The sequence below is a fragment of the Equus przewalskii genome, chromosome 5, assembly GCF_037783145.1.
Source record: "Equus przewalskii isolate Varuska chromosome 5, EquPr2, whole genome shotgun sequence".
Taxonomy (NCBI): Eukaryota; Metazoa; Chordata; class Mammalia; order Perissodactyla; family Equidae; genus Equus; species Equus przewalskii.
The window spans coordinates 74,032,610-74,104,698 of NC_091835.1; the positions used below are offsets into that span (position 1 = coordinate 74,032,610).

Consider the following 72,089-nt stretch of genomic DNA (forward strand, 5'->3'; position numbering starts at 1 on the left):
GTTCTCTCTTGTTCTGTCTCCTTCTTTCTTTAATTTTCTAAGCATTATTGTGAAAAATTGGAATTAAAAAATATCTAGAAGATGGAAATGAGATCAATCTCATAGTTAGAGGGTAGAAAGACTAGCCAAAGGAGGGAAGTGCATGAGAGAAGATTCGAATTTGAATGGAGAAAAGAAAAACTTACCTATCTCTCTGCTGGTGTATAGAGAGAGCTCCATATCTGTACCTGTATCTGTATCTGTACCTGTATTCAAATATCCTTAGTAAACTGCTGACAATAGAAGTACAAGCAATGCAAAATACCTCCAGAGAGGCTCTGTGAATATTAACAGACTTTTGAAAAGCTCTGTTTTTCATCTATTTGCTTTTGATTGTGCCTCTAATTTATGATAGCACTTTCATTTTTTCATTTGCTTGTGAAAAAGAGTCTTCCTCGCCATGTCCACGAAGGCTCCCTTGACTTGCTGATTCCTTAGGCTGTAAATGAAGGGGTTCAGCATGGGGGCCACTGAGGTGTTGAGCACAGCAACTCCCTTGCTCAAAGACACTCTGTCTTTTGCTGATGGATTAATGTACACAAAAATGCAGCTGCCATAAGAGATGGAGATGACAATCACGTGGGAAGAACATGTGGAAAATGCCTTTGTCCTCTGACTAGTAGAAGGAATTCTCAAAATGGTTCTGATGATATAAATATAGGACAAAATTATTAATGCCAAAGTGAACAATAGAGTAAGTACAGCACAAGAAAAACCCACTATCTCTAGGAATTTTGTGTCTGAACAAGAGAGATGTAGTAAGGGGAAATAATCGCAAGTAAAATGGTCTATAACATTGGACTTACAGTAATCGAGCTGTATGAATAGCATGAGTAATGGGAGTATGATGAGGAATGAAACTAGCCATGAAGAGAAGACAAGGAGTGTGCAGACTCTCTGATTCATGATGGTCGTGTAGTGCAGAGGTTTGCAGATGGCAATATAACGGTCATAGGACATGGCAGCCAGAAGGTAAAATTCAGTGACTCCCAAGAGAATGAAATAAAAGAACTGAGCCATGCAATCATTAAAGGAAATGGATTTATCTCCTGAAATAATGGTGCTCAGGAACTTGGGTGTAGTGACAGTTGTGAATGAAACTTCTAATAAGGAGAAATTTCTGAGGAAGAAATACATGGGGGTCTGGAGGTGGGAATCCAGCAGGGTGAGGGTGATAACGGTCAGGTTCCCAGTGATGCTGAGCATGTATGTGATGAGCAGAAAGACAAAGATCAGCGCCTGAAGCTTTGGGTCATCTGACAGTCCCAGGAGGATAAACCCTGTTATTTCTGTGTAGTTTCTCATTTTTTTTCTTTTCTTGTGTAACCTAGAGGAGAAAACACCATGAGAAGGCTTAAAGAAAAGAGGATTATCCATGGGTAGTGCTGGAATTTGTCTCTGGAAGCAAACATATTATACCACACTAATTTAATTTAGATTTTTAAAATAAGTTAATGAAACTAGGTAACATGTTTTAAAGTAAATTTTTACCATATGCCAAGTTCTGTGTTCTACATAGACTATTTCTTCAGAAAATCCCTATTTTACAGGTTGCAAACAGTCTAAAAAGATTTTTTTTAATCTTATCCAAATCGCGTACCCTAAATGGGAAGAACAAAGATTTAAACCTAGGTTTTTCTGAATATTTGAATTACTGAAATAGAAGCACCACTTGTCCACTTTTAAAAAGACTTCCCTAAAGTGTTCCCTTCCCTTTGAAACACTATTCGTCCTTTCTTCAGCCCCAAGGAAAGAGTCTCATCTCCTAATTTCTGTCACCTAATTTCTCATATTATTACTTAGTAGTATAATATAGGAAAGTCATATATGTCAGGAAAAAGGTAACTCAAATGGATATGTCTCCAAAATTTGAGTTGTTGGAGTTAAACCTTTAACAATGTGACAGCTTTCTACGTTTCCACCCTGGCTCACATTCACCTTTTCCAGTCACCTACTCCTCATCTGAAGACACAGACACTGAATTCTTAGACATGCTCTTGTCAGATATTAGAAAGCATAGAGTAGAGAGGAGGCAGAGTAGAAATTTAGTAGATTGGATCTATGTCATGGGCTAAGGAAACCAAATTGTATGACTATCTAAGTAAAACATTATCTTCTGCAGAACTTTTTTTTCCTTCAAAATTTCTCCCATCTAAATGGCGTCATTATTCTCTCTCTGTATATATATATGTGTGTGTGTGTGTTATATATATATATATATATATACACATATTCTGCATCCTAACCCATATTATATTTGTATGTTTTTCCTCTTGTCTACATCAGCATTCACTTATTAGAAGCTCTATTTGGTCAATACCTTGAAGTAATCAATGTAACAGCACAGGAAAGCCCTTTATTCTCTTTTCCTGAATAATAATAATAATGATAATAACACATTTTAAAAGGAAGTTAAAAGTTCCCTGAATAAATTCAACCAGTCCATTTTCATATCACTCATTCTGTGTACTGTCACTAAATAGTAAAGTTTTCATTTCAGTGTCATGAGAGAAATTTTTGCAATAGAATATTTAATTTAAAGATATAGGATTGTTGATTTGTAGTATGTAATGCATCATAATACTGTGAAATTTCTCAAGTTTTTTTCTCTGACATGCCTGAGCTCTCTTATCACTCACCTCAGTATTTTCACTCAGTATTTAGCCAAAAATATCACTATGATGATTTGAAGAAACTTCCAGCTGAGATGGATGGCAGCCAATGCTGCTGGGATAACATGTGAGATTCACAAGAAAATGAACACTTTCCTTTGCTCTTCCTCAGGGACTGGAGTGAACAGGCTGAAGAGAACTTACAAGAAAAACAGACATTACAATGACATATTCTGTAAGCAAATTAATGGCAATTCAAGTACATGATAGATATTTACAAACATAAATGTCATTGTTCTCACTGAACAATCCTCTGTAATTAAAGGCTGGGCATGGCTCTGATCTTTAAGCCATTTCTGTGATGGTTTAGGTAGAATAGTGAATAATATATCCAAACTGTAAGACACCATTTCAGGTTAACTTCTTAACTACTCATCTACATTTGTTTTCCTAGTCACATATAACTTATGGTAACAAGCTCCATATTCCTTTCTCCCCCTATCTTTTTAATGAATTCTAATTTTATTGAATATCTCACTGTTGAATCAAGCTTGTGGCTCATTGAAAGTGAAAGTTAATCTATTCAATAAACAAATACTTGCCATTGCATTAAGTGAAATAACTGGAAATGGTGAATTTTAAGGACGGTCTTGTTGAGAAAAGAACAATAGTATTCCCCTAACTGTCCAATATAAGGAAGTAAAAATATTTAAAGGCCTATTAAAGGGTTAAGAAATTGTTTTTCCTTATTTTTTTAAATGAATTGTGAGAAGCTCCTAAATTCCACACTATAATTGGAAACTTGTTTTACCATCCTGCATTCTACATGTATACTAAATTCTCTCTTCTTAAGTTAAAGTTCCTAGGAAGTCCTAGGTAAAGCTGGGAACACATGCATCCTTGAAGCAATCTGCACCCTCAACATTACTACACCATTTTCTCACTCTCTATCTTTGTCTCTCACTTGACCATTTTTTCTTCCTGGTAGATCTATATGCTAGGTTAATTTGTCAGAGAAGAGAACCGAATATTGGTTTAATTTGATATCTTGAGTAATAATTTGGCTTTATAATAACCCCTAATTTTTTTTCTGGGGTGATTCATTCCATTCCCAACTGTATTTGCTGACATCTAATATCATGTAAGAACTTCATCGTGACTGAATGCAAAAAATCTCATGAGAACCAACTTAGGGTTTTTTTTAGATTATTGCATTAGGACTGCCTTAGAATATTCCTAAAATTAGTTCAGAATTCCATTTCCCTGAGTCCTCTGAAAGAAAAATGAAGTTGCTTTTTTTTCCTAATGGAAAGGGAAGTCAGATCAAGTCAGATCAAAGCACCAACCAGCATGAATAGGAATAATGAAGGAAAACAAGAATCACATAAATCACTCTCAAAATCTACAGGTTTTTATAGAGATCTTCTACTAATACCCTGATCGTCTCAGCTTGTTAACTCGTATCCATATTTGAAGATAATTTTTAAGTTAAAAAAGAAAAGGAATCCTTATAGAAAGTATGGCATCAGGACTTAATATGAATTTACAATGTGCGGGATTATTGGGGCAAACTTTAGGCTTTGCATTTAAAGAGAAATGGACTAAAAATGCAACTTTCTTTGAATTTTAGGGTATTTCATTTTAAAAATGAAAATAATATTTCATGGAATTATTCTGAGGACTAATTTAAAGATTTTATTTTTCCTTTTTCTCTCCAAAGCCCCGCGGTACATAGTTGCATATTTTTAGTTGTGGGTCCTTCTAGTTGTGGCATGTGGGACACCGCCTCAGCGTGGCCTGATGAGCAGTGCCATGTCCACATCCAGGACCTGAACTGGCGAAACCCTGGGCCGCCAAAGCGGAGCACTCAAACTTAACCACTCAGCCACGGGGCCAGCCCCACTGAGGACTACTTTAAATAAAAAGTAAAATTAATTCATACAAAAATTGTATAGTATGTACTCCCAGAGAGTGGATACTGCTATTTTTATTATTCTTAAAAATAAAACTAGTTATCACATTTGAGGAAGATAGTTCCACTATAAAATAACAATAATCATCATTTTTGAAGGAACTCATTTGAGAGTCAATACTAAGGCTCTATGTATTTATCTCATTTACTCATTACAATAACCCTACCTTAAGTTTGAAGAAACTGACACTGAGAGAGGTTAAATAAAATAAACAAGCTCATTCAGCTAGTTAATGGTAGAATTGGAATTCTAAACTCTTTCTGTCTGAAACTGAAGCATGTGCTGCTTATTAAACCTATATTCAATGAGGAGGACCAAACTCAGAGGCAATAATTTTCTGAAAATTAATAAAGAAATAAATTATTATGACAAATGAGAAATGTAAACATGCTCATCTTTCATAATCCTTGATACTTACAGAAAAAGTTAGTACCTCCAAATTATTCCACTCAATCTGATGGAAAGCTGAGCTAAGAATTAAGGACTCACTGCTAAGAAAAGAAAATTTTTCATGGGCTTTAACTTTATAATCTTACCTCTATTTGTCATACAAATGCACTGCCTCTGCTGGTTGAAATTATTTAAAAAATATATGGACAACTATTTGTTAGGTTAAGAAATCTAGCACTTCTAAGGGCCAGCCCAGTGGTGCAGTGGTTAAGTTTACACACTCTGCTTCAGCAGCCTGGGGTTCACTGGTTCGGATTCTGGGTGCAGACCTACACACTGCTAATCGAGCCATGCTGGGGCAGGCGTCCCACACATAAAGTAGAGAAAGATGGGCATGGATGTTAGCTCAGGGCCAATCTTCCTCAAGCAAAAAAAAAGAAATCCAGCATTTCTAAAAATCACTCTCAATACTTTTGGAATTATTTTATTTCTATAGTTAATATTCTTTGATATATTTTCCATTGTAGCCTTGGGAGCAAAATTACTGAAGAGAAGCTGGATATGGAGTTACTTTGGGCCTTTCTGGACATGGTTTCTATATGAATTTTAACCCGCATAAGCCGCATGCTGTTTTATCTGCAAGATATGCCCAAGGCTCCTGGGAAATGCTCCAGTGAAGCAAATGTGCCAACAAAGGCCAAGAGGAAAGTACATTAAGGATTATAAAAATGTTATCCACATTTATACCAATATTAGAACAGGAAACTTGGGGAACAATGTCCAGAGAGATAGAAAGGGCATAAGAAGTAGGCCAGAAGCATATGGAGTATTTTGCATGCTATCTGAATGAGAAAATATCTAGATGTGCAAAGGTTTTGGGAGAGGTTTCTTGAGTTCCTAAATGAGGATTTCTCTGAAGAATAAACTTTTTTTCTTCCTGAGTAAAAAACTGGGATAACTTAATCTTATATGTAAACATTCTATTTTCTTTCCTCATATAATAAAATGTATCCATAAAAGAGGCTCTCTAGGTTATTAAGTATCAAATAAGTTACTAAAAAATACTAAACATAGAGCAATACAAAAGAAGAATGAGATAGAATTTATTGCAGGAAATGAAATACCCAACTCCAGTGTCCTCTAGTCTTCCACGTGAAAGAAGAGAATTATGCAAATCCAGCCCACTCTAGCCATCCTCACCCACCTAAACAAGGAGAAAAAAATTTGAAGTCCAGAGGCATAGGCTCACTCAAAGACTGAGGCATAACCGTAGGACTATAGAATTCTTTCCCTCACCCCACACCTCACCAATACGTTTCTAAGGGCCTACTTACATCAGTTCCTTTTACACAGTACATCATGTCTGTTTGTCAACAAAAAATTACAAGGCATATCAAAAAGCAAAAGACACAATTGGAAGATACAGAGAAAGATTCAGAACCAGATATGGTAAGAATGTCAGAATTATCAGACCAGGAATTTAAAACAACTATGATTAATGTGATAAGGGCTCTAAGAATAAGTAGACAGAATGTAAGAACAGATGGGCAAGGGAAGCCAAGAGTTGGAATTCCAAAGAAATAACCAAATAGAAATGCAAAAGATAAAAAACACTGTCAGAGAAATGAAGAATGCCTTTGATGATCTTGTTAGTAGACTGGACATGATGGAGGCAAGAATCTCTAGCTACAGCATATATCAATAGAACCCTCAAAAACAAAAAGTGAAGAGTAAGCCAGAAAAACAGAATGGAATATCTAAGGACTGTGGGACAACTACAAAAGATGTATCATATATGTAATGGAAATAACAGAAGAAGAAGAAAGAGAGAAAGTAACAAAAGAAATATCTGAAACAAAAATGACTGAGGATTTGTCCAAATTAATGTCAGATCCAAATCATAGATCCAAGAATCTCAGAAACACCAAGGACGAGAAATGCTACAAAAACCCTACTCTTAGGCATATCATTTTCAAAGAAGAGAAAATCAAAGATAAAGAAGAAATCATGAAGGAAACCAGAGCAAAAAACACCTTACCTATAGCAGAAGATAAGAATGACATCCAACTTCTCCTCAGAAACAATGCAAGAAAGAAGGGAGAAGAGTGAAATATTTACTGTGTTGAGGAAAAAAAGCCACCAACCCAGAATTCTGGACCTGTGAAATTATCCTTCAAAATTGCAGGAGAAATAAGGGCCAGCCCTGTGACCTAGTGGTTAAGTTCGGCACGCTCTGCTCAGCGGCCCAGCTTCGGGGTCCCAGGCGCACACCTACACCACTCATCAGCAGCCATGTTATGGCCATGACCCATATACAAAATAGAGGCAGACTGACACAGATGTTAGCTCAGGGCAGATCTTCCTCTGAAAAATAAAAGTGAAGGATAAATAAAGAATTTCTCAGAAAAACAAAATTTAAGGGAATTTCTTGTCAGTACACCTGGCTTGAAGGAAATGTTAAAAGAAGTGCTTCAGAGAGAAGGAAAATAATGTACATCAAAAACTACATAAAGTAAGGAAGAGCATTGAAAAAAGAATAAGTAAAGGTAAAATAAAAACATCTATTTTTTAATTGATATAATGGGTAACAGGTTTCTCAAAATAATAATGCCAACAATGTATTTGATTGTGTATGCTTATGTATATATCATATATATGTATGTTTATATATAAATCATAAATTGTAAGATGGAAAGGAGGAATTAGGATTATTTTGTTATTATAAGGTATTCACACTACCTATGAAGTGGTAAAGTGGTATTTGAAAATGGATTTAGATTACTGTAGATGTATACTGCAAACTCTATGGCAACCACTAAAAAAAGTTTTAAAAAAAGTATAACCAACATGCTAAGAAAAGAGAGAAAATGGAATCATATAAAATGCTCAAATGAACAACAAAATGCAAAAAAAGCAGAAAGAAAAAATAGGAAAAAAGAACAAGGACAAAAATAGAAAGCAGTAATGAATAGGAAAGATCTTAATCCAACTATATCAATAATAATTTGAATATCAATACTCCAAATGAACCAATGAAAAGTCAGAGATTGTCAAAGCAGGTTAAAAAATAAAATCCAATTATATAGTGTCTCTAGGAAACCCATCTTACATATGAAGACACATATAGATCAAAAGTAAATGGATCAAGAAAAATATATCATGCTAACACTAATCAAAAGGAAGTCGGATTAGCTATATTAATTTCAGACAGAGCAGACATCTAAGCAAGGAAAGTTAGCAGAGACAAAGAAGTACATTATGTAATGATAAAGGGGTTAATTCTCCAGGAAGACAAAAAAATTTATAATGTGTATGCACCTAACAACAGATAATCAAACTATGTGAGGCATAAACTAATAAAATTGCAAAAAAGAAATAGATGATTACACTATCATAATTGGAGACTCCAACACCCCTTTATGAGAGATGAACAGATCTAACGGGTAGAAAATCAGTAAGGACATAGATGAACTCAACAATACCATCAATCAACTGAATAAAATTGACATCTAGAGACCACTTAACCTAACAACAGAAGAATACACAATCTTCCCACCCTCACAAGGAACATTCACCAAGAGAGACCACATTTTGGGTCTCAAATACTTGTTAACAAATTTAAAAGTATCGAAATCATACAATATCTGTTTTCAGACCACAGTGGAATTAAACTAGAAATCAATAACAAAAAGATAACTGGACAATCCCAAAATATGCGGAGATTAAACCACATGTTTCTAGACATGTTGGACAGAGGAGAAATCTCACAATAAACTTAAAAATATTTTGAATTACATGAAAATGAAAATACAACTTATGAAAATTTGTGGAATACAGCAAAAGCAGTGCTCAAAGAGAAATTTATAGCATTGAATGCATATATTAGAAAGGAAGAAGGATCTAAAGTCATTAATCTAAATTACCACCTTAGAAAACTAGAAAAGGAACAAATTAAATCCAAGGTAAGCAAAAGAAAAGAAAGAAAAACTAGAGAAGAAATCAACAGAGAAAAGTCAATGAAAACAAAAGCTAGTTCTTTAAAAAGATTAAGAAAATTGATCAACCTCTAGCCAGGCTAAGGAAAAGAGAGAAGGACACAAATTACTAATATCAGAAATGAAAGGGGCCGGTCCGGTGGCACAGTGGTTAAGCTTGCATGTTCCACTTCAGTGGCCTGGGGATTGCCAGTTCGGATCCAGGGTGCGGACATGGCACCACTTGGCAAACCATGCCATGGCAGGCACCCCACATATAAAGTAGAGGAAGATGGGCATGGATGTTAGCTCAGGGCCAGTCTTCCTCAGCAAAAAGAGAAGGGTTGGCAGCAGATGTTAGCTCAGGGCTAGTCTTCCTCAAAAAAAAAAGAAAAAAGAAATGAAAACTAGACATCATGACAGATCCTATTGACACTAAAATGATAATAAAGGAATACTATGACAACTCAATGCCCACAAACTTGAGAACCTCAATGAAATGGACCAATTTCTTGAAAGGCACAATTTGCCAAAACTCACACAAGAATGAATAAACAATCTGAATAGGCCTTTAACTATTAAATAAATTGAAAAAATAATTAAAAGCCTTTTAAAACAGGAGCACCAGGTTCAGATAGGCTACCTGGAGAATATTATTGGACTTTAAGGAAGAAATTATGCTAATTCTCTACCATCTCTTTCAGAGGATATAAGGAAAGGGAATACTTCCTAACATAATACTTTTATGAGACCAGCATTGCCCTAATACCAAAACCAGACAAAAACATTACAAGAAAAGAAAATTACAGACCAATATCTCTCATGAAGATAGATGGAAAAATCCTCAACAAAATCTTTGTAAAGATATAAAAATAATTGTAGGGGCCAGCCTGGTGACACAGTGGTTAAGTTTGTGCTCTCTGCTTCAGCAGCCTGAAGTTCTCAGGTTTGGCTCCTGGGCACAGAGTTAAACACTGCTCACCAAGCCATGCTGTGGCAGCATCCCACATACAAAATAGAGGAAGACTGGCACAAATGGTAGCTCAGGGCAATCTTCCTCAAGCAAAAGGAGGAAGATTGGCAACAGATGTTAGCTCAGGGTCAGTCTTCCTCACCAAAAAAGAAATTGTAGTAATTATACGTTATGACCACATGGGTTCAATATTTGAAAATCAATTATTGTAATCTATCAGATCAATGGATTAAACAAGAAAAATCATGTGATCATATCAATAGGGTTTAGAAAAACACTTTTGCGAAATCCAATACCCCGTCATGATAATAACTCTTAGTAAACCAGGAATGTAGAGGAACTTGATAAAGCTTACATCATCCTTATTGATGAGAAATTCAAAGCTATCCCAGTAAGATCAGATAGTAGGTAAGTATATTCCCCGTCACCACTCCTTTTCAACCCCATACTGGCAGGCCTTGCAAATGAAATAAGGCAAGAAAAGGAAACAAAAGGTACAGAAGTTTGGAAGGAAGAAGCAAAACTGTTACTTTTCACATATAACATGATCATCTGTGTAGAAAATCCAAATAAGCAACAAAATGACTCCTGGAATGAATAAGCATTTACAGCAAAGTTGCAAGATACAGGCTTAATATACAAAAGTCAATCACTTTCCTATGTACCAGCAATGAACAAGTGGAATTTGAAATTAAAAACACAAGACCATTTACATTAGCATCCAAAAAAACGTATACCTAACAAAATGTGTATGAGACCTCTGGGAGAAAAACTACAAACTCTGAGGAAAAATTCAAAGAACTAAATAAATGGAGAGATATTCCCTGTTCATGGATAGGAAGACTCAGTATTGTCGAGTTATCTGTTCTTCCCAATACAATCTATAGATTCAATGCAATCCCAATCAAAATCCCATCAAGTTATTTTGTGGATATTGACAAACTGATTCTAAAGTTTGTATGGAGACACAAAAGACTCAGAATAACCAACACAATATTGAAGAAGAACAAAGTTGGAGGACTGACACTCCTCAGATTCAAGACTTACTATCAACCTACAGTAATCAAGATAGTGTGTTACTACCTTGACAAATAGGTCAATGGAACAGAATAGAGTCCAGAAATAGATCTCCATAAATATAGTCAATTGACCTTTGACAAAGGAGGAAAGGCAATACAATGGAGCAAAGATAGTCTTTCCAACAAATGATGTTGGAACAATGGGACATCCACATGCAAAAAAGAAATGAATCTAAACACAGATCTTATATTCTTCACAAAAATTAACTCAAAATGAATCACATACCTAAATGTGAAATGCAAAACTATAAAACTCCTCGAAGATAACACAGAAGAAAACCTAGATGAACTTAGGTATGGCAATGACTTTTCAGATACAACAACAAAGGCATGATTCCTGGAAGAAATAATTGATAAACTGAACTTCTTTAAAATTAAAACTTCTTCTGTATGAAAGACAATGACAAGAGAAGTAGAAGAAAAGGCACCGTCTGGGAGAAATATTTGCAAAAGAAACATCTGAAGGAAGACTGGTATCCAAAATATGCAAAGAACTCTTAAAACTTGGCAATAAGAAAACAAACAAGCTGATTAACAAAAGGGCAAAAGATCCTAACAGACACTTCCTCAAAGAAGATATACAGATGGCAAATAATCATATGCAAAAATGTCCTGCATCATAAGTCATTCGGGAAATGCAAATTAAAACAACAACGAGAGAGTGCAGCACACCTATGAGAATGGCCAAAATCGGGAACACTGACAACATCAAATGCTGGCAAGAATGTGGAGCAACAGAAACTCTCTTTGATTACTGATGGGAATGCAACATGGGAAGGCAGTTTGGTGGTTTCTCCCAAAAAGAAACTTACTCTTACTGTACAAACCAGCAATCACATTCCTCGGTATTCACTCAAAACTGTTAAAAACTTATATTCTCACAAAAACAGAGAAACTGTTATTCTTACCTTTACGAATGCTTCTTTTCTCATTCTGTGCTCTACCAGTGTGCTATATCCTCTCTCTTGTATTTAGGAGCTCTTCTGAAGGTATATATACACAATGGAATACTACTCAGCCATAAGAAATTATGAAATCTGGCCGTTTGTGACAACAAGGATGGACCTTGAATGTACTATGCTAAGTGAAATAAGTCAGAGGAAGAAAGTCAAATACCATATGATCTCACTCATAAGTAGAAGATAAAAACAATGACAAACAAACTCATAGAAACACCAACTGGGTTGGTGGTTACCAGAGGGGAAGGGAGGAGGGAGAAAGGCAAAAGGGATGATTAGGCATATGTGTGTGGTGATGGATCATAATTAGTCTTTGGGTGGTGAACAGGATGTAATCTACACAGAAATTGAAATATATGACAAGGTACACCTGAAATTTATATAATGTTATAGACAAATGTTACTGCAATAAAAAAAGAAAAGCATTATCTTCTCTAATCCTATTGATTTATCAATTTTTTGTTAATTTATTTCTTAGTGCCCTTCTATTTAATATGTTTTATCAATTTTTATCATTCTTCATTTTGGTGCTTCAATTGTCCTAATATTGTCAGTGGGAGCTCTTTCTAAGTGAATCCTATATCATTTGACATGTTGCTACATTTTTTTGCACCTTTCTTTTTTGGAACAAGACACTCCAGTCCATCTTGTTCTTTCAATGTTGAGTCCTGGAATCAACCATTTCTCCAGCTCTCAGAGATTATTTTTAGCAAAAAATGGTACTTAGATTCCAAAATCTGTATGCTTTGTGGGCTCCTTGCTATTGGGTTATCATTATTCCTTGGAATTTTCATGTAACAGAGAAAGGAAATACATTTTAACATTGTATACAAAGGTAAATTCACATTGACATTTCTTATTCCAGTGTGATAACACAGAATTTTTCCACTTCTTCTCTTGTACCACATTTGGATGTCTTTCCCCACAGTGAGAAACCTGGCTCCAACAACAATTACTCAGTTCTACAACGCACACAAAATAGTTTCTGAATTATTTACTCCTAATATTATAACAACAAGCCTACTATAAAGTCCAAATTTTTTTGGAGTTTTTGGCCAGTTGTCAAAATGTTATCTTGAAAAATTACTTGTTTCAGTTCTTTGTTCTCATCCCTACATGGTTATCGATTTGTTTTAGAATTACGTTCACTTGTGAGTATACAATTTTAGGGTTTTTTCCCATTCTTCCTCATTCAATTTTATCTTTCAGATATGTGAAGTGGTGAGAATAACTCAAAAGTTAAAACTATAAAAATAGGTAAACTCAGAAATGTATCACTTACATTTTTTACTCCATCGATCTCTCTTTTCATGCCTGAGTACGTTTTAATTATAGAAGCTTTATGTTGTATTTTAATATCAGTATGGTTAGTCCTCTCATATTGCTCTTTTTTGGTCAAAATTTCCTAATTGTTATTGAATATTTGTTTTTCCATAAGAAATTTCGTATTGGTTTTAGTATAAGTCCTCTTCCACTTGGGCCAAATGACCAAGAAGTTCTAATGCTATTTGAAGTGTCAGTGACAAATAGGGATGCTATATGGCACTTCTGCTTCACCACAAGTGGAAATTCGTAACAAACTGTGATTATGGAGCAGCCTATTGCACATTTAAATTCTCCTTTTGAACAACACTTTCTGGCTTGCTACTGGGTCCAAGTAGAGACTAAAAAACAAACCACAGGATTTCAATTGACCATTAGACTTGAGCTTTCCATAATGAACTGAGTGTTGTAGGACCCTCCGAGCTATAATGCTGGTCATTCATGACAGAAATCCATCATCAAAAGAAAATAGTGCTGGTGGGCCAGCCCGGTGGTGCAGCAGTTAAGTTTGCAGGTTCCACTTCTCGGCAGCCTGGGGTTCACCGGTTTGGATCCCAGAGCAGACATGGCACCCCGCTTGGCAGGCCATGCTATGGTAGGTGTCCCATGTGTAAAGTAGAGGAAGATGGGCATGGATGTTAGCTCAGGGCCAGTCTTTCTCAGCAAAAAGAGGAAGATTGGTAGTAGTTAGCTCAGGGCTAATCTTCCTCAAAAAAAAAAAAAAAAAAAAAAGACGATAGTGCTTAGGAAAGCAGACTCAAATAGGTCCAGAGGCACAAGTAAGGCATAGGAACAAATGTTTTAGAATTCTTCAAAACAAATTTCAAAAAATCCTCTTCCTCTGTCCATATGTATGTCCTCATTGAGAGTACCTAATAACTAGGTGCTTTGATCAAGGAATAAAAATATGTACTTAGTCTTACAGATATTCTGCATAACAGACTAGCATCCACTCAAAAGTGAATGATTGATAGATAAAATATATGCCCTGTAAACAATATTTTTTTTAATGCTGATATAGCTATATCAATATTAGTCAATGTAGACATTATGGAATAAAGTGTACTTCCAATAGGAAAGAATTAGTAGTTTTTCATGATTAAAAAAAGTTAAATTCACCAAGAAGATATAACAATTCTAAATTTCTGTCTGAATAAAAATACAATATTACTATTTTAAAAAATAAAAAATTGACATAACTACAAAGAGAAAGAAACAACTCCACAGCTGTTCTAGGAGATTTAAATAACTCAGCAATGATACAAATAGTAAAAGTGTAGAAGATTTAAATTATGTGAATAATGGACTCAACCCAGTCGACTTAAATAGAACACTGCACTCAACTACCATTACACATAATTTTCAAATGTTTTAATGTTTTACAGAACCTTTTTAGAAATGTTTTGAAATACTTAAAAACTCTGACCATAATCTAGGCCATAAAGTAAGATTCAACTAATTTAGAAGGATTTAATTCAAAGAAAGGATGTTTTATGACACTATAAAGAGTTTTTGAAAATTTTATGCTCTAGAGGATCCATTTAAAGCAAACGGAGGCTGATACAGCTCAGTGGCCTCTCCTTCATGGGAGAAGAGAAGAATGGAGCAGGAGTACAGTGTTTGGGCTTTTCAGGGGCTGCCCAAGGACTGGTGTCTGTCTAGTCCATCTTGAAGCTTTTGTGGGACCTGACATACTCTAGATGCCTGGGCTCTGGTGAGAACAAGAAAGAGCTGAATGGCATGCTCTTGGTTCAAGGACCTGAGTTACAGCAGACAGAAACAAGAGGTTATGAGCTCCATCTAAAAAAAGAACAAAATTTTCTAATTAAGAATCTCTAAACATAAGTCTGAGAAGACATATCCTCAGAAAAATTTTGAGAGGTCCCCAGTGTTAAGCAGCTCTGGCTGTTATGTCAAGCAGACATCTGACAATAGTTTATTCTAGATTAAAAAACACTGCAAATACTGGAAACCTATGTAGCTAACCTTGTCATTTGCAATTAGTGACCGCTGTGGTTCGTCTTTTCCATTTCTTTTAAGTTGCATGTATTTTTCTGTATTTACTGCATTCTGGATGACCCCTCCAGCATAATGTTGAAGCAAAGCGGTGGAAGGGGGCATCCTTATCAGTCACCTCCTTTCATAGAATATGCTTGTAACATTTCTAATTAAGTGTAATATTTGTAACAGGACCTTTTAAACCAACTTTTTTTAACAAATATTTTTAAACTTTAACTAGAATGAATAATACAATAAATTCTTAAATACTTACCATCCGTATTCATCAATTATCAGCACTTTACCCAACTTACTTCACCTGTTTTTTTTTTCTTTGCTAAAATATCTTGAACCAAATCTAAGGCAGCATGCTACTTGAGTATAAATAACTCTGGAACTATAGAAGCTTTCAAATTGGATCTTGAAAGATGAGTAAGAACGGGAAATCTTAGGTGCAAAGGCGTAGAAAAATAGAATTTCTAGAATGTGTTAAAAGACTTTTGTAGCTGACAGATTCTAAGCTAAAGCAGGAGAAGGAATAGATGGTGAGAGAGTAATAGATAAAAATGGATTAAGGCTGAACTTCAGGAGTGTCAATATGGTTGGCATGCGTCCAGTGAAACAAAGGCAAAGTCAAAATCAAGAGAGAGAGCAGAATCAGTTACATAATAAGAGAAGATTTAAAAACTGGGAATGAGACCACAGATATTTGAAAAGCCAAATAAGGATATTACTGAAAGAAGTACCAAGGACTTGGGTGGCAGAAATTAGTGTAACTATGTCAGAAAAGGGTAGTGTTGGAGTTGGCCTTGGTAGAAATGATTGTCCAGAAGAATCGCTATCAGAGTTTCCAACCTGTTTGTATGACTCCATAGGTTACACTGCGTATGTGAGAGAGCCTGGCTATATTTTGTAAGGCCACTTGTAAAATAAATAGTCCATGGTTTGTTTTATTAATTGCCCTCAACAATTTTCAAAATGCGTCAGTATCGGCCTCTGAGGATTTCCCACTTGGCCTGGGTTAGAAGGGCAAGGTAAGGGCGTGCTCTATTTCTCAGGAAGTTAGAGAAAGTCCCCTTGATGGGGAAACAGTAAAATGAGCTGGCAGTCCTATAACTAATTTGCTTTCACCCTTAAGACTTATATCACAAAAATCTCCCGAAGAATCTAAAATAACTCTAAATCAATTATCATAGACCATACGAATATTTTAGAGTAGTTTTTAAGAATTTCATAATTTGTTCCTGGTTTATCACCCGTATATAACCTGTTTCCTAATAATACTGCATTATACATCAATATCAATATTCCAAAGATACTCTCCCTTCTCTGGCTTTTAAAAATTCCCCCCATTTTGGAATTCTTAGCAACGCCAACTCTGCTAATGTATAATACATTCCTCAGTGTTGTGTGAATGTACAATCCTCTCTGTCAGCTTTCCATAAATATCCCCAACTGAGTGGCAATTTTCCTCCTCATCTGTTATGGAGTTTATTTATACATCCTTTCAAACACTAATAATCTGCCACTTAATTTTTATATTTATGACTGTATCTGTCAGTTTGAGTGAAGTTCTGAAGGAATATAAAAATTCTCTTTGAATTTTAAACCTGAACATATTCACAACTATACCAGTATATATAAAAATAATGATAATCATAATTATTACTTGAAAGCTCATTATGTTATGTTCATTACAGATTTCATCCCATCCCTACATTATCTTGTTTAAGATGTTATGCCTGGCTTATAGGTAAGGAAATATATGCTCAGAGAATATGGAAATCTCAGGTTTTCAACCATTTTTCTTCTTTAGCATTCAATTGCTGAATCTGCTTGGAAAGGGTGAAATTAAGAAACCATTCCTATCTTCCATCTAACACTTTGAATTCATTTCCATTTTCTATCACTTTTTTCTCAGTAAATCTTATGCTAAGTAGGATTATTATCTTATCCCAGTAGGATATATTGCATGACGATCATTAAGAATTTTGCACTACCAGTTAAAATTAAAATTTGTTTTCTATTACTAAAAAGTGCAGTTGATAAAATTTAGAATATTATTTACTATCATAAACCCTTGTTTCAGCTTTTGACTTCATGGGAAAACACACACACACATACAACACATATCTTGCCTAAATATTTTAGACAATCATTATTGCACTAAGTAGAACAGAAAGAAAAGAACTTTTCACAGATAAACTCATAATTTTATAAACATTGGAAAACTTTTACTTTGTTGTAAAGCTTTTATTTTCTACAAAACTTAACCATAAATAACTGTTTAGGTATAAATAATTGCTATTTTCAAGCTAGTCCAAAACTTGAGAAAGAGACCTGTGTATTATTTTTTTAGCTACTGATAGACAGAAAATAGTGTATTTTCTACTCAATTATAGAAAATGAATTTATCTTAGCTATCTAACATACATTCTCACTAGTTTTTAACATCTGTGTATATATGTATGCATATATGTAGGTACATATGTATGTATATACGTTCCTATCAATCATTCTATATAGAGAGATATCTTGGGATTCAAAAATATAGAGATACACTTAGTACCTATCCCTAAAATAGTTTATCCTGATAATGGTTTACGCCTCCTTACTAATAGATAAATTCGATGGACATACCCAATTAAAATGAGTAATAAAAACATTCTTTGCTTTTCAAATGGATGCATTTACATTTCTTTAAATTAGATAGCAACTTTTCATATATTTCCTAAAACGTCAGCAACAGAGAGAAGGGAATTTCTATCAAAAATAAATGAATAACATAAAATTATGTTTTCTGTGTATAACAAGTGAAACATCTTATCAATATTGGTAAAGCCATTCCAAGATTTCTGGGACTCATCTTTTTTTTCCAGAACAAAACTCAAACACGATTTCACTTTCAAAATAATTATTGAAAGGGCTGTAATTTAAAAACGTATTGTTCAAAGAAGCAGGAGTCACAAAGACACAAGGAAAATGTTTTAATGAAATAAATATATTAAACAAATATGCTTGTAAACAGTGAGAAAAAAGAAAGAGATAAACAAGGATGACAGGAAGGCTATATTGATTTGAAGAGGCCACTCAAAATTCATGTCAGTGTTTTAAATTTCCACTCACTGTGAGTCTCGTTCATGACACTGCATGTTTATATTTGCTGTGACCAATACATTCTTCCTCGCCATGTCCACGAAGGCTCACCTGACTTGGTGATTCTGTAGGCTGTAAATAAAGGGGTTCAGCATGGGGGCCACTGAGGTGTTTAGCACAGCAACTCCCTTGCTCAAAGACACTCTGTCTTTTGCTGATGGATTAATGTACATGAAAATGCAGCTGCCATAACAGATGGAGATGACAACCATGTGGGAAGAACACATGGAAAATGCCTTTGTCCTCTGACTAGTAGAAGGAATTCTCAAAACTGTTCTGATGATATATATGTAGGAGAAAATCATTAATGCCAAGGTGAACATTAGAGTAAACACAACATAGGAAAACCCCATTATATCTAGGAATTTTGAGTTTGAACAAAAAAGGTGTAGTTAGGGGAAATAATCACAGGTAAAATGGTCTACAACATTGGACTTACAGTAATCGAGCTGTATGAATATGAGCGATGGGAATACGATTAAGAACGAAGCCAGCCAAGAAGCAAAGTCAAGGAGAGTGCAGACTCTCTGATTCATGATGGTCATGTAATGCAGAGGCTTGCAGATGGCAATATAACGGTCATAGGACATGGCAGCCAGAAGGTAAAATTCAGTGACTCCCAAGAGAATGAGAAAAAATGAGCAATACAAACTTTAAAAGATATGGTTTTATCTCCTGAAATAGTGGTGCCCAGGAACTTGGGTATACTGACAGTTGTGAATGAAACTTCTAATAAGGAGAAATTTCTGAGGAAGAAATACATGGGCGAATCCAGCAGGGTGAGGGTGATGATGGTCAGGTTCCCAGTGATGCTGAGCGTGTAGGTGATGAGCAGAAAGACAAAGATCACCACCTGGAGCTTTGGGTCATCTGACAGTCCCAGGAGGATGAACTCTGTTACTTCTGTCCGGTTTCTCATTCTCAGATATTATTTGTTTTCCTCCTGCAGATCTATGGGAGGAAGCACAAAAAACAAACTAGAAGAGTCACTTAACAAATATCCAAGTGTGGAGCCATAATGTGGCTGAAATAGTATGTCATTTCACCTCAGGGGAAATTTAAAGCAAATTGATAACAGCAATCCATTAATTTCTACTCTTTTACGGATGAAAACTCTTTGGTTGAGGCTGACTTAAAAAAAAAGTCAGTATCACAAAGCTTGCAGTAATTGGGCAGGGATTTCTTCCCAGACTTTTCTGACTCCACATATTACCTGTGAACTCTCAAGGATGTGACCACAAGGTTCCTTCCCACTGAGAACCATCTTTGTGTTATGGCTCCAATCCCTTTCTATGTAAGTTAAAAGTTTAATTACATCAAGAATCCTCAAAAATGAGAAACGAACTTTTTTTTAAGTGACTGTTTTGTCTTCAGCCATCTATCAGCTTTTGCTAACACTCAGTTTTTCCAACTCCTACTACTACCTCATTGGAACTCAGAAACACTAAAGTCATTGCCACAAGCAACCTCAGATGTAGAGAGAGAGGGGAGAAAGAGGTGGAAAATAATTTAAGGTAGGAGGGCTTAAAATTGAGGTTGATTATATCTGAATACCTGGCAATATTTTATGACACTTCAGCCTATGTGTCATTTTTATGACTTTTATTCCTATACAACTTAGTTCCCTATTTAAAATTGCTATTATTATTATTATATTGAAGAATTTCCCTCAGTTAGAGTTACATAAGTACTCTCCAAGAAAGCTGAGGTTGTTTAATTTCTTTATTCGTATGTGTTTTTAAAATAGTTTTAATTTTTTTAAAACATCAAATTTAAATGGTATTACCATGGCTATTTCCATAAGGAAGAGTGAGGGTATCTAGGTTTGAATCCAAGCCACTTACCAGGTCTGAAAATCACTTACTCCCTCTGTGCTTCATCTATAGATACACAGTTTATTCCTCTGTATACAAGCCTTCTCATAAGGATACTGTGAGCATTAAATGAATTAATGTATGTGAAGCATTTAGAAATTCGCTTAGCACTTAATAAAAGCCTTATAAGACTTTGTTCAATGGAGAAAATGTTCCCTAACCACTGAGCTGAAAACTTTGGGATTAAGATGGTGTCCTGTGTAAAAGCTGTGTCTAAGATAAGTAGTAATTAGTAAATTTATCACCAAGAGAATCACATAGAACAATAACAACCAAAGAAAATGAGGTAGAATCACCTGGTCGTACAGTACCTGTCAGGCACTCTAGGCAACTGAATCCTAGCCTTGTTCTTCCACTTTGTGTATGTGCATCTGCCTTCTTCACTCCATCACCACCCCCATCCCACCCACACACCCAATCCACTTTTCTCATCTTCAGCTAGGATTTGATCACCACATTTGAGGCATGTTATTTATTTGCAGCATTGCTACCAATTTTGCTACCAATGGCCACTTCATTTCTCTGCCCCTCATTAGTAATAGTACTCTTTATGAGAATGATTGTGAAGCTTGCATTAAAGAAGATATATGTAAATAACTGGCATTGTGAGTAGCAGATTTCAATAACTCTCAAAATCACCTCTTTCCTTGTTCCCACAATACTACGTTTAAGACTTATGGCGCGAGTTCCATAAGAATCTTGTACTCGTTCTTCCCAGCCCACCACACATTCTGTGCTGAAATCTCCTGTCAGCTCCTCCACTACTCTGTGCATTTCTGAAAGTTAGGACAGAGTCTTAGCTTCAAAGCTATTGCAACACAATCCAGTGCCTAGTATAGTCATAGTAGGTTAAAACAGATGCTCGTCTAATTAATTAATTAATGTTGAGTTTGTCATTGAATCACCTACTGCCATCGGGTACAGTTCTTTATTTTATGACAAATTTTAGGCTGAATATTGTGTCGGTTGTATCTATGAGATGTATTTTCCTACTTTACCTACTTTTCAAGATGTATTTATCTACTTGACCTAAATTTCCTGTATAAGTAAATTTATGATAAAGGACATGTAAAAGAAGCCAAATTTTTTGATATAAAATTTAAAAGAAAACTTCATAAAATACAGTTTCAAAATTACTTTCCTTAAATTTCTTTAAAACTCCTCCTTTTAATTAGTTTTCCTCCTGCTCATTAACATCACTCTGCCTTCAGCAGGGTTTGCTTTTTGTTGAAAGCATTAGTGTTTCCTAATATCTTGAAATCACTAAAAGCATTTTCATCAAATACGCAAGATTTGATTTCAATCTCAAGATTGAAATTTTTGCAATAACTTACTGGCATTCAAGATCCAGGTACCTTTTTTAAAAATATTATATCATTACAATTCCATAGTGAATAATGTAGCATTGCACTATATTTTTAACCTTATTTCAACTTTTTTGCATATGTTTTTCCTCTTAAGTTTCCAGTTAATTTTAACACTTTTCTGAATAATATACATTGACTTACATCTTTTGGCTACTGATTAAGCCTGTGAAGGAGTATATGAACAGCTGTGAAGAGAGGTATTAATATCTGTCGGGGTTCATGTGAGCATCACTGAAAATGAATATATATATAGCCAGTCTTCTGGGGCCAGAAAAAATAAGCTTAAAGAAACCCTAGCAAGAGATAATCCAATACCACAGAATTGGAGGTGATATACTATACTTTTTATGTAAAAACTTGATTAAAATTCAATGGATTGTAATCACTTACCAACTTCAAATAAGCCTGATAGGAACTATTTGCATTCATTCGTTCATTCGTCAGGCTTTTGAGAGAAATACACCAATGGTTAACAAGGTGCATATGATTCCTAGAGCTTTTAGCCATCACAAGGATGTACTCAGGCAGAGTGTGAAGGATATCTCCAAGCATTTAGCTCATCTTTTCAGCTTTTTATTTCTGAATGCGGGTCCATATTTCCCCCAGGAAGAACTTGGTTTAGGTTATTAAGCTTTATATTTCCTTCCACCCATTTCATCAAAATCAATTCTTACTTACCTTCTAAGAATCACTGAGACAGACTCTTTGAGATATTAAAAATGAAAATCAACAATGATATTTCATATTTGTTAAATAAGCTAGTCACAAAGCATCTTCAAGGCGCCATTCTGAAAACACCTATATATCTTGCCCTTCCAAAATCCCTATCATCAAGTTAACGTTAACAATAACTCTTTAGATAAACTAGCTATTGATATCTTTGAGACCTAAGGTGAGAAAAGGACTCTATATTAAAGGATACATTAAGTTTGAAGACCAAGGATGTTCCTCCAAGAGACTGAAGATAAGAGCCTTAGACTGGTTTCATCTTACTTCTCGTGTGGTTACATCGGGTGGAAATATCCTTCATCAATGCAATAACTTTGAAAGTCTACTTGCTTCAACTATTTTTATGTTTACTAAATTCTTTCTTCTTCAGTTAAACCTCATTAGAGGCCATTACAAAAATTTCACAAACCATATCTCCAAAGCAATGTGCTTTATTGTTCATATCACTTTGTTTCTAGTTTCTACTTTGAGTTTAAAGAGTTGTTCAGGGTTTAGGCTAATACATTAGAGAAAAGGAAAATTGCTTAATTCAATGCCATGGGTAAAATCTAGTTCCGCTTCCTAATTACATTTATTTTGCACACTGTTCAATCATTCTGGGCTTTAGGCTATGACACAGGTTCCTTTAATAACTTCTCTTGGCCTGAATGAAGCAAAGACTCCTCCCCTCAGGAGATCCAGTGGTTGGAAGGATTGTTTTATTAGATGCTTTTTACTCTTTTCTCACAATTATTTTAGTCGACTGTTTCCCTGGAGAAATCTGAATAGTTTCTATTTCTTCATTTCAGTAATGATGGGCAGGTTCAATTCTCAACATTCATACCAGGGTTAATCAAATCAAATCAAATCAAAGGAAAAGAGAGATCATCATCACATTTAATAATAATTTCAGACATAGTGACACTCTTATCTGTAGAGGTTAGTGGTGAATATCAACTCATAACCTCACATCTTCCATTCATTAGCTAGTCACCTATAATTTAAACAAGGCAAGACAAATAAAGATTATTATTTTTACAGTATCTTTTATAGTATTTTATAGTATAGTATCAAAACACTATTAATTTCTTATGACATTCTGGAATAAACTATTATCAGAGAAAGTATATGGGCTCTGCAGTTAGAGAAACATGGATTAAAATACAAATGGGCCACTTGATGGATTTGTGACTTAGGATACGTTACTTAATTTCTTTAAGTTTCAGTTTTCTTTGTTTAAAATGGAGTTGAAATTTCAAGGGTGTTTTTGAGAAGTAATTGAAATAATGCAAATGAAAGTACTCTATAAAACACATTGCACTTAATATTCTTTTAGAATAGCTGTTTTATTATCTTTATTTTTCCTTTAGTTGGAATTAACTGCTAGGAAGGATATTCATAGTAATTGTGATTTAGCAAAAGCATTATTTGTTCCAGAGAAATACTAAGGACTTTTGTATTTCATCTCATTTAGCTCTTATAACACACCTACGAAACTTCTATCTTTATTCCCAAATACAGAACAAGGCTCAGAGAGGTTGCGCACCTTACATATCTGTACAGTTACCAAACATCAAACACAATCAAAAACCACCTGCAATTAAAGTCTTAAACAAAGTACTACATAGCCTGTATTAAATTAGAAACACACAGACAAGGGATAGTAATTTCTTGCCTTTATTTAACAGAGAATGAATAAATTGCTATAATAAAAATATACACTAACCACTTTTTACATTTTTTAATTTATCCAGTTACAATATATAACTCCAATATATCCTAGTCAATTTGATTAAAAGTTAAGCTGATAAGTAATGAATCAATGATAAGGTTCGGGAGACCGCCATTGCCTCCTGTATGACCGACTTACCTGTGATTTTCATACAGGCTCGCTGACATTCAGAATGGCTGGGATATAAAAAATATTAGCAATTGCCATTGTTGTAAGCCAGGGAAACCACCTTTCTGAAAACATTTGCTCTCATTGAATAAATTTGCATTCTACCGTCAATGTTTTCGTCTGAAATTTTCCATTTTTTCCAGAGGGAATGTATTTCTCTAACTACAGAGAGTGAGAAAGGAGAAAAGATAGTAAAGAGAAAAAAATATCAGAAGGTGCTTTAAAACTCTCTGGTATAGCTTCTACATAGAGTTTTACGTAGTACAAGCCAGTTAATTTTTTATCTCTTCTCTCTGCCTCTGGCTCAAGGGGTCTAATTCAGTGAATCGAAATTGCCAGACCAGGAATGTACACAAAACACTAAGGAATACAAAACACGATACACACTAGTATTGAAATCGGAAAAGGACACTTGGGGGACAGCGTCCAATGAGGCAGAAAAAAGTAACAACATGCAAACAACAACATTAAGTGTGATGTTTGTTTCCCTTAACATTATTTTTCAGGTAGAGTTTAGCAACCAAATATCTTAATTCCTGACGCAGATCTCTACCCAATACTCCATGTCTTTTTTTTTTTTTTTTGAGGAAGATTAACCCTGAGCTAACTGCTGCCAATCCTCCTCTTTTTGCTGAAGAAGACTGGCCCTGAGCTAACATCGGTGCCCATCTTCCTCTACTTTATACGTGGGACACCTACCACAGCATGGAGTACCAAGCGGTGCCATATCTGCACCCAGGATCTGAACCAGCAAACCCCAGGCCTCTGAAACGGAATGTGTGCACTTAATCAACCACTGCGCCACCAGGCTAGCCCCACCATGCCATTTTTTTAAACTAGTAATCTACCACATTGTACTAAATACATTCGTTAACTCCATTGTTTTTAATCTGCCTTCCAAAAAGAATCTTTGGTACCATAATACAGCTAAGACACAGTACTTTTTTTCCTGCTCCCTTCTTGCTCACCAAGAATGGCAACTGAAGAGTTTCTTGTTTTGATTAATGTTGTACTTTACATGCCAATTATAATATTAGGAGTTAATACCTTCCTTGATGAGACTATCATAATATAAACATGCCCAAATGAGATAGTGTGAGTGAAAAAAGCCAATAAAATTGTGCAAGTCCTTAATAAAGGCTATGCAAAATTTTCAGGTCCTTACAGAGTTTCAAATATGTATAGAATAGAGCAAACACAAATTTTTCATTTGTTTATTTTGTTTTGTTTTTTCCAAATCAAGCTATTATATTGGCTATTATAGCTGAAGACCTCAGGCAAGTTACTCAACTTTTCTGAACATCAGTTTACACATTTGTAAAAAAGAGGTAATCAGGTCTATTCTCTATGAAAGATATATTATTATTTATGACGTTCCTATTAAACTTCCAGGATGCATAAGAGTAATGCTAGCTGCGTAAATATTCCTCTTTTACTTGTTTTTTAAATAACAAAGATAAGCAAGGAGAGTATATGAAATGAGTCATTACACATACCTTCAGTATAACTAAGAGATATAGGATATTATGAACTTCAAATTATTTGTAAGTAGGAAAATAAATATCAAAGTCAAAAATTAGTGTACATATATGTTCAATATTTTGGCAAAATGACTCTGAGATATACATTTGTTCTAATTTTTTAACCCTAAATCCTAGTTTTGAAAAATCACCCTGACATTCATTTTAAAAAGCAAACCCACTTCGTGCAATCTGCACAGGTTTAAAAAAAATTGATAGAAAATTGCATGAATGAATTAATTAATGAACAAATGAACAAACATAGTTTTCTTCCTAGGGTCTAGAATTTGTTGAGTGTAAAGAATTTATCCTAGAAGACCTTGTAGCAGAGGTCTCATTCTCCCTGGGACACAATTCTAGAGCTTAATATCTAAATTTGCAAGTCTCCTGGGAAAATTAAATTACTTTAGTAGTAATATAATTTGTTTGCCTACTTTTACCACAGTTTTCCCTCGTTCTTTTCTCCATCAGAAAACCATCTAGTGTGCCCTGTAGAACACACTTTTCAACCAGGGTGCCAAAGATGTCCGAAGTACTCTGAATGTATTACAGGGATTTAAGCAGTCATAATGTCAGACACTTCAAACAGTGTCCTATTTAACGATGGTAAATTGAACGAGAAGGTGCAAAATGAATCCCATCTCTCCTCACTTGTCTCCACTACTGACCTCAGTCTTTGGGCAGAGCCAGTGACAGAAGCAATGCTTTGCAATTTCTGAGACCGCGTCTTTGGCTTTAAGTGTCTGCACTGAATTGTCTGTTGCCAACTCAACATCACACATGACTTTCTTAGTCATTCTCTAATTGCAGAGGAGAAAGTGGATGCCGTCTCCCAGAGTCCCCTTCCCTGTATGCTTCCAATTTATAGTTTGTCAATGAGAAGACTTTGTGCAAAATTTGGAAGTTGGAAGAGAAGCAGAGGCTATTATCCATCTCCAGAGATGTTCATAGTCATACTGGCGAGCAGAGGCAAAATCCATAGTGGATTCTCAGTGAGAGCTACCCACTTTACTGCTTAGACTATTGGTACATGCTTTCTCAGAAGTTACGGAGTTATTGCAATTTCCCACTAAGCTTTCTTCAACAATTCTGTACAGGGCTTCATCTTGAGATCTGTGGTATTAGCTTTCTCAACATTCTATCTGTTGTTCAAACTTTTGCTCCCCCATCTCTCCCATTATTTTTAAAAGCTGCAATTCTTCCAGTATCCCCTTTATTTTCAGAATACATACAGAAATTCTACTTTCTACTGAACCCTGAGTGATATAGAATCCATACTTCAAGAATCTTCAATTTGTAATTTCCCACGATTGCAGTATTTTCTGATCTCATATATATTTGGCAGTATAACTTTAAACCAAATATGCCGATTCATGGTTAGTAAAGACAGGAAGTAAGACAGTGTACTACTCAAAAGCAAGTCCTTTTGGGTGAAAACTCCACTAGCTCAAATGAGCTGCTAGCACCAAAGAGAAGAGCAGGCTGAGTCTTGCAAACTGCTGCATCAAGGAAAAATAGTAGATGGAGTTAATTTGGAGTTGAGATGAGATGCTAGAAAGAGCAACAAAGCGGTGGTTGGTGTTCCTCCATGTGTATCCTCCTTATTTTTCTCTAAAGACAATTCCTGTAATTTCAACTGCCTTGGAGGATGGGAATTGATGAGTAGAGTCACCAAGGCATGGGGAATAATCCCTTCCAACTAACTTCCCTTTGTCAGACAGTTTATTTCAAAAGGACATAATGGGAGGATAGAGACTTTCAAGAGTTGACATTTTGGAATATAGTATGTACTGACTTTTCACACTGGTCAAAGTAAACGATTCAGTTTTGTGAAGAGATCTCATGGAGAATTAAGAATACCAAGCTGTGGGAACAGGGGAGGGTAAACTGACTATGGCGAAAGGACACCAGAGGTTCTAAATCTGCTAACTCAAATATGCTAAATTGAGATTTGCTAAATCACATTAGAAAAAAAGAATGAACTAAGGATGCATGCAATAGCATGGGTGGACCCAAAAACAGGTGCTCAGCCAGAGAAGGCAGTCTTTTTAAAATGCACAGTTTTCAGTTCTTTTACAAGCAATTTCCACATATCCTTGAGAGTTTCTTGCACCTGCTGATTCCTTAGGGTGTAAATGAAGGGGTTTAGTAAAGAAGCAACAGACCTGTTGAGTAGAGCCACACCTTTAGTTAAAGTTACCTTTTCCTTTGCTGATGGTTTTGATACTGGCTCAACACAAGGTTGACATAAGGGAAGCCATTGTAGAAAAGGGACCTTTTCTTTAAATGACCTCTGACTAACTAACCCAGCTGGATTTGCACCTGTTCTGTAGATTTTATGACCCCTGCTAGTGCATACACCTGCCAGCTATGATAAGACGATAACTTTGTTCTTTTTAGTTCCTTAGGAATGTGATGACCCCCCCAAACAGAGAGTCTATGCTGATAGCCATCATCAATGAGAACTGAAAGATCTCATTGGCAACTCCCAGTCTGTATCACCAGAGGGTCAACATTCCTAACTCCCTCCCCTATAACCCACTGGTCTATATAACTGCTTCAAGATTCTGTGCCCCCCTGAAGATGGTTCTCTTGGACATTAGTTGGCCATCTTCCCTCTTGCTAGCAAGCTGTAATAAAATGCCCTTTCTCTGCCACCATCTTGCCTCTTGACGACTGGCTTTCGTCTCGTGGTGAACAGATCATGCCCTTGTGCGGTAACAGTCTCGTATACATAAAGATACAGCTCCCATAAGTAATAGAGACAGCAACCACGTGTGAGGAACAGGTGGAAAAGGCTCTTGCTCATTGTTGAACAGAAGGGAATTTTAGAATGGTTTTGATGATGTCCGTGTAGGAGGAGCCCACTAACAACACAGTGACAACAGGTGTCACCACAGCTAAGACAAAAGCCATCAATTCTATGAAGCAAGAGATCTGCAAGATAGGAGAAGTGTCACAGAAGAAGATACCAATAGCTTTGGAAGCACAGAAATCCAGCTTGATTCCCAAGACCAAGGAGGGAAATATCATTAGGAAGCCAGTTACCCAAGAGCTGACTACAAGTTGGTAGCACAAGTTATTGTTCATGTTTTTCTTCATTCTCAGCCACAGAATATTCCATATTAAAAAACTTTATGTGAAAGTCTTTTCACAAATTTAGAGTTCATCAAAATGAATACATTCTCCAATTCATCAGTCATCTTTGTAAGAATGTTGGGAGATTCTTCCCTTGGTCGTACTTGAATAAATGCTACTTACCACATAACAAGAGGCTTATCAGCCATTGAAATTTAGCTGCACAATTTAGTTAGTGTCAATACATGACCCACATATCAAAGACTTTACTCTAATAGACTATTTAAATATTTTGTTTTCTATTTCTGACTTCAGCTAACATCTCACGTAATTTGTTAATTGAGATATGTACTCATTCATCACCAAAGTCCATATTATGTTTCCTTTTCTTTTTTCTTTTTGGTGTTATATTGCTTAAGTTTTTCTAACTCCATTTGCTTGCCTATCCATGTATGTTATCAATGACCTATGTTATCAGTGACCTATCAATGACTATGTTAGGTTCAACACTTGGATAATTTCCCAGGAAATCATTAATAATGCCTCAATTCTGTGTGATTTATGAAAAAACAAACGTAAAAAGTAAAATTGATCTTCCTATGTCTTCCTTTTTGCTTTATTCCATTTGTAATGGTCTCACATTACTTTCTTCATTGTGCCAATACGTTATGAAGCTCTTTTAGTTTGAATGTAGAATAACTCGAAGTACTAGTTGCAGTTCCTGTCACTGACAGTATTGCAGCTATATTCCGTAGTTACTGATTGTGATTACTTCCTTTTTAAATTCATGAAGTGGTTTATTAGGAAAGTAATTTAGGCATGCTATAATTATTTGTAAGGCTTGGGAGACTTATGGATTCAGTTGAAGGAGTGACAGCTGTTCAATACTTTTTGCAATGGAAGACTGAGCACTATTTCAATACCACCTTTAATTTGTCACACATTCTACTTGTCAAGAAGTACAACACAGGAGAGGGGATCCCTGTATTCCTGGCCTCTGAATTCTGCAAATGCCTTGTCCATTACTGAAGTCTGTGTCCCTATATTTCAGGACCAGAGGGCAAGGAAGCCAAGTTGTTGTCTCCCACGTCTCCAGGACGGCTGGCCTCCTGGTGCTCTTGGACTTCTTTCAGACTCTTCAACTTCTCAGATGTTTCTTTCTTTGTCTTTTTTTTCTTCTTTTTGAGGGTGTTAAGTGGTTGGTTTCAAAACTGCTATCAGAATGGGAGCGATTCAAGTAGATTGATATGAGGGTCACAAACCACAAAGTAGCATTTGTTTTACCTGGAATGTGGGGAATGGCCCTGGAAAGAAAAGCCAGTGTGAACACTGAGGGTCTATGTAGCCCACAGCATGCTCATTTGATCTGAAATTCCTGGGGGGCCAAATTGGCTCTGCTGAATCAGTGAGCCACTGCAGAAACGGTAATTTGAATTATTTGTTAATGAAATAATTTGCTGAGATCAGGCGATTTGGTGAGAAGTTACCCTTTCCCCTCTTCTTCTTTTTAACCTTGAGCTGCACCAGCGATTGCTTTCATTAGCCACAAGAGTCACAGGGTTAACGAAATCTTTTCTTTTCTTTTATGCTAGTTCTATTTCCCAGGACTAATCCCCAGATGCTTTAAAAAACAGCCTCACAAGACACAATGCAGAAGACCAGAAACCAAGTCAAGTTGGAATTCTGGCTGAATACCAATATATTTCTTTTGGTGGAGAGGACTGTTTAGAAATTATAGGTCTTGGAGATAGAATGATTTATCACTTCAACAGTTCCAGTAGAAAAGAGTGGTTACAGAGATGTAGCTTTGAGAAACCACCAGAGTGCTGAGGCCTGCAATATGAAAAGGTCACGTAAATCCTCAAGTTATTTTATTCAATAACCTCTAAGTAGGTTTCCTGTAGCTCACTCCAGAGAGATCAAAAGGAATTAACACAGTCATTAATAATTCTGATGAGGGGCTGCCCCATGGCCAAGCAGTTAAGTTCACACACTCCGCTTTAGCGGCCCAGGACTTTCACTGGTTTGGAGCCTTGGTGTGAACATGGCACCACTCATCAGGCCATGCTGAGATGGTGTCCCACGCAGCATAACCAGAGGCACTCATAACTAGAATATACAACTATGTACTTGGGGGTTTGAGGGGAGAAGAAGTAGAAAAAAAAGACAGAAAATTGGCAACAGATGTTAGCTCAGGTGCCAATTTTTTTTAATTACTAAAAAAATAGTTATTTTTGGAGGAGGAGGTCAGTACCATCTCTTGTAAATAAAACTTAGCGTTTGTGTTGATAACTAGAAGAGAAGACTCTCACTATAGCATAAAAGGAATGCTAATCATAAAGAGAAGTAGGAAGGAAAAGGCCATTGTGCTGAAAGGTTTGGTTAAAATGTTTGGAGAAGGTTAATTAATCGAAGGACAGATTAAGTAAGCTTAAAAAATAAGTAAATATTTTTTATCTTTTCTCAGAGATTTTTAAAACTAAACTTTTTCTTCATTTTTTGATTAAAAAAAAATCTTTTGGAGAGTATCTTTGAAGGCTTGTTTCACTTGCTGGTTCCTTAGACTATAAACGAAAGGGTTTAACAAAGGGGCAGCTGAGGTGTAGATAACAGCTACACCTTTGGATAAAGTCACCCTTTCTTTTGCTGATGGCTTCATGTGAATAAAGATACAGCTCCCATAAGTAAGGGAGACTACGATCATATGAGAAGAACACGTGGAAAAAGCCTTTGTTCTTTTCTGAGCAGAGGAGATTTTTAGAATGGTCTTGATAATATACATGTAGGAAAAACCTACTAAGAGCAACGTGACCATGAGCGTTCCACCAGCTAAGACAAATGAAACCAATTCGAGGAAACGCGTGTCTGTGCAAGAAATCTGCAGCACAGGGGGAGTGTCACATATGAAATGATCAATTACTCTGGAAGTGCAGAATTCCAGTTTCAGTCCCGAGACCAAGGGTGGAAAGGTAATCAGAAAGCCGGCTGTCCACGAACTGAGGACCAGCCGGTAGCACATTTTGTTGCTCATAATGATGGGGTAATGTAAGGGTTTGCAGATTGCTACATAACGGTCAAAAGACATGGCAGCCAGTAGATAAAATCTGTAACTCCTAAGAAGAGGGAAAAGAATAACTGAGATGCACAACCATTGTAGGAAATGATTTTGGTTTTAGTCACGATGGTGACCAAGAATCTGGGAATACAGATAGTTGTCAATAAAACTTCCAAGAAAGAGAAATTTTGGAGGAAAAAATACATGGCAGTCTTGAGGTGGGGATCCAGTAGGGTGAGGAGGATGATGGATAAATTCCCCATCATGCTCAACATGTAGTTTAGAAAGAGAAATATAAAAATCACAATTTGCAATTTTGGGTCATCAGTCAGTCCCAGGAGAATGAATTCTGTCTCTCTTGACTGGTTCTTCATTTCAGATTTGAGTCAGATTAAATAGAAATAGGAAAAGTCCAAAAGTGGAAATAACCAAATTTTTTAAAAGCTACAGACATAAAAAAAAAATCGGAAATGTAAACAAGTTCAAAAGTTTGATCCAATTTGACAAGACAGATGATACCTAATACAACAGCATAGATCAACCTAAGCAGCCTCCAACTGACATTTAAGCCACAGTGATCTTTACAACGTTACTAAATCCTTCCTTTTTCCCCATTTGAACTTGAGAGAGAATTTAAATTTTAGCCACTCATTCCCAAATGAGCTGAATTCTGTTTAAATGTTCTAAACAGAGAGAACGTAAGTATTACTTGAAATGTATTTTCTATGTGTATTTCATAAATTATTGAAAAAACTCTTGTGACATCTAGACTAGTATGCTAGTGTCAACTTGCAATGTTATGCAAAAATTCTTAGTTGATCAAAGCACTTTTTAAATATGTGGAACATATAGAAATTACCTATTTCCTCTTTGATTGAAATATGCTAATATACACCATTAATTATTTTGTCCGATTGCGGTACCTCTCCATTGTTCCTTCATCTCATTTCATTTCATGATTATTTTGGAGGGGTTTCAAATACATCAGTCTTCTCATAATTAGTTGTATTTAATCAGGAAGTATTGAATATTGGATCTACATAAAAATAGAAAAGAATATGACAGTTTAAAAATCAGTGAATATTACCTGACTGGGGGTTGCAGAGTTGCTTTCATTTATGATCTAGATACCTATTCTAAGTTATAAATGACTTACCATGTCCAGGATATATTGATATAACTTTCCCCTTCTGAGAATATGGTAGAAACAAGAGTCAAAAATAAATGAAGAATATTCTCCCTTTATAATACTATAAAATATTCAAGTATTTCAAGAAGAAATTTAATTCCGATGTTTTTCTGGAAAAAGATTCAAAACAGATACGCAATCTGGAAATTATATGCATCTGCTAACGTCTTCTACTTTCGCTTACACTCATTAAAATCACAGGACCCAGATACTACAGATAATTCAGTTAGAATCCTCTTTCATGCCAGATAAGGTTTATTTTCTGGGGGTTTTTCTTGCATATTTAAATCGAGGAAAACATCTTCATAAAAATTCTAAGTGAAAAATCTTTGGGAAATCTCTCAGATGAAAGGAACTCAAATTTTGTAACCAAGAACTTTTGCTTCCAATTGTACACTAACGAAAGCCACAGTTTTATCATTTTCCTCATAAGAGACACAAAGGGATTAATTGAAATAGAAAGTGGAAAGAAAAAGAAATGCCCTCTGGAGACTGAACATACCAATTAAGTTAAAAAAAGAGAGAGAAAAAAAAGAAAACAAAGAAATAAGGAATTAAAAACCACTGTAAATTGTTTTAACTATAAAACTGAAGAGACATTGTCCCCAAAGGGAACTAGAAGTGACTTAAACTCTATACTTAACGCCAACAAGAATTTCAGATATTCCACGGCTCGGGGACGATATGAGCAATTTTACTGGAAAGAGGTTTAGCCCCAAAAGGAGCCTGTTTGTTTCCTCCATTAGGTAACATATATGTTAGGATCCCATTAATTTGCTTGTGACCCATCCCCAAAATGGGAAACCACCATGGCCTGGGTTCGTTTCCCAGTCAGAGAACCACACCACCTGTCTTTCTGTTGGTTGTCATACTGTGGCAGCTGCCTGTTGCTGTGACGCTGAAAGCTATGCCACTGAGATCCCATTTCCAAATACATCATCCATGAAATCCCTCTGAATCGCAGTGGAGCATCGTCTGATATAGCGTCAGAACATGAGAGGATGGTGCAAAAAGTCCAGGCAGGGTTCTGCTCTGCTGGACTCAGGGTAGCTAAGAGTGAGAATAGACTCAAGCACACTAACAATAAAGTATTAAATGGTCCCCTATTTATTTTTATTTTGAAACAATGTAAAACAAAGAAAAAATATTTAACAAGGACCTTTTATTCCTGAGCCATTTGATGCCCCATCTGCTACTCAATTTAGTAGTCTGTATTTATGACGAAAAGAATATTGTACTAGATAAGCACAATACAACCTTAATTATCAGGACATTAACATTGCTACATTATTAACATCTAATTTTCCAATCCTATTCAAGTTTCACCAGCTGTCTAAAAATTTCATTTATAGAAAAAAGAATACAGTTTAGAATTACGTTTCATTTAATTGTCATAAATTTTTAATCTCCTTTAATTTGGAATAGTTCCCTAGTCTTTCCTTAACTCTCAAGAATGTTGACTGGAAATTATTTTCCAGTAATTATATATTATGTCTCTGAATTTTTCTCTGAAGTTTTTGCATGATTATATTAAATTTATTAACCTTTGGCAGGAATATTACAGAAGTAATGATGTCTTCTCATGGAATCCTATCAGGCATGACACTATTTCATTTTTTCCCATGATTGGTGATATTTTCTTTTATTTCTTGATTAATATGGCTGTTTACAGGATTGCTCACCCTAAAGCTACTCTTTTGTCTTTGAAATTAGTATTTTGTGTAAGTACTTTGAATACTATATAAATATCTCAATCCTTGGAAAAACTTCCAATTTATAGATTAATTATTTATTTCATATCATTACGGATTTGTGGTTTCCAATTTTATTCATTATTATCGTTATTTATTTTGATGCTCTATTGCCCCAGACTTGGCCAGTGTAGAACTCTTCAAGATTGTTCCCTTGTCCTTTTCACATGCTCCATCAATTTTTGAGGGCTTCTTGATTCCCTGGCACCACAAAATGGCTCATCTTGTACCTTTTCTACACCATCCTTGGTCTAAACCATTTCTTCAAGGAGTCCTGCTTTTTTTAATAGTGAAGAAAGTTATTTCGAAGCCAAGATCTGAGTTCTATGAGTGTTACATATGCTCATTGTTGGGGGGATCAACATTCCCAGGTCCTCACAGTGGCCAGATTTACACAAACACATAAACACACACACAGTTAGGCATACACATATATACTCATACACAATATACATATAAATATATACAGAGTGTATATATATACCCACACTCATATTTATACACATGTATGCATTTATATACACACACATATATACAGATATTTACATCTGTATGTGCTTCTGTAATGTCTCTATATATTGAATAACACAAGTTCAAACCAACACATCAATCCAGCACCACAGAAGTTAGTCCACCGTATTCATCCGATGTGCAATTGGAAAAAAAATGTGGATTAGGATGATGATATTTCCTCCAAAGTTGTTTAAATTTTGGTTTTGCCAGGCACCTGAGGCCGCTAGTAATCAAGGATAATCTCAGTCCAAATGCACATGTTGAGATGATTTGAAGCTGAAAATACAGTACTCGTGAGAGTGTGCCTTACTAGAGTTTCTCAACCCCAAATTAGAGGTGTTCACCAAGTCTCCTCTGATGCACCCTGTGTCTGACTCCCTGGACCCAGGAATCAGTCAAAAACACTGAGCTTTCCTCAGTGATGACAGTTCTGAATCAGCAATTCCCTCAGGGAAAAGGAGGCCCAAAGTCTAAACTTATTTTCCTGGATCTCACTTCCCTGTATTCTGGCCTGATAACTCTTCCCTACCTTGTTATCTCTCCAATTTATGTCAAGCTTATGATTTTCATATTTCCCATTCTTCCAGCTGCTTTCCATCTGAGGATTGCTATATAAAGTTCTTTGAAATTGCTTTCTTCATAGTGACGTTAACGACATTTCCCTAGAGAAAAGAAATTGAAACTCATCTTCAGATATGTCAGGTCCTGTGAAGTTAAGCCAGTTTTAGGTAGATTGTTTATCTATTCCCTATGGTTTCACAAGAGTGTTTTTATATATTGCAGATACTAATCATTTCTGGCTGCAAATATTGCCTCTGAATGTGTGGCTTATATTTTTCTCATTTTCTGATGCTGTTGAAAAACTAACTCTCATGGCTATTTCTCTGCCTAAAAAAACCTTTAAACTCCAATTCTTAAATAATTATTTTGCTGCATACACAAGTTTAATTTGACAGTTCTCTCTCCATATTTTTAAGAAATCATTAAACTATCTTTGTATCACAAAATTGCTGTTGAATTATTATTTGCCCTGTGTCTCTAAATCTATCTTTACTTTTTTACTGCCCTTAAAATCTTCTCTTTATCCTTGCAGTTTCAGTAATTTCATTAAGATTTGACTTCTCGTGTATTTCTTTTTATTTAAACTTGCCTAATATTTATTTGGTTTCCTAAAAATATAAATTGGTCTCTTTCATCAATTATGGAAAATTAGTAGCTATTATCTCCTAATAAATGTTTCTCCTTGTTCTAGATATGTTCTGCTACTTAATATCCAATCCATCATATATTAGAACATCTCATCATATATGCAGTGTTTTGTGAACTCTCACATTTATATTATCTTGCCTTTCTATGCTGTATTCTAAATAAGTTATTGAGAAGTGTTGTCCTGTTTACACACTCCTCAAATATGTAAATTAGCTGTTTAACCTATATATAAATTTTTGTTTCAACTATTTTTATTTTCATTTCAATAAGTTCTATTTTTTCTAAAACTTACTCTTCCGTAGTCTCTTATCCCTACATAAAATTGCCTTACTTTTATTTCGTTAAGCTATTATACATTATTTGATAGACTTTGTATGATTCTTCAAACTTCTGCAACTTTTATGAGTCTATTCAGCAGTTTGTTGTTTCTGTTTGTGACTACTTGTAATGACCTGCCATGCAAATACTATAAGATATTTTACTGTGCAGTCACATTCTTTAGAATGGCATCCGCGTGCATATTTGAGTTCTACAAAGAGGACTGGCATTTGCAGCTGTTAGGTGTTTGGGTGTTCATCACTGGGACCTCTGTCAACTTAATTTTGATTTGGTGGCATTAAAATTTTGGGGAAGTATGCAATCTGCTTCCGAATATGTCTAAGTGTAGGGATGAGAAAGAAGTTCTAAAGGAAGCTTTCTTTCTTCCACCCATACTCAAGGTCAAAGGAGTTAAGTGTCCACATTTCTCTCTCTTAGGGGAAGATTTTATATTTCTCATTCAAATTTTGAGGACGATAGCTTTCCCCGGTTTCAGCTCCATGTAGCTACATGCAACACAACAAACAACGGTATATGGCACCCAAACTTTGCTTCATCCCCCCATTTTCTGAAGTCCAGCAAAGTCCAATACCTGGGCCAACACCTGTTCCCTGACTCTCATCTGTGATGATCTGTTTCAGGACTCGTTCACTCTATCTTTCTAGACATTGCAGATTTCACTTACTATTCCACCAGCTCAGCCATTCACCTTTTCATTTTCCTTTTCAATTTATTTCAGAACTTTTAGGCTTTTTGTACCAGGAAGTTTATCTTTAAGACATTTGAATGCCATATTTTAGGAAGTAAAAGACTCTTTCCCTTCCTTATGTTCCTCAGGCTAGATTTTTATTAATATTGATACTATAACTATGTATATATTGTCATTTCTTTTAGTGAGCAGTGTATTAGTTTTCTGTGGATACTGTAATAAATTAAGATAAAATGAGTGGCTTAAAACAATGAAGTTATTCTTTCACAGTTCTGGAGCCCAGAAGTCTGACATCAGTTTCACTGGGCCAAAATCAAGTTGTTGTTAGGCCTGTTCCCCCTCCAGAGGCACTAAGTGGGGACTCCATTCCTTGCCTCTTCTTTGCCTTCTGGGGGCTGCTGGCTTTCTTTGGCTTGTGACCACATTATCCAGTATCTGCCTCTGTGTTCACATTGTCTTCTCCTCTTCTTTCTGTGTCAAATATCCCTCTGCCTCTCTTTCATAAGGACACTTGTGACTGCATTTAAGGCCCATCTAGATAATTCAGGATAATGTGCCCATTTTAAGATCTTTAACTTAATCACGTCTGTAAGGACCTTTTTCTGGACATCAGGTAATACTTACAGGTTCCAGGGATGAGGCCCTGTTATGTTTGGAAACCATTATCCGTCCATCAGTTACATCATCATCATCATTATGTCCTCACTAGTAGATTTATTATTCTCATTATTCTGGTTTCTTGCATTAATTAGTATGCTGAGAGAGTTGATCAATTAGGTGATCAGGATCATGGGCAGATATAAAGGTCAGAATTTTTATGGTCAATTTCTGTGGAAATCAATTTTTTTCAAGTACTATATTCTGACTCATAGCATCAAATTTGTTTTATTTAATTTTCTGAGTTTTTTTCTTTCTCCTTATATTCCTTAGATAGTGTGATAATTAAATTAACAAATTATCCTATGTATTGGTTGCTACTAAGTACTAAGCCCTATATAAATATTATCTCATCAAAGCTAAGAATAACTCCATAATAGAACAAAGCTCTTACTATCTCCTTTTAGCCAACTAGGAAATAAATGCTGGAATGATCAATTAACTACTTGTACAGCTAAGTAGTTTGTAAGTGGGATTAGAAAGGGGATTTCCAAAGAGGCTTTTCACGACTGTTATATTGATTCTTTTTTGAGGAAATAATAGTCTTTGGTGATAATTACTTATTAGTTTTAACTTCTCAAATACTAAACAAATTATGTGACATTTGACAAATGATTTCCACGAAAAAGAGGAGAAGTTGTCACAAGATTAAAGGGAATTCTTTTTCAGATGTTTCTGCAGCCCAGTCAATCAGACATTAAATGGGGCAAAGAAAAAAACTCACCGAACCAAATTAATATCTTAAGGACATAGCTTTTTCTTCCAATGTAGAAAAAAATCAATGTTAGAGATTATCTTCAAAATTCAGAATATTTGAGTTATGATAAATTGTGGTCAAAATTATTAGAGAACAGTTGTTAAAAACCTGATATCTGATACATTGATTGATTAATGTAGGGAAAAAGGGAGTATATTGACTGACCACGAATCTGCTTGAGCCAAATATGTCATTTACTTGGAGTTTACAAGCCTGTCATGAAAATGAGTAGATCTTTGAGAGAATTTGGGGAAGATGTGGATTAGGAGGCACCAGGAATCTGTCTCCCACCTAGACAACAGCTGCACTGACAGAATCTGTCTGATGTAATCATTTGGGAACTCTAGAGTCTACTGAAGACTTGCGACTTCCAGGGGGAGGGTAGGACGACAAATTCTTAATTGCCATAATTTTAGCTCTTGGCTCAGTAGCAGCTACCCATCCTGCACCCCGACACCCATGGCAGGCAGCTGTGTACCTGTTCCTGGAGCGGCTTGCACACAGTTTGCAGGAGCCAAGGTGGGCAAAAAGGATCCTGTCCTCCCAATATTAGCAATCTGATCCCTTGTTGCTGCTTGTGACCACAGAGGTGCAGACAAAAAGGTAAGCGGCCATTGTTGTCAAACCTTCCCCACGTTATAGTAAGCGCTTCCCTCTTTAGCTGAAGTGACTTTCAGGGGACTGAAAGGGCTAGTGCCCTTTTCCCTCTCTTCATTTTCCTTTTTCCCCTTTTGGGAGCCACACATTAAAGCCTAGGACATTAAAAAGTAAATGTATATACAGGGAAAACTAGAAAGAGACTGTTCATACACAGGGGAAGGCACAGTCTCAGAAGAAACCTGAGAAGACCTTGAGTTTATACTCAGGCTGCTACTTGGGTCAGAGAAAGCCTACAATAATAAAAATAAAATAAAATAGAAACAGAAACAATAACAAAAAAACCAGCATCCCTGGGAAGGGGGAAGAATCTGAATCCCAGAGTTACCACATTATTGGATTGAAACGTCCAATGTTCAATAAAAAATCATGGGTCATAAAAAGAAACAAAAGAGTATGGCCCATTCAAAATAAAGCAGCAGAAAGTGTCCCTGAAAAAGACTTAATCTGCTACATCTACTAGACAGAGCTACTAGACAAAGACTTGAGAACAACTATCTTAAAGTTTCTAAAAGAACTGAAGGAAGATGTAGAGAAGTCAAGAAAGCAATGTATGGACAAAATGGAAACCAGAAAAATGAAATAAGAAACCAAAACGGAATTATGGAGATGAAAATTACAATAACTAAACTGTTATAAATGTATTAGTCTTTGCAAAAATACAAAAGAACTTAAGCTTTGTTCTTTTTTACCACGTGATAAGTAGGAAATTCTGCATGCAAGTTCAAAATACCTAATATTCTCAAAAGTACATGAAATGCTTACAAAATTGACTATGAGCTTAGCATAAATGAAGTACAAAAAAATTCCACAGGATTAAATCCTTACAAGTATACTTTCTAATTATAGTGGAATTAAGCAAGAATCAATGACAGACAAATAACTAGAAAGTCCCCAATATTTGGAAGTTAAGCAAAATACTTCTAAATAACCAATCGGTTTAAAAAAAAGAATCAGAGGGGCTGGCCCAGCAGCATAATGGTGAATTTTACACACTCCGCTTCAGCAGCCCAGGGTTTGTGGGTCCAGATCCTGGGTGGGCCAACACATTGCTCATCAAGACATGTTGTGGCAGCGTCCCACATTCAAAAAGCAGAGGAAGATTGGAACAGATGTTAGCTCAGGGCCAATCTTCCTCACCAAAAAAAAGAAATCAGAAAGGAATTAGAGAAAATTCGGGGCTATATCATAAAATGTAGCATATCAAAATTATGAGATATCTACTAAAGACACATTTACAGAAAATTTACACAATTAAATGTATGCATTAGAAAAGATGACAGCTAAATATCAATTATCTATGTCAATGCTGGTTAATATGGTAGCTACTAGCCACCTATAGTTATCAAGCACTTGAAATGAAGCTACTGCAACTGAGGAACTGAATTATTTAATTTAATGCTCATAGTTTTAAATTTATATGTATACTGAGTATCCACATGTGGCTAGTGGCTATCATATTGGACAGTATAGATCTAAGTAATCTTCTCAATAGCCTACTAAAAAAGTGGCAAGTTGCATCCAAATATATTTGATACATAGATTATTGAGATAGAATTTAACTACAAAACAGTTCACATTTTCGGGGTGTACGGTTTGATGAACTTTAACAGACATATATAGCCATACAACCAGCACTATCATATATAAAATGATATATATGTTTCCGACATGTTTTCTATATAAAATGTTTCCATCACCCTAAGAAGGCCCCTCATGAGGACACTTCCGTAGTAACCCACTTTTCCTCCCCCTCAGCCCCTAAGCACTGACAAGATTCTGTCCCTAGAGTTTAGTGTTTTCCAGAATTATAAATAGAGTCACAGAGTACCTAGATATTGTATCTGGCTTCATTTACTGAGCATGTTTCTAAGATTCATTTGTGCCTTTTACATATCATTAGTTTATTCCAATTACATGCATATACCACAATTGTTAAACCATTCACCAGCTGATGGGCATTGGATTGTCTCAGGGTTTGGGCATCAAGGTAAAATGTATTTAATAGACAAAATTCAGTTCACTTGAAGGATCAAAAAAAATTTCATCAAAAATCCACCCCAAGTTTCACCTTATTAATCCGATGATATATTATGTAGAATTAATACTTATAGATAATGTATACATACACCAGAGTGGAAAACAGTTTATAATAAAGTCTAACATTGCCTCTGTCGCTAACTGGAAGTGAGGCGATGTCTTGTGCTGGTGTAAACCAGCTTGAGATTGCCCAGTGTTGCCGGGGACAGTGAACTGCTGACGATCCTGTTCAATATTTCACTGATTTTTCTCAATTACTTCTGATCTCTTCTGGGATACTTTCACTTTGGCTTTCATTTAAAAGTAGATTGCAACGGTGTCTTCTATTGCCAATAATCAGTACTTTTCTCATCTCAAAAGAAGAGTTTTTCTTTCTTCGTTTTATTTCAATAGATCCCTTGAGTCTGTAGTAAGTAGAAAACGATAAAACTGTAGCATCTTATAAGGGTACAGTTGGCAATATGGAATCTCTGTCTCTTGGAGCAGCTGCTTATCTTTCATCAGGTGATGTCCTGAGTTTTTTGAGTTGCACTTTTTATTTCATTTTAAAGAATAACAACCTATTTTGAGGTTTTGAATGGCAACAATTATAAGAACAAAATTTCGCAAAATGCAACTTATCTGGAACAGAAGATGGATGTCATTAAAATCATTGATACCTGAGTACCAAACTTCACAGTGAGCGTGAATTTGAGGGAATGTGGAAATTCTTTACAGAAGCACAATATGTCCACACTGCCTCTTCCCATAAAAATCAGTAGTTATAAATCTCCCTATTGATAATAAAATATGACCATAAAAGAGGATAAAATCGTAATTAATTTTGTCAACATACATCTCTTCCTTGCACACATGGGGAACAATAAATAAAATAGTTTCAAGAAGGTAAGGCAACTATAATTTGAACTTAACTTCAAAATCAGAAATTAAGTCAAATACACAATAAGTCCAATTCAGGGAATTAAATTTGACTACCAAATTTTCATGTTTTACAAATTTTTTTAATGGTAGAGTCATCATATGGTCGTGTATTAACAGGTGTTGTAATGTATTTTATTCATAAACAATTGCATCTAAGTTTCATTTTCTCTGATTCTCTTTAAGAATTACATGCTGCCCCGGGTAAAGCAATGTGGAAAAAATACTGAGCAACTCTCCCCTGTAATTTAAGATAACATAGTTCTAGAACAGTCTGTTAGACCCACATGGTAACAGAAATTGTATGACTAACTCCTAGAACACACTTTCTCAAATCAGAGGTAGACAAAGATGGGAGTCACAGCAAGGACAGAAATACATATTTTTACAATTAAACCTTGTGACCAGTTAGTAGTTGAAGTCTCTAAGACTTCAGTTGCCATTAAAAATATTAAAACTATTCACTAACATTAGCTTTGAATAATGACATAAAGCTTGGAAAAGCTTAGTTTTTCCAAATAAGGAAAGAAAGTAACAGACAGGGCAGCAATATTAATGTCAAATACAAAAGAATAAAGATAGTGAAGAGTGTTCTAGTAACCCATTTCTTTTAAAAGTTTGCAGGTAATGCATATAATGAAGTAGACTGGCATGTCTGACACAACAGAGGGACAGTACAACATGCAAGTAAATGGAATCCTTACATGTAGAAAGGATAGGGAGTAATATAATTTCTGGGATATTTAATAGTTTTATAACGTATATGGAGGAAGTAAAAAAACAGCACCCAAAATTATATACACACAAACAAGAATACATTTCCAAAAGGTTAATTGAAAAAAGACACAATATTTTTAACTAAAATATATTGCTTGTTTTTATCGTATTTTGCTTTGTTTTATTTGTTGTATATACTGGGAAACAACTGCTGTCCATTGGAGGATAGCAAAGCCCGTCAAGAAAATTGATAATAATAATGGTGTGTTCTCAGTACAAAGTTTAAAAACTATTATAATTAGAATCTTTATCTAATCACTGGAAGTCAATACTGCCTTAGCCATTGACCATCACAGGAATTGTAATGTAATCCTAAATCCTGGTTTTGAAAAATCACCCTGATACTCATTCTCAAAAGACAAACCAACTTAGCGCATTTGCACAGGTTGAATAAAAATGATAGAAAAATGTATTTAAAATAACTCGTATGCTTTTATTTAAATTATATATGCAGAGCAGAGTCCATTGGGGAGGGATGGGCAAAAATGCATATAAACCAAAAAAAATCCCTCAAGTTCCAAAGGAAAAATTCTGAGGAATATCGTATAAAGAGAACTAATGTATGGGAAACAATTTAGAATTGACTGTAGCATGTAATTATGCATCATCGGCAATTTCAGACTGAAGAAACCATTTACAAATGGATAAATTAAAGAATATGTACTTTTTTCTACTTTAAGTTACATATATATTTAAGTTAATATATATATATTTTAAAAGATATATATTTAGTTAGTTAATATATATTAATTTAGTTTACAAGTTCATTTATATATATTTAGGTTATTTATATACATTTAGGCTAATAAAAAAGTCAATAAAGGCAAATCAAAAAAGACTTCTTATTGGTGTTTAAATAGGAAGAAAAATTGCTTACTGCCATGCATTTTTAAGAAACCTCCAGGTCTACTATAGGAATTCACAGGGTTGAATGGCAGCCCAAAAACGCTTTGCTCTTATACAAGAAAAACGTCAGATCAACTCCTTGAAAAAATCTATCCTTTCTCAACAGATTTGTCTTTGAACTTTTGTTAAAAATCAGCTTTTCATACTCCTGTTGTCTATTTCTGGACTCTGTTCTGTTTTCTTGATCTGTTTATCTACTTCAAGACAACGTTACACCGCATTGATTATTGGAGCTTTATAGTAAATATTAAAATGAGGTAGTGTTAACCTTCCAACATAGTTCTTTCCTAAAGCCATTTTGGTGATTCCAGGTGATTCTTCACATTTCTATATGAATTTAAGAATCAGCTCGTCAATTTTGCACACACAAATACACACACACACAGAGCACCTTCAGGGGTTTTAAGTGAGATTGCATTGAATATAGATCATTTCCGGGATAGTTAATATCTGAAAAACATTGAATTTGATCTATGAACATTATATCTGATCCATGAACATATGTTTTCTCTTCATTTTATTGTAGGTTTTCTTAATTTCTCTCAGCAATGTTGCATAGTTTCCAGTGTAAACATCTTACAAATTTTTGTCAGATTGATCCCAGACTGATTTCAAGTTTTATAATTGAAAATTGCATTTTTTATTTTTAATTTCTAATTTTTAATTATAGTATATAGAAATAGGATTAAGTTTTGTATTTGAGTTATATTCTGCAAATTTTCTAAACTCATTACTAAAGTAACATTTTTGTAGCTTTCATTGACTTTTTCCACTTTGAAGATCATGTTATCTGTGAATAAAGATAGTTTATTTCTAATTTTCTAATTGGTTGCCTTTTATTTTCCTCTACTTGTTAACAGTGGCTAGAACATCCAACGGAATGTTGAATAAAAGTGAGAAGTGTGAACATCTTATTTTTTTCCTTGATCTTGAGGAGAAAGCATTCAGTTTTTTAACGTAAGTATGCTCTTAGCTGTCAATTAATGTGAGGTGCCCTCCATCAAGTTAATGAGTTCTCTTCTGTCCCTAGTTTGCTCAGAGTTTTTCTCAGCAATAGATATTAAATTTTATCAGATTTTTTCATCTGTGTGTAATGCTTTTCTTTTATTTGTTAACATAATGAATTATCAATGTTTTTTCTCATGTCAAAGCAACAATGCACTCCTGAGACAAACCTCCCTCAGTCACGATGTATTATCATTTTTATATTCTTGGATGCAATTTGATATAATTTTAAAGAATTTCTGTATCTGTATTCATGAAGACTATTTTCTGTAGTTTTATTTTCTTTTATTGTCTTTGTTTTTGGTACCATGGCAATGCCAGCTTAAGAATGAATTGGGAATTTTCACTTCCTATTCAAATTTTTGGAAGAATGTATGTAAATTGGTATTTTAAAAAATTTTTGGTAGAATTCACCAAATCTGGAGCTAATTTTTTTTTTCCTGTGGGAAAGCTGTTAACTACAAATCAATCACTTTAACAGACATAGGGCAATTCAGCCCTTATCTATTTCTTCCTTATATATTTCTTCTTGGGCAATCTTTGGCAGTTTGCTTTAAGGATTTTGTCCATTTCAAATAAATTATCTATTTTTTGGCTTAAAGTTGTCATAATATATTCTTATTATCCCTTTAAAATTTGTAGGATGTGTAATGATGTCATCTTTCTCAATTCTAAAATCATCATTCATATTTTACCCTGACTGTTCTAATTAGAGATATATCAATTAGATTTATCTTCTAAAGAATTAGTTTTTGTTTTCATTGCCATGTTTTGTTTTGTTTTGTTTTTGCTGAGGAAGATTCACCCTGAGCTAACATCCACCGCCAATCTTCCTCTTTTTGTATGTGACCTGCCACTACAGCATGGCTGCTGCCAGGGGCGTGGTGTGGGTCCACGCATGGGAACTGCGCCCAGGCCACCAAAATGGAGCCCACCAAACTTAACCACTAGGCCACCAGGGCTCGCCCTGTCCTTATTGGTTTTTGTTATTGTTTTCTGTCTCACAGAGCTCTGCTTGGGTGATTCAGAGAATACAGGACAGTCTTTTTAGCAAATAGTGTAAAATCAATTGAATATCTATATGCCATAAGATAAATGTCAACTTGTGCCTCAAACTACATAAAAATTAAATATAAATGGCTCATGGAGATGCATGTAAAACTTAAAACCACAGAACTTCTAAAGGAAAACATAAGAGAAACTCTTTGTGAACTTGGGTTAGGCAAACATACCTTAGATATGACATCAACGGGATGACCCATTTGAAAAATTATGAATGAAACTTCATCTACATTAGAAAACTTCTGCTTTTGAAAGACACTCATTATAATTAAAGACAAATTACAAACTGGGCGAATATATTTGCAAATTGTATATCAGATAAAGGACACATATCTATACTATATAAAGAATCCTCAAAACATTAATAAGAAAATGATTCATCAAGATGGTGGAATAGGAAACCTAGCCCTTGTCCTCTCACCAAAAAGCAGATTTACTAACAATATAAATTTAAAATGCCTTTATGACCAGGTAAGGATTTGCAGTATCCCAGACGACCACAAAATTGAGATCAACACAGTGAAACGGGTAAGAAGAGCAATTTCATCTTATCCCTTTCAGCCCCTCCATCAAGCTGGCACAGGTCACTGCAAACAGATCACAACTCTTCCCTGGGGGGGCTGGGGGGGGATGGGGTGCAGGGCAGAGTGTGGCTAACATTGAATACCCTCAGCTTTTCAGTGTGTTCCTTGAAGAGCTGGCATCTGTCTTACCTCACACGGAACAGTGAATATGCCATATGGGGAAAAAGCACTAAAGATGAGAAATATACTCTAAAATTTAGGAAATTACATTTAAGATAGAAAAATGATTTCTCCGTAGAACTTATTTTTATGAAAGAATTATCTGTACCTTATAGAGGTTCTAAACCTAGTTAATGCCAAGATGAACTAACCTTATTTTTCAACTTAATAAAAATATTGATGTTGTATTTATAATAAAAATTTTTCAAATAAAAATTCTATTTGGAGGAGAAGAGATTTTATGTTATTAATTGACCACAAGTTGAGATGTTTCTGGAGACAAAGTATGGGAGTTTCTATAGGTCTCTTTTAAATAACAAATGAGAGTCTTCCTTTTTTTTTTCTGCTTTATCTCCCCAAATCCCCCCGGTACATAGTTGTATACCTTAGTTGCAGGTCCTTCTAGTTGTGGCCTGTGGGACGCTGCCTCAGAGTGGCCTGACGAGAGGTGCCATGTCAGCACCCAGGATCTGAACCGGCGAAACCCTGGGCCTCCACAGCGGAGCGCGCAAACTTAACCACTCGGCCACAGGGCCGGACCCCAAATGACAGTCTTTTAGTCATAGGTATTTTATTTAAATTCTGGAGGATTAATTTGATGAATGAACAAAAGCACAACTGTGACCATAAACAGACAGAGAAGTAGATATCTAAGAGAATTCAGTTCAGAAAAATTAATTCAAAAGAGCTAAATTTATGGGCATATCAATTGACAAGTTAGGATAGATGCCAGTGAGTTACTTGAAAAACAATGTATTAAGGATGAGGTTGCCCAGAGAATTGAGTGACTAACTGTGCCTTGAAACACAGACAATGTTCTTAGGAAAGGTGATATTTGATTGAGTACTTAGAGGGCTCAAGACAGCTTATTAGTTTTGAGACAAGAAGATAGAAAGCCCAAGAGTGTTGGAGCTTTAGGTAAGGATGATAGCAAGCAGGATAAAAGCCATACTACAAATACTCTTTTAGTTTTCGTTCAGAGTGCTCAATAGGGAAAGGAAAGAAATATCCTCTACCAGACAACTCAGAAATGTCTGGAGAACAGGCTTAAAATAAATGTTTAAAAGATATCAATATCTTCAATTGGAGTAATGAAAACCAAGCCTTCCTGAGTTTAAATTTTCACTATTCTTTTTGGCTTTATATCTTTCAAAATGATCTTAGCCTCACTGAGTTATCTTTTGCTCTTAAGCATAATGCTAATAATAAGTATTATATCACACTGTTTCCATAACTACATGAATTGTATAAAACACCTATCAGTGCCTGTAATTTAGTGACTAATGAATAAAATATAGGTCTTATTTTAATGGTATATTTCTTATCTAGCCGACCTCACTGGAACAGAAAAGGTGAAAGCGTTTCAAGGTAAAATGTTTCAGCATTTCAGGTGGAAGCTTTCTCAAGAAATAAGTTGTACCTGTCTTAAAAAGTTGTGTTACCTATTAGAGACCCAATTTAAACAAAAACAAAACCAAAAAACAGCAATAATAAACTACGCAGGGATTCAGGATTCAGAGGCCAACAGGTAGCTGTTCTAATAGATACAATATGAAGTGATATGTCATAGTCAAACTGAAATAACAGAGAAGATAGATGTAACTTTAATCTGCCTGGGAGTGGAACGGGGGAGTCTTAGTTTAGAAGTGCTAGATCCTTAATAAGAGTTAAAGAACATCCTATATGGTAAATAGGGAATAGATGACAGATATTTAAAAATACATAAGAAAGCATCACAGCATGGCTCAATGATAAATTAATGGTTTAACTTGGACTGTGTTTTAAACAAATTCTTCCTGTTGGCAAATAACAGAATCAAAATTAATCAGAATAGTGAGAGAGCCTTAGCTTTTATTTTTATTAGATTGTCTCAAAATGTTACATATATATTTTTTTGCTCTTAAAATTTCTAAAAGTTAGATAATGCTTCAGGATTATTAGGTGTACTTTCTAAAAATGGATAAAAAATTATGTCTAAATTATCAAGGAAAAAATGTAATAATTTGTTTAAATGACCATTTTTCTTGAAATTATATTCATGACTCAAATATCTTTTAAGATCTGGTTCATTCTACATACTCTACATAAACCTATTTAATTGTCTAGTCACTTATATACTACATGTAGTTTTATTCCTGCCTATCTTTTATTTGCTCCTTTAGATAGTATTTGTCAAATATGCTTTCTTATACATAACTAGTTTCTATAGAATGTACTTTAAAACAACAATAATTTCTTTAAAGAAATAAACATTTTTAAAGATGAGCATCAACACTATGGCTAATCTCTGTTACAATTTCTTATTATTTTAAATAGAATGTGCACCAATAAGTTGGTAGTATTACAAAAAATATAAATGAATATTAGTTTTAAGTAGTTTGTACGTGATCACAAATGAAGGATAGTAATAAAATTTGCATCACATGCTACATTAAATATAATTCCAAGTGAAATATATTTTGTAGTCTTGACTACTAGAATTGAAAGACAGATGAAGCAGATTAAATACTTAATTTCTGTCATACATCCAGTGGAAAAGGAAGAAAGATGCGAAAAAAAGTCTCTATTAAAGAATGTAAAGAATTAACATCTTTAGAACAAAGATTTTTGTGAAAATAAAACTTGAAAAGAGATAAAGATGAAAATCAAAGAAATGAAAGGGGGAAAAAGGAGGAAGTTATGTATTGGAGCTTTTATTGGATACACTGGTATTATTTCAGACAACTTTGTTCATTTCCTTTATATATAATGCAATAGTATATTCACTTGCTTGAGAAAGAAACAACCCTGTGTATCATATTCATGAAGGCTTTTTTCACTTGGTGGTTCCATAAGGTGTAGATGAAAGGATTCAAAAGTGGAGCAATGGAGGTATTGAGCACTGCAATTCCCCTGGAAAGAGATATTCTTTGTTTGACTGATAGTTTAAGATACACGAAGGTGCAGCTGCCATAAGAAAGGGATCTCACAATCAAGTGAGAAGAACATGTTGAAAAACCCTTTCTCCTCTGACTAGCTTAAGAGATTCTTAAAATGGTCAAGGCAATATAGGTATAGGATATTATCACTATTACCAATGTGACTATGAGTGTTGCCACAGCTGAGATGAATCCCATCATCTCCAGAAGCTGTGTGTCTGAGCAGGAGATATGCATGAGGGGAGAAGCGTCACAGTAGAGATGATCAACAATGTTGGAGGCACAGAAGTGAAGGACTAAGCCTAAGATGAGTGGTGGAAAGATGACAAAAAACCAGCAAACCAACAGCTGAGGACGAGCTGTATGCAGATCTTGGTGTTCATGATGGTGGTGTAATGCAGGGGCTTACAGAGGGCAACATAGCGGTCGTAGGACATAGCTGCCAGCAGGTAAAATTCTGATGCTCCAAGAAGGAAGGCAAAAAACACTTGAGCAACACAACTGTTATAGGAAATGGTTTTGTTACCAGTTGCCATAGTAGCCAGCAATTTAGGAATGCACGTAGTAGTATAGGAAATTTCTAAGAATGAAAAATTCCAAAGGAAAGAATACATGGGGGTCTTGAGGTGAGTGTCCACCAGGGTGAGTGTGATGATGGTTAAGTTGCCAGTGATGCTTAGCAAGTAGGTGAGAAGCAGGAAGGAAGATAATACAACTTTCAATTGTGAGTCATCAGGCAAACACTGTCACTTTTGTATGATTTCCCATTACTGCCCTCTACCTTTCCAGGTCTAAACAGAAAAAAAAAGGAAAGAAAAAAATGATAATTCCAATGGAAAAATAACAGTGACACCTAGTGTTTAAATTAAAGTTTGCAAAGTGATGTTTCATGTAGAACAACACAGTGCTCACTGATGTTTTAAAGATGATTATGCCAGGAAGAATTATAGTTTGTATTGGCAGAGTATCTACACAGAGAATTCAACCTATAGTTTGCAATTACACCAGAGAATAATCTATATAACGATAATAATTCTTGATTGTTTCTACATGAATAAATTAGAAGCAAATTAGAGGAACTTTTAAAGCATAGAAAAGGTTTTCTTCTCTCTTGATGATATGCATGAATTGGGATGGATGCCATTCCTGTTCATTTAAAGAAGTTTGCATGCTAGGAACGAAGTGATATGTATCATAGTAAGTACATCAGCCCAAGTTTTGTATTTAATGGACACACACACACAAACCTAGCCATAATCAATACACAGGGCTAGTATAACTTTACCACTTTACTCAACTAATCAAACTCAAATGCCTGATTCTTGTGTCATTTACTTTTATGGCTAATGGGATCCAATTTCATATAAGTGAATATGAGGCACTGGGAATAATTTTATTTTCTCTTCTTACTAGTATTTCCATTCCGTCAATTTCTGTTATCACCCCACCCTTCCCACTTTGTTTCCCAAAGCAAAATCAACAGGAACAGTCTGGTAATATTGGTGTGGCAGGAAACAAGTTTCCACTGTTTCCCTCACCCTAATCCTCTACCCTCTTACCCTAAACCCAATGCCAACCCTAATACCCTAATACTTCACCCTCACCCCAACTCTAACCCCAACCCTAACCCGTAACCCCTGACTCTGACCCTTGACCCCAACCGCGAAGCCAATCCTAACCTTGCCCTAGCCCTAGCCCGAAATCTAACCCTAACCCCACCCCTAGCACTTACCTCAACCCCAATCCCCTTACCCCTACCCCTGACTCTGACCCTGACCCAAGCCCTAGCCCTAACCCTCTAACCCTAACCCCTAACCCTAACTCCTGACTCTGACCCTAACCCTGACCGTGACTGACCCCTGACCCCGACTGCGACGCCAACCCTAACCCCTAACCCAAACCCGATCTGAAACCCAAACCCTAACTCAATATGCGAACCCCGAAACTGAACCCCTAACCCTAACTTCTAACCTCAACGCTAAACCAATCCTATCCCCAACCCTAACCCTAATCCAGACATTATGCTGGCTGTCCAACTCTCCAGTTCCGCTCTCGGCTCCTCCTGACCTGGGGGTTTGCTGTTTGCAGGCTGTGGAAGGGATCCTTTTCCCGCCGCTGGTTCCCCTCCCCCGCCTCCCCCGTGGGGCTCCCGGAAGCCCCAACCTGGCGAACACGTAAGTGGACGTGACAATGGAGTGCCCCCCGGGAGAACAGGGGCAAATCGGGGGGCGCTGAGTAGAGCAGAGCCTGAGCACACAGTGCTAGTACGCACCTCGACCTCGCTCTGTGTGCTTCGCTGCTGCCTCCCCCGGGCCCTGCCGGCCACGCTGGGGCCACCGCGCTCCCTGCTGTCTGGCCTGGGCTGATGGCTGAGGTTGCAAAGAGGTGAACACCGCACGTGTCCGGTCCTTGGTGTGTTCGCAGGCCGTGCTGGCAGTGGCAGCGTCCGTGGGTAGGAGCTTGAGGCATGTTCCTGGCTCCTGCAGGAGCCCCATGCCCTCAACTCGTTGTGCAGAGAGTTGGAGCTCCGGCCTGGGGGTGTGGGCTGGGGAGGCCAAGGGCGTGGGCTGTAGGTCACGGGCCCGGCATGAGGAGCCGATTGTCGACAGGACCCGGGGTGGGGTTCCTGCCACTGTAGGCTAAATTTAGTGAGCCATGACCAGGACCCTAACCATAATCCCAGACCCCTCACTGTCACTCCTAGCCCTCGACCCGGACCCTATTCCTAATTGGACTCTGCCCTCGGCCCTGCCCCCACCTGACGCCAACAAAATCATCAACCCTGATCGCTAACACCCGCCCTAACCCTGAACCCTAACCTGACCTTCACCGTGCACCTGTGGCCCCTCACCACACACATACTCCTAGCCCTGACCCCTAAACCCTACCCCCTACCGCTAACCCTGGCCATGACCCCAGCCCTAACACAGCCCTAACCCTCAAACCCCAAACAGAACACAAGCCTATCTTTACCCCTAATCCTAGCTGTAGCCCTTGCCCAAAACCTAACCCGAACCCGAACCCAAACCCCGAACCACAACGTGAACCCTAAACCCTAACACTAACCCTAACCCTAAACCTGAACCTGAACCCTGAACCTGAACCCTAACCTTAACCCATGACCCCTAACCCTAATGCTAAATCCAACCCTAACACTAACCCGAACCCTAACCCCAAGCTGAACCCAAACCCAAACCCCAAGACAAACCTCAACTCGCAACCGATTCCAAAGCCAAACTCCAGCCCAAACCCTAACCCAAACTGTAGCCCTAGCCAAACCTCAAACCCTAAACCCTCGCTCACGTTAGCCCAGCCATAGCCCTAGCCCAAACTGGTACCTGAACCCGCACTCCAACAATCTAACCCAAACCTGAACCTGAACCCAAACTCTTAACTCTCACCCTCAGGCTAACTACAGGAATGTCAAAAACCAGCCTGAAACAGATTCTCCCTCACAGTCCAAGGAAGCAATCCTGTGGACACTTTTTTTTTAAAGATTGGCGCCTGAGCTAACATCTGTTGCCAATCTTCTTTTTTTTTCCTGTTTTCTTTCTCCCTGAAGCCCCCCAGTACATAGTTGTATATTCTAGCTGTAGGTCCTTCTGGTTGTGCTATGTGGGATGCCGCCTCAGCATGGCCTGGTGAGCGGTGCCATGTCCACGCCCAGGATCCGAACCAGTGAAACCCTGGGCTGCTGAAGTGGAGCAAGCAGACTTAACCACTCGGCCACGGGCTCGCCCCAACACGTTTGTTTTGAACTTCGAGCCTCCAGAACTGTGAGGCCGTACATTTCTGTTGTTTAAGGCCCCCAGTGTGTAGCACTTGGTACAACGGTCCTGACCAACTAATTTACCTGCTTACACATCTGTTTCCCCAATTCCTCCTCCTTCCTGAGGCCCCCTCCCAACTCCAGTCAGTTCTGGAGGATGAAACAGTTCCTTCCTCTCTTCCTTCCTTTCATTCTTTCTCTGTTTCTTCCTTCCTTTCTTTCACTTATTCTTTCTTTCTTCCTGTTTTCCTTTTTTTTTTTAATCCCTGATTCTCAGAATGGGCAGGCACAGTGTTGGTGCAGTCATTGTTGCAATGATTGATCAAGCTTTACAACATTGTCTTTGGTCACAAGGGAGGGTAGAAAAGAAGAACAAATCGGAGCTGTCTGGAGAGAAAAGATGACAAAAGAATGAGGTGCACATCCCTGAAGGAGTTCACACATAGAGAGGCTGATGGAAACTCTGCTTAGGGCTGGATCTATGAGAATGTTGAGAAACAGCTTTGCTGGTTGGAATATCTCAGAGGTTGGCTATTGATCAGTATTTTGGAATTCCAATGAGACAGAACCTGGCTAGGGGTCCCCTTGTGGAACTCTCAGACTGTGTCGGAAAGTGGGTGTGTGTTTTGAACAAGGGCTTGGTACAAGGTACCAATTTCCCTCCACCAGATATGTCTTTGTCAGAGTTTAATGTGCTTGTGAATTTGCTGGAATCCATTCCCAGCAGTGCCATCTGTTCACAATTGTCCTACCATCTGAACATTTAACCCTGTCAACACCCCCCCCCCCCCGCCGGGCACTCCCACTGCCAGTTAGAGTCCAGCCATTGTCTAACCTGGATAAACTGAGCCTGGGGAGAGACTGGACAGTAGTGCGGGGGGAAGAGAAGGAAGACCTTCCAAACTGTTGGCATTTAGGGCCAAGCTGTGTCTGGGGAGGCCACACCATGCCTTCACACAGAGCCCAGGCAGACATCATGTGGCTGAGCCAGAGCCATGTTGTGCCCCAGGCAGCCTGGTGGCTCCATGAATAATACTGATGCCTTTTGTTTAGAAACTCTTTCTGGAAGCATCCCGTTTCACCACAAGCCATGCTAAATGCTGGGCCTGCCCCAAGTTGCTTTGCCTTTTACACGGTCCGTGGCCAACTGTGCAGGCAGATGAAGGGCCCTGAATGCTAATAAAGGGAAGAGCTGGCATTCCTGAGGCACCCGACTCTGGGAACCCTGCCTTTGTTGCTAAGGAGAGTTGGAACTGTAGCTGAAAGGCTCTAACAAGAGCCGGGAGCAAGGAGAGGGAGAAAAGAAAGGTGAGCGTTTGTTTTCAGAGCTTCACAGTTCTCTGGCCAGCTCCAAAGTTGTCCAATTTCTGGTCCCAATTAGAATCTCAAACCCTGTTGTTGTTTCTTTTAACGATCTTGGGAAATTCCTCTGAAGAATCAGCGAGCACTTAGCAAACACTTTGGACAGTGGGATCTGTGCAGTTGTGCTGTTCTTGTCTGAACATAGCACACCAAGAGTCCTGAAAGCCGGCTTTATTCCAGTCTCCAGAAGGCGTGATGAAGTTGGCAGAAGTACAAGTGGGCAAAAATCTGCTGGGTTTCTAAATGTTCACATGGGGGCTCCATTCAACAGACGAGTTTTCCAGGTGCCCACTTGGTGGGGAATCTGGGCTCTGCGCTGGGGATGGAGATGAGGAAGCCCTTGGCCCTAGCTTGGAGTGGCCTACAGACCTGCTGGGGAGGCAGACCACACATACTGAAGAGAATTCTGTGGGTTATTTGCTCTGACTGTGACCTGCAGGGCACTATCGGACTTGAAGTTGAGAACTGGGTTCCAACGCTGGCTCAGTTGCTCACTAGCTGTAAGGCCTCAGGCAAGTACCTTTACCACCCTGAGCCTCAGTTTCTCATCTGTACAACAGGTGTAGTAATGTCAACTTAGTTGGGTTACTGTGAGGAGAAAGTGCAGGTGAGAAAATGAAGAACAGAAATGTGGAGGACATGGCCTCTGCCCTCCAGGACCACACCATCGGTGAGCCAGCTGTTGGCTTGGAAGGTGTCTGTTCCTGGAATAGGCACCTATCAATTTGGCCCATTGAATGCAGTAAGCCAAAACACATATAAGAGTAAAGTCGTAAGCCAGTTTCCCCTTATGTAGCATGTCTATGTGCCAGGTATAGTGCTAGGCAATTTGCAAGTATTATCTCCTTTAATATGAATGACTTTATGGGGAGGTAGTGAATTGCTCAGGGTCACACATCTGGGAAAGTGTCTGCCTAGCTGGGGATCCAACCTCTGTCACGTCTTCAGTGCTTTTTCTGTCTTTAGAGGCTGAGACATTTGCAAAGTTGGGACAGACACAACTGACCGAGTCTCTCCAGGGCACGCTGGAGGTTAACCACTCACTGCACACAGACCTCCCTTCAGAAAGGTTCTACTAGAGAAAGCTCGTCAAGATGGCAGACACCAAACTCTCTCTGCTCAGCGTTTCTTACAAGTTTGCAATGACACAGCCACAAGGAGTATGCAAAGCACCACTGATCTGAGAAAACAGAGAGAGAAAGGAAACAGATTTTCCATAAGCAAAGCATGGAGAAGTCCTAGCATAGAGATTATAACAATATATTGAAGCATAATGACCTCATAGCGCTTTCCTGTTTGTGTCCAGCAGTTTTCTTCACAGCCAGACATCATTTAACCTCTGCTGTCACATTGTCACCTTAATATCTAAGCTTTTCTCTGTGACTTAAGTTGAATTTTTGTTCTTTTAATGTTTGCTCAGAGAAAAGCTAATGAGTATTTACTTCTGCAGTGTACAAGTCTTACAAACGAACACACACGCACATGCACACGCACACGCATACACATCTTGGGGTAAAGCAGTAGAAAATTCCAGACAGGACGTGATCCAAGAGCAATGGTCATTTGGCTCCAGAAGGCAGAAGTCATCTCAAAATTTGTTTTTGCTGTAGTGGTAGCCTTGCCTCCTGATGCCATCTCACACAGACCACGTGCAAGCTTCCCGACACCCACTGACAAAGGACGGGACGTGAGAAAGGTGCATCTCTGCTATGTGCAAGGAACTGTCCATATGAACGGCATGGCTTTCAGTGTTTGTAACACTCCTCTGAAGAGGTACAATTTCTTCTGAATCACAGATGAAGTAACTGAAGCTCAGGGAGATGACACAACTGACCAAGGCTACTACCTACTAAGGGCCTTGCCTGAATAGGCTGGTTTCAGTGCCTATTCTTTTTCTAGTCTCTGTTGAAGTGTGAGTGTGGTGGGTATGGTGGATCTGGCCAAGGCTGCCCCACTTGTGGAAGCATTCATTCTACCCACACTACAAGAGTAAAGCTGTGCACAGCCTATAGTCACAGAACTCTGGGGGCTCCTTTCAGGCTGTGTTCCACTTCAGTGGGGTCCCCTCCAGTGTGTGACTGGTGGATGCTGAGGCTATTGTCTATCAGGAGCTGTCCTAGATGTTGGACATAAAGAATTGGGAAGGTGAAGTCATTGCCCTCAGGACCTTACGAGGTAGTCTGATAGCCCTGGCTTCATGTTCAGGGCTTCCTTTCACCCCACTCCCTCCATTCCACCTCCCCTCAGAGATGTAAGGTAGACCAGGGCATTCTTAGCATCGTGTGACCAGTGCTTTCCAGAAGGCCCTACCACTCTGGCATTTATCAACAGGCACAGCCCAACAGCTTTCCTCCCATTCACTTCTCTGAGCCTCTGTTTCCTCAGCTGTAAAATGAAGCCGTGAAGCCTGCCGTATTGAATCGTCAGAGTTGGATGAAACAAAATATGTCAAGTTCCCAGCACACAGTAGTTGCCAATGCATATTGAATTGTTTGATCTAATATTCTAATTTTCCTCATTTGGTGTTGTGACAACACGAAAAGGCCATGTTTGCTTACTTCTCTGATTTAAAAGGCAGCTGGCAGGTCCAAGGGTTCTAGAACATTTAGGAGGTGGTCAGTCAGCCTCAATAGGCATTGTTCTCAGCAACTCAAGAATTACAAAAATTAAAGCATGTCAGACTAGAAGGCCCTTAGAGATCATTTATTTTAGTGGATCCAAATTACTTTGTTCTTAGACTTTTGTCCATAAGGTTTTACCTTGCTTGTTGCAGCCACCTGGGAAAGGCCCCCTAAAAAATTGGAGATAACTGTAAACAGCCGGCAAGATAACCCAGGATAATTTAAAGTTACAATGCCCATTTGGGGCTCTTTTTGAGCTTTAAAAACAAGAAAAAAAAATCTTTAGAGTCAAAGGCTCCACCCCTGGAAGCCCCCACTCTGGTTTCTGGGCCTGATCACCCCGGCGACCATGAGTGGGGTGCCCTCTCTTGGCGGTTAACCCGTTGAGTATTTTAGGCACCTACTGAGTCAGTTAGAAGGATAGGAGACCTGTGATTTATTCTGTGAACTGTCCTGCTGGACTGTGTGCCACAGACTGGGAACCGTTGTGTGACCCTTATCTTGATAGTCGTTGGGAAGAGGCTGTGGAAACAGCTGTGAGTGTGAGGCCTAATCCCCTCTTTTCCCTTCCTTGTCTGTCTTGTTTGTCACCTCCTCTGTTGTTACCAAGTTGAAGTTAAGTTCAGGCTAGACCTGAGCAGAACCTGGAGCTTCTATACTTAACTCTCAACCCTGGCACTGGGAGCCCCAGCCCCCAGCCAGCTCCAGGCCTCTGCCTCCTGCTTCCCTGGTTTGCCTGGTGCTGGCTCAGGGACTAAATGCCTGCGCTGAGTGGGACTTCACCAAATCTTAAAGCTAGTGACAACTGCAGTCGGGCTCTGCACCCTTCTCCAGCCTGCTGTCAGTCAAACACCAGCTTTACTGCCATGGGGAACCCCCAAGCATCCCTGGAGAGTCATCCCTTGGGTGCATTTTAACTTGTTGGAAATGCTTTTAATTGGATGGTTTATGCCCCAAAAACTCCATCTGGGAGAAAACTTGAGTAGTTTTTCTGTGCCATTGTGATGTAGCTAATTCTCAGAATTGAAGGAAAAAAGGGGAAGAGGAAAAAACGGCCATAAGTGTGCCCTCGCCAAAAATCTAGCATCTTGAGTGTCTTCTCCACAAATATTGGTAAAAAGGCTTAAAACAAAATATGGATTCATAAGTAGGAGCTTTATATTACATTACCTGATTCATAGGAGTAATTTTAAAGCAATAGGTCTGGAGACTCTGTATGTGTGTCTGTTATGAATGTCATACATTCATATTTTACTTCTGGATAGTATGGCCAAAATTAAGAGCTCTGTTAATTGGCTTAAAGTAAGTGCTTACATAAATCCTAAATGTAATAGAAACTAGCCCAGTGCTTTTCAAGCTAATATGTTATCTTTGGTAAAGGAAAGAGAAAAATAAGATAAAAGGATAGGGAAGCTAAGAGAAATATATAAATACGGGTTCATGAAATTGGATGACGTGGGAGAAGGAAAGAGAAGAGAAAGATAAAGACAAAGCTATATGGAAATCTTGAGAACTAAGAAGGGTTTTTTAGAGATAGGGTAGTGAGTTTGAGGAAAATATTAAAAGAACATTAAAAACATGTAAATTAGTAAATGAAAAGTTAAATTTTAAAACATTTAAATTAGTAAGTAAAAAAATTTAAATTAGTAAGTAAAATTTTTGCAATTAAAAATAAGTTAGTAAATAAAACTATGTAACGTAAAAATTTGGAAGTAAAAGTTATAGAGAAAATATTACCAATGAAATTTCTGTATCTGCTTCATTCTTTGTACTTACCATTTTACTCTGTATCTAAATTGCAGACTGAAAACCTGAACAATTTGGAGATCAGTGTGGCCTAAAAGAGATGAGGAGTGAGTGTTTGGTGAATTTCAACACATACTGAATCACAGAACAGTGTATACATAGTATATAGTATACAGTATATACATAGTACACAGTATATACATATTGTGGGAAATAACTTTACCAGCTAGAGTGCAAGGCTTCTATGCAGTTCCTTTGGACTTTAGTCTCACTGATTCCACTCATTGCTGCAGTTACTTAGATCAGCACCTTTTTCCCCTACTCTGTTAACTGAGGCTGTTTCACATATTTGTAATCCAGTTAAATTCTTTGGCGTTCCATTTTAACATCCTGGATTTTATTTTTTTAATTAGAATTATTACTTGTGTTGCAAAATTTTATTGGTTTTGATGACTGTACAGTGATATATACATCTTTACAGTATCATATACAGCAGTTTTGCTACCTAAAAAAAATCAACTGTGCTTCAACTAAGCAAGCTTCCCTCTCCCAAAGTCTTAGCAACCAATGATCTGTTTTATTTCTCTATAAATTTTCCTCTTCCAGAATGTCATTTACATGGAATCACACAGTACATAACATTTTAGTCTGTCTTCTTTCACTTAGCCATGTACATTTTAAAATTCATCGATGTCTTTACATAGCTTGATATCTTATTCTTTTTATCTCTGGAGAGTATCCTATATGGATGTATCATGTATGTTTAACCATTCATCTTTTGAATAACATGTTAATTGCTTCCATTTTTTTCACAATTATATATAAAGTGTCTATGAAATTTGCATACAAGTGTTATGTGATCTCTGCATTTTTGACATTCATTATTTTCCTTCTCCCTGAAAAACTTTTTTAAAACATTTCTTGCAAACGTTTTAGGTGCTAGGGGTAAATTTTTAATTCTATTTCTTTGGTTTTCTTTATTTCCCATTCACTTCTGGAGGATATAGAATTCTTTGTTGGTGGGTTTTATTTTTTTTTTAAGATTTTATTTTTTTTTTCTTTTTCCCCCCAAAGCCCCCCAGTGCATAGTTGTATATTCTTCGTTGTGGGTCCTTCTAGTTGTGGCATGTGGGATGCTGCCTCAGCGTGGTTTGACGAGCAGTGCAATGTCTGCACCCAGGATTCGAACCAACAAAACACTGGTCCGCCTGCAGCAGAGCACGTGAACTTAACCACTCAGCCACGGGGCCAGCCCCTGTTGGTGGGTTTCTTTTTCTTTCAGTACTTTAAATATGTCACCTCATTCTCCTTTTGTTTGTGTGATTTCTGATGAGAAGTCAGAAAGTTCCTCTACAGGACAAGTGTTAACTTCCCCTGACTCTTCAAGATTTTCTCTTTATCTTCAGTTTTCTGCAGTTTGAATATGTTATGCCTACCTGTAGGGTCTTGTTTGTTTGTTTTCTCTGTATGCTGTGTGGTGTTTTCTGAGCATCTTAGATCTGTGGTTTGTTGTCTGTCATTAATTTCAAAATTTCTCAACCACTATTGCGTTAAATATTTCTTTGGTTCCATTTTCTCTCTTCTTTCACTGGTCTTCTAACTACGTGCATGTTTTACTTTGTAAATCAACAGGCAGTTGTTGGATCTTCCTTTATCTTTTTTTTTTAATCTTTGCGTTTCAGTGTTTTAATTTGGAAAGTTGTCGTTGACCTACCTACAAGTGCACTGATTCTTTCATCAGCCATGTCCAGCGGACTGAGGATGGGCCCATCAATGGCATTCTTTATGTCTATAGGATGATGTTTTATTTCTCGCATTACCTTTGACTCTTAGAGTTTCCATCTCTCTGCTTAAATGACCTATATGTTTTTGAATACTGCATGTCCTTCCATTTAGAGATCTTAATATAACAACCATAGTTATCTCAAATTCTTTACCTGATAATGTCAACTTCTGTGTCCTTTCTGAGTCTGGTTTTGATGATTTCTTTCTCTCTCCAGACTGCTTTTCCTTGCTTGAGTCTTGCTTGTAGTTTTTGTTGAAAGCTGGACATACTGTGTCATGTAAAAGGAATGGAGGTAAATGGGCTTTTAGTATGGGGATTTATGTTAATTTCTCTAGAATTGGGCCATGTTTAATGTTTTCTGTAGCTATAGGTGCCAGAAGGTTCTATTTCCTCTAGTATCTATATTTTTCTCTCCCTTTTGACTTTGTGTTTTTTTAAGAATTCTTCCTCTGGAAGCCTGCCTCTTACAGCTCTTTCAATGGTAATCGATGTTACTACAGTGGATCCCTGTTGGTGTGGTGGTAACATGGGGGGCGGTCAGAGCATTCTATAATCTTCCAATTAAATCTCAGCCTATTAGTGACCTTTGTCCCAGGGCTGTGATATTCACAAGTGTTTCTCCAGTCATATATCTTTTTTCTTCACTGGTCTCTACTCTCTTCCCTGGCTCAGCATTCCCAATCTATTTCCTTAAAGGCATGATATGTGTTGATTGTTTATTTCCTCCTCTTAGGTGAGACAGTAAGGTTAACAGGAGATAGAGCAGGAAGATGCCCTCCATTCAGATGATTTAGGCACAGACAAATTCTTTACCCTGGAAAGTGGGCCTCTGCTATAGAGAAGGCTCCAGGCGTATTTCACAGTGATTACTCTTCCTTTCCCTTGCTAGTGTCACAAGGGCTATTTCTCAAATATTCACCATCAGAACCTAGTGGTGTTCTTTGAAGTAAAGCTCATAAAAATGTTGAGACTTCCTTAAGATTGTGGCCCCCAGGAGTTTTTCACACTCATTCTCATGCAACTCAGGCTCCAGAAATTCATCAAAATTAGCACTTAAGTGTTTCTACCAATTTATGGCTCCAGGGCCTGCTGTTCCAAGTAAGCATATCTTAAATCTGACACTCTGGATGCAACTCTGCCCAGATTTCAGGGTGGCAGTTTCTCCCTGCATCCTTAGTTCTCTATTGAGTCTGAGAAAAGTCATTAGTTTTCACTTGTCCAGCTTTTTCTTGTCGTAAAGTTGGAAGTGACAACTTCCAAGTACTTCACATGTTGGATTTAAAACTGGAAGTCACTAGCACATTTACTTTTCATTACAAGCAGCCAGATAGCTGCGTGGGGATAATCAAACAAACTTCCAATATAGCATTACACTCAAAGCCAAGTTTGAGGCATCCTTGACCCTTCCTCCTTCCACCTAGATGTGTAAAGTAACCAAAAGCACTCTCAGGTGGCTAGTTTCAAACCTACTTCCTGGTCCTCAGCCTCATTAACTGGTGTGACAGTGGAGAACCCTTAGTCCTCACTCAAGGTTTGGGCAAGAGCATCCACAACTGAATATGAGGAGTCTCATCCCTAATCTTGCCCATGGAGTGCATGTGCCTTCCTCTTCTAGAAAGCCATTATCACTTCCAGAAATTCGTCTTCTTCAACAAAACTATTCAAGAACTGGGAGGGCTATTGTAAGTCAGTCAGCCACAGTTTCATAGATTCTAGCAGAAAACACAAGACCCCTGAGTCAGAGACAATAAACATTATGGCATAGGAGGTTGTATGAGTTTCATGTTTGCTCAGCTCCACTTGCCTCCTAATCCCCAGGATGGGCAATCTCAAGAGGGCCTGGATGGATGCTGCATACACAATCAGTCTGTGTCACAGCTGAGGCACCCCAAGCTTAGGACACTGACAAAATTTTAAAGAGGCTACTAGCAAATCTGTCCAACCTTGTCATGTTGGGAGACATTATTTTAATACTGGTCAGAAAAAAAATGAGCACATCTGCCTTCTGTGCTCACATTATCTCTATCTTTCAAGCCTGAATGATATAAAAACATCTTTGTAAAAATAATCAAAACAAGAGCTAATACAAGATATGTAGAAATATCCTGGAGAATGACACTCAACAGTCACAACTACACAGATGGTTACATGAAATAGACCCTTAAGGAGGGGATTTGGGGATTAGTTATCTGATCTTCAGGTATCTAAAGACAATGCTATGACCTTAACAAGATGGGATATTGGAAGTCCATGTCTTCAAGTATTGACAGAGTTGCTTAGAACATCACTTGGAAAGAAGCTTGCAATAAAGGCTGACCATTCTCAACTGAATGAAGGGGATACAGAGCAATATGGTAAGCATGTGAAATACCAGCACTACAAGTGCTATAAGGCCTGAAGTCTATTTCTCACCACACTGAGGATCTAAATAAAGACAATGACAAGCTTGTGGCTTTAAATTCTTAGCTTGAGTTATACTCAGCAAACCATGGCATTCCCATTACTGCCCTACATACATTTATCTCCTATAGCCTTGTGTCAGTTGTTGCTGAAAACAAAAGCAGTCTCTGATCTTACAGTTTATTAAATAGCAATGTAGTTGGATTACATTAATGTCCATCAAATGCCACATTTGAATCTTATTTTGTCAGTGAACATGTTAACGCTGATCTTCTCTCTTGCCATTCATTTCTCGTTAGTTAATTTATTCCTTTCCAGGCAGTGGTTTCAATGATGAGAATGCAGAAATGTGTAAGAGGTAGGCTCCTCTTGTGGAACTTAGAGTCCAATGCAGGAAACATATATACTCAATTACATGTGTTATGATAAGCACCAGCAAGAGTTGACTACAAACAATAGGAAAGTTTGAGTATGGAGTGACCAACACTGCCTTGTCCATGAGAGTCTTCCATAGGAGACTCCATGTGAATTAACCTGAACTGATAATTGATGTTTTGCATAATAGCTGAGAAGATCTGGGCAAGGAGCATGCTTCCTATATATGTGAGAGCTTATGATTTGTGCAATACACTTTGTTATTCAGTGTGAATGAGGCACATAGACTCGTAATTGGAAGAGAGAAGAAATGAAATAGGAAAGGTCGATTATGAAAATACTTGAGGAGTTTGAATATTATTTTGTAAGCAATACAAAGCTATCAAGAACTTCTTAGCAGGAAAGCACCATGATGAATTTCATATTTTAGAAATATTCAAACAGCAATGTGGAGGATGAGTTGGAGATCAGAGACTGGAAGGGAATTGAAGAGATAATTGATGCACCTTGAGTCTAGCTTTCCTTAACACTCATTCAATATGTATTAATGAAACACAAACTGTTAGCAATTTTGTTAGCTTCAAGTTTCAGAGGGAAAAAACCATCCGAGTACCAGAAACAGGAGCACAAAAGGGATTTTAATAAAGTTTTAAAAGTCTAACAACTTGAGAATCATATGTTCATATAATGCAACCTCTGCAATTTACAAAAGTAAACATTTAGTCATGAACTCATAATTTATTACAAATTAAGTGGAAAAGTACTTCCATTAATCATATCTCATCATACCTTAGGCCTGCAAATTCTTTCCTTTTGCGTTTTCCATTATCCACTTACATACAGCCTAGGAATGGAAGGCAAAACAGGACCTATGCAGTGTGAGTGGTTAAACCTAGAAAATATATTTCTAAATTTCACAAAATTATCCATAATTATTTTTGGAGATGAAGGGAAAGGGAGGAAGTTGCAGTCTTTGATCTATATTAAACTGTTTATGAATTTGCCTACATATTGGGCTTTAATAACTGCTAAAGAGGCTTTACATTCATATTTAGAGAGTAGGTTTAGAGAAGGGGCGGAGCAAAATGGCAGGGTGAGCTGACCCGGGATTCTCTCCCCTCCAAAATACAACAAAGGATTGGAAAAACTGAATTTCAGAGAATAAACCTAATGCCAACATGTTAGAGACCTACAATACCAAGAAGGTGGAGATCATAAACCTTGCTGACAGCCTCGGAGGCACCGGAACAGGTAGGAGAGAACATTGCTACCTCGCCTAGAGTCTGCAATCGCTGCTGCGTGGCTCTGGGAAAGAGCAGGGGAGGGGCCACGCCACCTGGGGATCATCCAGGACTCCTGTCCCTGGTTCAGTGGAAAGCCGCTGACGGGGGAAAGCTTCCGTGCACGTGCACGGGGACCCCATAAACCCAGGGCCTCGGGAGACCAGAGAACAGAACTGATCTGAATCCAGATTGGCGCACAAGAATAGCAGCCCCTCCCTCCTGGCAAAGCCACTGGGTGCTGCCATCTTGCCCGAAGGTGGAGAGCTCAGAACACGTGGCTGTCGTCCCCCATCTAGTGGCGACAGGCTGTAACTGCAAGCGAATTCTACCACCTGTGAAAAAACCGCTCCACTACCATCCAGCAATTTATAAAAGCCCCAGACCAGAAGGAAAACAATAAAAACATAGAATTAAGTCCTGAGGACTTGGAATTAGGTAAACTAAGTGATAATGAGTTCAGAGCAGCTATAATCAAAAAACTCAATGAGGTAGAGAGAAAGATAGAGAAACAAGCCAATGAGTTCTGGAGTTACTTCACAAAAGAGATTGAAATCATAAAGAAGAATCAAACAGAATTACTAGAGATAAAAACACAATGGACCAGATAAAACAGAATACGGATTCCCTGAATGCCCGTGTAGACACCATAGAAGAGCAAATTAACATAATTGAAGATAGACAGGCTGAATGGCTCCAGACAGAGGAAGAAAGAGAACTAAGAATTTTTAAAAATGAGGAAAATCTCCGAGAGATAGTGGATTCAATGAGGAGTAAGAACTTAAGGATCATAGGAATTCCCAAGAACGTGGAAAAGGAAAATGGAGCAGAAAGTGTGCTTACCAAAATTATTGAAGAGAACTTCCCAAATCTAGGGATTGAGGGAGAAATTTGTGTAGAGGAAGCTTTCAGATCACCTAGATTTGTCAATGTAAAAAGACCTACTGCAAGGCACATAGTAGTACAATTGGCAAGAAGGAAAGATAAAGAAAGAATACTCAGGGAAGTAAGAAAAAAGAAGAGAATAACCTATAAAGGAGCCCCTGCCAGACTTTCAGCAGATTTCTCTACAGAAACCTTACAAGCTAGGAGAGAATGGAGTGACATATTCAAAGCTTTAAAAGATAAAAATCTTCAGCCAAGAGTACTCTATCCAGCAAGAATTTCCTTCAGATATTAGGGAGAAATTAAATCTTTTCCAGACAAACAAAAGTTAAGGGAATTTGTAACTAAAAGCCCTCCACTACAAGAAATCCTCAAGAAGGCTCTCATACCTGAGAAAAGAAAAAAGGGAGAAAGGGGTCACAATCCACAGACTAGGGAGACCGATGGATAGAACCAGAACAGGATAGCAAATATTCAACTATAGCATTAGGGTAAAGGTAAGGAAACTACCAAAGCAAGGACAATCTTATCACTCTAACTACAAATTCATAACACGAGTTGGAATAAGAAATGAAAACAATTATTTAGGAGGGGAAGAGCAAAGGGTCTAAATCAGTATTGGTCAAGCAGGTAAGAGACCACCAGAGAATAGACTATATTATACATGAGATTCTAAATACAAACTTCAGGGCAGACATTAAAATAAAATACAGAACAGAGTCACAAATCGTAAATAAGGAAAAATCTAAGAAACCCAGCATAAGACATTGTAGTATTAAATGGGTAGGCTAAAGCACACAGGAAAAGAAACACAGGAAAACAAGATAAGGAGCTACAGATTGACAGCATTAAGTCCACGTGCATCAATAATCACTCTCAATGTAAACGGATTGAACTCTCCAATAAAAAGACACAGAGTGGCAAACTGGATTAAAGAACAAGATCCAACAATTTGTTGCCTCCAGGAAACACACCTCAGCTCCAAGGACAAACACAGACTCAGGGTGAAGGGGTGGAGGACAATACTTCAAGCAAATAGCAAGGAAAAAAAGGCAGGTGTTGCAATTCTCATATCAGACCAAGTGGATTTCAAAATAAGACAGGTAAAGAGAGACACAGAGGGACAATATATAATGATCAAAGGGACACTTCATCGAGAAGAAATAACGCTTATCAATATCTATGCACCCAACACAGGAGCACCAAGATTCATAAAGCAACTATTAACAGACCTAAAGGAAGATGTTAACAACAACACAATAATAGTAGGGACCTCAACACCCCACTCACATCAATGGACAGATCATCCAGACAGAAAATCAATGAGGAAATAGTGGAGCTAAATGAAAAACTAAAACAATTGGACTTAATAGACATATATAGATCACTTCACCCTAAAAGAGCTGAATACACATTCTTCTCAAGTGCACATGGAACATTCTCAAGGATAGACCATATGTTGGGAAACAAGGCAAGCCTCTACAAATTTAAAAAAATTGAAATAATAACAAGCATCTTGTCCAATCATAATGCTATAAGGCTAGAAATTAATTACAAGAAAAAAGCTGAGAAAAGCACAAAGATGTGGAGACTAAACAACACACTACTGAACAAGCAATGGATCATTGAAGAAATTAAAGAAGAAATCAAAAAATACCTGGAAACAAATGAAAATGATAGCATGGCATACCAACTCATAAGGGATACAGCAAAAGCTGTATTAAGAGGAAAATTCATCTCAATACAGGCACATCTTAACAAACAAGAAAAATCCCAAATAAGCAATCTTAAAGTACACCTAACTGAACTAGAGAAACAAGAACAAATAAAGCCCAAAGTCAGCAGAAGGAGACAAATAATAAAAATCAGAGCAGAAATAAATACTATTGAAACGAGAAAGGCAGTAGAAATGAATCAATGAAACAAAGAGATGGTTTTTTGAGAAGATAAATAAAATTGACAAACCACTAGCCAGACTTACAAAGAAAAAAAGGGAGAAAGCTCAAATAAACAAAATCAGAAATGAAAGAGGAGAAATAACAACAGACTCTGCAGAAATACAATGGATTATAAGAGAATACTACAAAAAACTATATGCCAACAGAATGGATAACCTAGAGGAAATGGATAAATTCTTGGACTCCTACAATCTCCCAAAGCTCACTCAAGAAGAGGCAGACAATTTGAACAGGCCAATCACAAGGAAAGAGATTGAAACAGCAATCAAAAACATCCCAAAGAATAAAACCCCAGGACCAGATGGCTTTCCTGGGGAATTCTACCGAACTTTCAGACAGGATTTAATACCTATCCTTTTCAAGCTATTCCAAAAAATTAGGGAAGATGGAACACTTCCTAACACATTCTACAAGGCCAACATCACGCTGATACCAAAACCTGACAAGGACACCACGAAAAAAGAGAACTACAGGCCAATATCACTGATGAACATAGATGCAAAAATTCGAAACAAAATTTTGGCAACCAGAATTCAGCAATTCATCAAAAGGATTATACATCATGATCAGGTGAGATTCATACCAGGGACACAGGGATGGTTCAACATCCGCAAATCAATCAACGTGATACACCACATCAACAAACTGAGGAATAAAAACCACATGATCATCTCAATAGATGCAGAGAAGGCATTTGACAAGATCCAACAGCCATTTATGATAAAAACTCTGAACAAAATGGGCATGCATGGAAACTACCTTAACGTAATAAAGGCCATATATGACAAACCCATAGCCAACATCATACTCAATGGGCAAAAACTGAACGCCATCCCCCTGAAAACAGGAATGAGACAAGGATGCCCTCTATCACCACTCTTATTCAACATAGTACTAGAGGTCCTGGCCAGAGCAATCAGGCAAGAAAAAGGAATAAAAGGAATCCAAATAGGGAGGGAAGGAGTGAAACTCTCGCTGTTTGCAGATGACATGATCTTATATATAGAAAACCCCAAAGAATCCATTGGAAAACTCTTAGAAGTAATCAACAACTACAGCAAAGTTCCAGGGTACAAAATCAATTTGCATAAATCAGTAGCATTTCTATACTCCAATAACGAACTAACAGAAAAAGAACTCAAGAACACAATACCATTCACAATCGCAACAAAAAGAATAAAATACCTTGGGGTAAATTTAACTAAGGAAGTGAAGGACCTATATAATGAAAATTACAAGGCCTTTCTGAGAGAATTGGATGACTACATAAGGAGATGGAAAGACATTCCATGTACATGGATTGGAAGAATAAACATAGTTAAAATGTCCGTTCTACCTAAAGCAATCTACAGATTCAACGCCATCCCAATCAGAATCCCAATGACATTCTTTACAGAATTAGAACAAAGAATCCTAAAATTCATATGGGGCAACAAAAGACCCCGAATTTCTAAAGCAATCCTGAGAAAAAAGAACAAAACGGGAGGCATCACAATCCCTCATTTCAAAACATACTACAAAGCTACAGTAATCAAAACAGCATGGTACTGGAACAAAAACAGGTGCACAGATCAATGGAACAGAATTGAAAGCCCAGAAATAAAACCACACATCTATGGACAGCTTATCTTCAACAAAGGAGCTGAGGGCATACAATGGAGAAAAGAAAGTCTTTTCAACAAACGGTGCTGGGAAAACTGGAAAGCCACATGTAAAAGAATGAAAATTGACCATTCTTTTTCACCATTCACCAAAATAAACTCCAAATGGATCAAAGACCTAAAGGTGAGACCTGAAACCATAAGGCTTCTAGAAGAAAACGTAGGCAGTACACTCTTTGACATCAGTATTAAAAGGATCTTTTCGGACACCATGCCTTCTCAGAGAAGGGAAACAATAGAAAGAATAAACAAATGGGACTTCATCAGACTAAAGAGCTTCTTCAAGGCAAATGAAAACAGGATTGAAACAAAAAAACAACCCACTAACTGGGAAAAAATATTTGCAAGTCATATATCTGACAAAGGCTTAATATCCATAATATATAAAGAACTCTCGCAACTCAACAACAAAAAATCAAACAACCCAATCGAAAAATGGGCTGGAGACATGAACAGACATTTCTCCAAAGAAGATATACGGATGGCCAATAGGCACATGAAAAGATGCTCATCATCGCTGATCATCAAGGAAATGCAAATCAAAACTACACTAAGATATCACCTTACACCCATTAGAATGACAAAAATATCTAAAACTAATAGTAACAAATGTTGGAGAGGTTGCGGAGAAAAAGGAACCCTCATACACTGCTGGTGGGAATGCAAACTGGTGCAGCCACTATGGAAAACAGTATGGAGATTCCTCAAAAAATTAAAAATAGAACTACCATACAATCCAGCCATCCCACTACTGGGTATTTATCCAAAGAGCTTGAAGTCAGCAATCCCAAAAGTCCTATGTACCCCAATGTTCATTGCAGCATTATTTACAATAGCCAAGACATGGAAGCAACCTAAGTGCCCAGCAACAGACGAATGGATAAAGAAGATGTGGTACATATATGCAATGGAATACTACTCAGCTGCAAAACAGAACAAAATCATTCCATTTGCAATAACATGGATGGACCTTGAGGGAATTATGTTAAGTGAAATAAGCCAGCGAGAGAAGGATAATCTGTGTATGACTCCACTCATATGAGGAATTTAAAAATGTGGACTAAGAACAGTTTAGTGGATACCAGGGGAAAGGTGGGGTGGGGGGTGGGCACAAAGGGTGAAGTGGTTCACCTACAACACGAATGACAAACATTAATGTACAACTAAAATTTCACAAGATTGTAACCTATCATTAACTCAATAAAAAAAAGTAATTAAAAAAAAGAGTAGGTTTAATAGATAAGCAAAATACTATTTAGAAATGCAAAAGAAATATTCCATATAATTGCATTTGCCAACAACTTGAAACTTAGGCAAGTGTTGAGAAGAGATTATGAGAAATTCTAGCTCAGGTCAGATGCCAACCATTTTGAGACTACTGTTCTCAAGTGTAGTTTTTATCCTTTAAGTAGAAAATTTCGTGCATATGAACTTAAGTTATCATGCCTTTCAGAAGTTGACCTGTTAAAGAAAGTCAGATATGGAAAGGTGAAGGGTACTTCTTTCATGTGTCAACTTCTTTAAGTATTATGGTTTAAAGGAAACCACTTAAACAAACACAATCCCTATTTGAAATGTATATTTGAACCTTTTCCACTTCTCAATGCCCCACTTAATGTTTATTTAGATATATAGATTTAAAGCATTTCATAAATGTTCAGAAAATTCATATTAAATTGCTTGCTAACCTGGCAGTCTAACAAAGTAATATTTCCTTCTAAATATATTGGGATAATTCACGTAATAATCATCCATAAGCTCACCATTTACATTGTGTGGAAACTAAGTGATAGATAAATATTCATCAAGAAAATTTAGGTTAGTCTTGTTGAGAAAATTTTTTCAGTTGGTCTCATTGTGACATGATCCAATTTCCAACTTAAAGGAAAAGAATCAAATATTTTCCTCCATCATTATACCTAATTATTAGTGCTCAGATCACTTAGCTTGAAAAATACTCTACTAGACCCCATAAGGCCTTCATTTTATCTATGCCCTTCCTTCAACTCTTTGGAATGCTCTATAAAGATCTCACTTTTTGTTTGCCTCCTAAGTGGCATATGGACTAAGGGATTTTCACTTTATTTTGCCAACAAGGTATAAAAAATGCACGACATCAACAAACTGTATTTGGTCATC

General features: G+C 37.1%; 1 protein-coding gene and 3 pseudogenes across 1 annotated transcript; all 4 read right to left on the reverse strand.

The window, feature by feature from the left end:
* Positions 1 to 399: 399 nt before the first annotated feature.
* Positions 400 to 1,344, reverse strand: LOC103562340 (olfactory receptor 6C1-like). Its single transcript, XM_070622171.1, has one exon. The coding sequence runs from the start codon at positions 1,342 to 1,344 to the stop codon at positions 400 to 402; it is 945 nt and encodes a 314-aa protein (XP_070478272.1).
* Positions 1,345 to 18,355: 17,011 nt separating this feature from the next.
* Positions 18,356 to 52,239, reverse strand: LOC103562330 (olfactory receptor 6C1-like; annotated as a pseudogene).
* Positions 31,403 to 32,352, reverse strand: LOC103562339 (olfactory receptor 6C6-like; annotated as a pseudogene).
* Positions 49,915 to 50,875, reverse strand: LOC103562329 (olfactory receptor 6C74-like; annotated as a pseudogene).
* Positions 52,240 to 72,089: the final 19,850 nt, after the last annotated feature.

What these genes read in the sequence shown, in the direction of transcription:
- LOC103562340 (XM_070622171.1), bottom strand. Translation starts at nt 1,344, where the DNA reads ATGAGAAACTACACAGAAATAACAGGGTTTATCCTCCTGGGACTGTCA.